General features: G+C 66.5%; 8 protein-coding genes across 14 annotated transcripts in view; 3 read left to right on the forward strand and 5 right to left on the reverse strand.

Annotated features, from left to right (window-relative positions):
* Positions 1-1,771: 1,771 nt before the first annotated feature.
* Positions 1,772-5,062, forward strand: PTGDS (prostaglandin D2 synthase). The gene is made up of 7 exons (XM_043566744.1): positions 1,772-1,968; positions 2,640-2,779; positions 2,891-2,967; positions 3,671-3,787; positions 3,938-4,039; positions 4,678-4,703; positions 4,909-5,062. Exons 1-6 carry the CDS (start codon positions 1,855-1,857, stop codon positions 4,701-4,703), a joined length of 576 nt encoding a protein of 191 aa, XP_043422679.1. The 5' UTR covers positions 1,772-1,854; the 3' UTR covers positions 4,909-5,062.
* A 123-nt stretch (positions 5,063-5,185) lies between these two features.
* Positions 5,186-8,480, forward strand: LCNL1 (lipocalin like 1). The gene is made up of 7 exons (XM_043566745.1): positions 5,186-6,264; positions 6,605-6,744; positions 7,128-7,201; positions 7,288-7,398; positions 7,727-7,828; positions 8,069-8,094; positions 8,365-8,480. Exons 1-6 carry the CDS (start codon positions 6,166-6,168, stop codon positions 8,092-8,094), a joined length of 552 nt encoding a protein of 183 aa, XP_043422680.1. The 5' UTR covers positions 5,186-6,165; the 3' UTR covers positions 8,365-8,480.
* Positions 8,481-13,040: 4,560 nt separating this feature from the next.
* PAXX (PAXX non-homologous end joining factor) lies at positions 13,041-14,730 on the forward strand. Of its 4 annotated transcripts, none has more exons than XM_043566740.1 (7): positions 13,057-13,311; positions 13,396-13,510; positions 13,711-13,760; positions 13,841-14,031; positions 14,110-14,178; positions 14,349-14,433; positions 14,534-14,730. In XM_043566740.1, the coding sequence occupies exons 1-7, from the start codon at positions 13,184-13,186 to the stop codon at positions 14,571-14,573; spliced, it is 678 nt and encodes a 225-aa protein (XP_043422675.1). In that variant the 5' UTR covers positions 13,057-13,183; the 3' UTR covers positions 14,574-14,730. The 4 variants fall into 4 exon arrangements, with proteins under 4 accessions (XP_043422672.1, XP_043422674.1, XP_043422675.1 ...); XM_043566741.1 differs by having other exon boundaries at positions 13,071-13,311; positions 13,396-13,456; XM_043566737.1 differs by having other exon boundaries at positions 13,041-13,311; positions 14,110-14,433.
* Positions 14,731-14,931: 201 nt separating this feature from the next.
* CLIC3 (chloride intracellular channel 3) lies at positions 14,932-17,413 on the reverse strand. 2 transcript variants are annotated; one of them, XM_043566743.1, is made up of 6 exons: positions 17,320-17,413; positions 16,412-16,521; positions 16,203-16,328; positions 15,953-16,059; positions 15,694-15,835; positions 14,932-15,615 (listed from the first exon to the last, which is right to left on the reverse strand). In XM_043566743.1, the coding sequence occupies exons 1-6, from the start codon at positions 17,353-17,355 to the stop codon at positions 15,531-15,533; spliced, it is 606 nt and encodes a 201-aa protein (XP_043422678.1). In that variant the 5' UTR covers positions 17,356-17,413; the 3' UTR covers positions 14,932-15,530. The 2 variants fall into 2 exon arrangements, with proteins under 2 accessions (XP_043422678.1, XP_043422677.1); XM_043566742.1 differs by having other exon boundaries at positions 15,694-15,869.
* Positions 17,414-21,071: 3,658 nt separating this feature from the next.
* Positions 21,072-41,678, reverse strand: ABCA2 (ATP binding cassette subfamily A member 2). Of its 2 annotated transcripts, XM_043566735.1 has the most exons (49): positions 41,545-41,678; positions 37,715-37,808; positions 37,442-37,444; positions 36,649-36,760; positions 36,408-36,571; positions 35,970-36,097; positions 35,674-35,772; positions 35,126-35,344; positions 34,420-34,790; positions 34,026-34,185; positions 33,115-33,243; positions 32,827-32,994; positions 32,662-32,758; positions 32,029-32,202; positions 31,849-31,951; positions 31,649-31,763; positions 31,234-31,424; positions 30,886-31,036; positions 30,608-30,812; positions 30,311-30,475; positions 30,041-30,221; positions 29,732-29,944; positions 29,428-29,624; positions 29,158-29,340; positions 28,740-28,924; positions 28,468-28,588; positions 27,954-28,187; positions 27,665-27,871; positions 27,309-27,411; positions 26,871-27,190; positions 26,585-26,798; positions 26,387-26,492; positions 26,179-26,290; positions 26,032-26,092; positions 25,784-25,958; positions 25,495-25,610; positions 25,268-25,415; positions 25,069-25,192; positions 24,815-24,947; positions 24,574-24,691; positions 23,819-23,997; positions 23,606-23,747; positions 23,398-23,532; positions 23,211-23,314; positions 23,025-23,117; positions 22,833-22,935; positions 22,505-22,642; positions 22,217-22,423; positions 21,072-21,817 (listed from the first exon to the last, which is right to left on the reverse strand). In XM_043566735.1, exons 1-49 carry the CDS (start codon positions 41,608-41,610, stop codon positions 21,782-21,784), a joined length of 7,302 nt encoding a protein of 2,433 aa, XP_043422670.1. In that variant the 5' UTR covers positions 41,611-41,678; the 3' UTR covers positions 21,072-21,781. The 2 variants fall into 2 exon arrangements, with proteins under 2 accessions (XP_043422670.1, XP_043422671.1); XM_043566736.1 differs by lacking the exon at positions 37,442-37,444.
* A 1,896-nt stretch (positions 41,679-43,574) lies between these two features.
* FUT7 (fucosyltransferase 7) lies at positions 43,575-46,084 on the reverse strand. Its single transcript, XM_043566806.1, has 2 exons — positions 45,343-46,084; positions 43,575-45,245 (listed from the first exon to the last, which is right to left on the reverse strand). Exons 1-2 carry the CDS (start codon positions 45,346-45,348, stop codon positions 44,229-44,231), a joined length of 1,023 nt encoding a protein of 340 aa, XP_043422741.1. The 5' UTR covers positions 45,349-46,084; the 3' UTR covers positions 43,575-44,228.
* A 4,773-nt stretch (positions 46,085-50,857) lies between these two features.
* Positions 50,858-56,754, reverse strand: NPDC1 (neural proliferation, differentiation and control 1). The gene is made up of 9 exons (XM_043566810.1): positions 56,420-56,754; positions 53,623-53,769; positions 52,393-52,527; positions 52,126-52,299; positions 51,970-52,036; positions 51,809-51,893; positions 51,644-51,723; positions 51,316-51,412; positions 50,858-51,225 (listed from the first exon to the last, which is right to left on the reverse strand). Exons 1-9 carry the CDS (start codon positions 56,529-56,531, stop codon positions 51,157-51,159), a joined length of 966 nt encoding a protein of 321 aa, XP_043422745.1. The 5' UTR covers positions 56,532-56,754; the 3' UTR covers positions 50,858-51,156.
* A 1,785-nt stretch (positions 56,755-58,539) lies between these two features.
* ENTPD2 (ectonucleoside triphosphate diphosphohydrolase 2) overlaps positions 58,540-63,358 on the reverse strand; it is a 5,348-nt gene continuing 529 nt past the window's right edge. Inside the window, exons 2-9 of one of the 2 annotated variants that reach the window (XM_043566808.1) lie at positions 62,338-62,455; positions 61,668-61,818; positions 61,325-61,484; positions 61,017-61,244; positions 60,305-60,559; positions 60,104-60,223; positions 59,191-59,325; positions 58,540-59,116 (exon numbers count right to left, since the gene is read on the reverse strand). In XM_043566808.1, coding sequence (XP_043422743.1) covers positions 58,913-59,116; positions 59,191-59,325; positions 60,104-60,223; positions 60,305-60,559; positions 61,017-61,244; positions 61,325-61,484; positions 61,668-61,818; positions 62,338-62,455 — 1,371 coding nt within the window. In that variant the 3' untranslated portion in view covers positions 58,540-58,912. Of the gene's footprint in view, positions 59,117-59,190; positions 59,326-60,103; positions 60,560-61,016; positions 61,245-61,324; positions 61,485-61,667; positions 61,819-62,337; positions 62,456-63,358 lie in introns of both variants that reach the window. The other variant, XM_043566807.1, reaches the window with a different exon arrangement.

A 63,358-nucleotide genomic window follows, 5' to 3' on the forward strand; every position in this document is an offset into this window, starting at 1 on the left:
GTCACCTTGCCGCCTTGCCGTGGGGCGTGTGCTCACCACTGACAGAGGTGCTCCTGTCCAGGGGTGGCCTGGCCTGGAAAGGGACCTCTAGCCCAGCCACTCAGAGAGCCGCGGGTCTCTCTAAGGCCAAAGGGCTGTCGGCCGACGAACGGACAAGAGACCTGGTGCCCACACGGGGTGCAACCGGTGTCCCCCAGGCCTTCCTGCCACCTTCCTCTTCCTGCCCCCGTCCCAGCCTGAAAGGAACTCCAAGATCTATTCCTGGGCCAGTGCAGGGTCCTGTGGGGTCAGCCCCCCAACGGCTGCCTGTTCTGATGGACTGTCATCCCACAGCCTTCAGGACTGTGGCAAAGGACTGTGCCCTCCCGAGGTACAGGAGGCCAGGGTGGAAGGGTGGGAGTCTCAGGCCTGCCTCTGCCCCCTCCCCTGCACCGCTGCCCCACTCCCTGGCACCTCCCCCCTCCTCCCCTGCACCCCCACCCCTTCCCCTGCACTGCTGCCCCCCTCCCTGGCACCACCCCCCTCCTCCCCTGCACCCCCACCCCCTCCCCTGCACCGCTGCCAGTCACCCTCTTGGGCATCTCCTGTCTCTGGCCACCTCACCCCCTCACATTGGCCTCTGCCCACCCAGCTGCTCCCCCAGCTGCCGTGATGATGTAGCTCCACAGTACCCCCTAAATAAGCCCCAGCCTGTGCTCCCGCACTCCTGGGTCACGGGGGAGGGGGGACAAAGGGCGGCACACGCCAATCTCTCTGGCCTGAATGGGCTGGGCCTGTGCCCGGAGATGACGGGCTCCTGTCCTCCACGGGCCACACCTATAGCCCCTCTGTGTCTGCACCCACACGGGAACTCTGCCCTGGTTCGTCTTCTCTCCCAGGGTCAGAGCCCAGGCTCCCCGCCTCCCTCAGAACACTCACACCCAACCCACTCATAGCTGGTCAGCGCTGTCGACCCCACTCGGCCCTGAGCTGAGACCCCGCCGGCCTGGGGTGACCTTGGGCTGGAGCAGAGGCAAGGCGACATGTGTGAGTTCTGGAAGCAGCCCTCTCTGTAAGGTGGGGGTGTCCCTGAGTCCTGTGCTGGCGGGGAGACACGTGGCCGTGAGCAGCCCTGGTCTCGGTGGGTGCCCTAGGTAGGGACTGCCCCGAGTCTCACGTGGTGCTGCTGGGCCACACCGGTGGGCGGGCCCCGCACGAAGGGGGGCCCAGGCTGAGAAGGGTACCCAGGGGACCACAGGCCAGAGCCCCGACAGCTGACCGTGGGGAAGCCGTGCCCCGCACACCTGGCCCTCCGGCCGCGCTGAGGGGCAGACTGGATTCCTTTACCTGGGCCCAAGTTTCCTGTCACCACCCAGCCCGCCAGGCCTTCCAGGACCAAACTCATACCGTATGAACAGTGTCCCCTCCCAGGGTCCCTGGACCTGGAGACAGAATGACGGTAGGGCTTGTGAGAGGGGGTCCCGGGCCCAGAAGTGGCCGGAGGCCCCGGGGCACGTGCCCCCACCCCCATCCAGGCTGCGGGGACTGGAGGGAGGACGAAGTTTGCAGGAGCCTCTGCCTGCACCCCCCCAACCCCCGCCCCCAACCCAGCCCCAGGTGGCAGGGCCCAGGCGGGTCCGGGTCAGAGCCTCTTACATAAGCAGCCGTGTGGGGGGCAAGCCTGCAGCTGGGCTCCCGGCTCTGTCCTCCCCCAGCATCACGAGCCTGCAGTGGGCTGTCCCTGGGCCCTGGGTGGAGGCCAAGCCAGGCCCATAAATAGGGGTCTCTCCAGTGGCCTCTGCTCCTCCTGCCGGCTCCCTCGCTCCACCCGCACTGCTGGCACCACCGCCCGGGTGGCTATTCAGCTCCAGGACAATGGCCGCTCTGCACACGCTGTGGATGGGGCTGGTCCTGCTGGGAGTCCTGGGAGTCCTGCAGACGCGGGCCCAGGCCCAGGTCTCCCTGCAGCCCAACTTCCAACAGGACAAGGTGAGAGGCTCCCCTGCCCAGTCCCCAAGGCGGCACAGGGCGCTGCGAGGGGAGGGGGGCGCTCTGCAGGGGGCCGAGATGTCTTCCCGGGAAGAGGGGAGCTGAGCGAAGGAGGAGGCCGAGCGGGAGAACCACCCGCCTCCCTGGGCCTAAAGCAATTCGCCGACCAAGAGAACTGAGCCACGGAGGCCGACCTGTGTCCGTGAGCGCGCACACGGCACCTGCGGACACGCGGGCCGAGCGCGGGCGTGCGCCGTCCAAACACGGCCACCCCTCTAAGCTCACGACGCCCGGAGGAAAGCAGGCACACGTCCCACACCCTGGTCTCAGGACACATCGTGCGCGAGCGCGCCGACGGGGACGGCACGCGGGGAGGGCCACGGGAACCCGGGCGCGCTCAGTCGGTCCTCCCGCCCACGCGCCCCGCCCCGCGCCCCTTCCCCCGGCGTCGCGGCCGCCCAGCCCCTCCAGGGACGGCCGGGGCGCCCTCTGCCGCCCGCTCCCGCGACCGACGGAGCCCGGCCGAGCGGAGGGGACGGCGGGGGGCGTGACGGGCCTCCGGGGGCGGGGCCCGGCTGGAGACCGGAGGGGCGGGGCGGGGGCGGGGGCGCCCCCACCCAGGTCGGTCCAGGAGGGTCCTGGCCGACCCGGGCGGGGTCCGTTCGCCGCAGTTCCTGGGGCGCTGGTTCACCTCGGGCCTCGCCTCCAACTCGAGCTGGTTCCGGGAGAAGAAGAACGCGCTGTCCATGTGCATATCAGTGGTGGCCCCCAGCGCGGAAGGAGGCCTCAACCTCACCACCACCTTCCTCAGGTGGGCGGGGCGGCGCGCGCTTCGGGGGGGCCGAGAGCTCCCCGCCCCACGGTCACGATCTAGGGACAGCCCCCGGCCTGACCCCTGACCCCTTCGGTGACCTGCCCACAGGAAAGACCAGTGTGAGACCCGGACCCTGCTGCTGCGGCCGGCGGAAACCCCAGGCTGCTACAGCTACACGAGTCCCCGTGAGTGGAGCCCCCCTGCTGGGGACCCCTGGGTCCAGCCCTGGGCAACCTGCAGGCGGTGGCTCTGGGCAGCCCTCCTGCCCCAGCAGTACACGGAGTGGGCTGGTGGCCCCTTCGTCGGGGTCAGCTAGCCCAAGGCCTGGCCCGGTCGACCCCAGGCTCCCGGGTGGGGGACCAGGAACCCTCTCTCTAGGACACTGGATCCTCTTTGGAGCCGACCTCCAGGCCCCTCCCTGCCCGCCCCCATGATGGAATTTCCCCCAGATCTTTGCTGCCGGCCTCTGCTCTGCTGGCCAGACAGAGCACACTGGGGTAGCCCCCCAGCCCCCCTCACACCTCTCCACCGTTCTGCAGAACCAGGGCCAGGGGCCTCTTCATTTCCCCCCCCACCATCTACCCCCTTCCTTGGGGAGGCCTTCCCACTGGGAAGTCTCTCCCCAGTTCTGACCCGTTCTAGCCAGAGGTTTGTGGCTGCGCCATGAGCCCCTAATTTTCTGTCTGCTGACCCCCCAGGACTTCTGGTTTGAATGCACTGGACCCCCGCAGGGTTCAGGGGCTGTGCGGACAGGAGGCTGGGGGCTGGCTGCCTGTCCCGGTGGGGGAGGGGATCATCCCTGGCTCCCTCCCACAGCCAGCCCGGGCAGAAGCGGGCCAGAGGCTGGGGGACAGGGTGTCTGACTGGGATTCTCTCCTGGATTCCCAGACTGGGGCAGCACCCACGACGTGTGGGTGGTGGCGACGGACTATGAGGAGTACGCGCTTTTGTACACGGCGGGCACAAAAAGCCCGGGCCAGGACTTCCACATGGCCACTCTCTACAGTACGTACCCCACGCCAGCGACCCGCGCTCTGGCCGGAGGCCCACCCGACCACAGATGGGGGTCTCAAGGGCCGGGTCCCTAAACTGCAGGGGTGGGGGCCGCAGAGACCTTCCCCGACTGAGGCCAGTGGCTTCTCCTTCCTGCCCCAGGCCGCACCCAGACCCCAAGGGCTGAGGTGAAGGAGAAATTCAGCACCTTTGCCAAGACCCGGGGCTTCACAGAGGATGCCATTGTCTTCCTGCCCAAGACCGGTGAGGGGGGCTGCTAATCTCATGGGAAGAGGATTAAGGTCAGATTTGAGGCAGGCAAGTCTCCTGATTCAAGGGAGGCTGAGGGGTGGAGTGCATCCGGTCAGACCGCCCACGGACCGGCACACTGTGGCCTCCAGAGTGGGGGCAGTCTGTCCTCACCCTGTGACCTTGGCCTGCAGCCCTGGGCGCAGCACAGGAAGATACTCCTTCTCCAGGAACAGCACCCCCCCCCCCACCCGCCGGCCCAGTTTCACCAAGCAGCTACGGTGTTCTAGGCCCCTGGGCGGCCCTCAGGACACAGGGGTCCCTAGCCTGGTGGGAAACGGGCCCCAGAAACAGAACCAGTGGGCTGGGATGCCTGTGAAGGGCAGCGGTGCTATGGGAACATGGCGGGGGGGGGTAGGGGGGGCAGACGCACTGGGCGGAGCGCCCACAGCCCCCCTGAGGCAGGCAGCCTGCTCTGGGCCCAGCTGGGGGCACGACCCCCTCTTTGTTTGGAGGAGGGGAGAGAGTGCTGAAGTGTGACGGACTCAGCAGTTTTGGGGGGGCTCCTCTCCAGGGCTGCAGGGAGGGGGCCAGGTGGGGAAGTGGCCCCTGGCCTGGGGTGCTGACCACGGCCCCGGGTTCTTTCTTGGCAGACAGGTGCATGGAGGAGCACAGATAGGTGAGTGTGGTGGGCTGTGGGCCGGCTTCATACCTGCCATCACCCACCCCACCACCCCAGGGTGGTCCCGGGGGCTGCCCGAGGCGGAGGGGCTTCCCCCCGGGAATTCCGCGAGATTCCCGGGAGTAAAGAGGAACCTGGGGACCCTGGGGGTGGGAGAGCTGGTGTTGCCCGCCCCACCCACGGGTGCCGCTCTCTCTGCCAGGCGACCCCAGCCCCCAGGACCTGGCCATCGCGCCCTGCTCTGCTCTCTCCTCCGGGATCCCCAAGCCCCCAGTCCTGGCTCCTCCCTGCCACCACCTCTGCCCCCTCAGACTTTATCCTGGCTCTGAGAATAAACTCCAGAAGCAAGTCAACAATCCAGCTGTTGCCTGTGTTTCCTGCAGTCCTCGCCGCTCTGGGCCCTGGGCCTGGCTCCGGCCACCTCCCTGGGGACTTGACCGCACGCACCCCCCTCACTTTGGGCCTCAGTCTCCCCTTCCTGTCTGTAAAATCTCGGACCCTGGGCAAGGGCGCACTGGTGTTCGGTCCCGGTGGGAGGGCCCGGAGTCAGGACCGCTACGGAGAGGTGCCCTCACGTCCCCCACCCAGCGCAGGCTGGGCTCTGACTGCACCACGGCCCCTCCTGCTGGCCGCTTCTGGGTGGTGCCCCCTCATCGCCTACTCCCCAGGCAGGTGCCCTTGGCCCCCTCACCCCGAGCCCGGAGAGGCCTGAGGCCCAGGGGAGCTCTGTACCCGATGGGCTTTTGAAGGTATGGGATTAGAACACGGGGTAGGGACCAGTGTTACCAGAGGACAGAGAGGAAGGTGGCTTCGGCATCCATGCCCCCCACCCTGGGCTGCCCCGGAGAGTGGGCTGACCACCGGACAACCTCACGTCCTCTCTGGCTACTGTAGTGCCTCCAGTCCCCCGTTCTCCGGCCTGGGCGTCGAGAGTACACAGCCCTGCCCGTTCGCCAGACCCCGGGCGCCACAGCCAGCGCTGGGCCCCGGAGCACGGTCTCCCTGCCCGGCCTCCTGCCCCCACCTCCTGCCATCTGCCACCCCTCAGGCCCTGTCCGGAGCCCTCCTGGCAGGATCCCCTGCACCGCCCCCCCACGGGCAAACCTCAGCCTGGCCCTACAGAGGCACCGAGGGCTGTGAGGCTCAGACGGGACGGGGAGCTTCTTGGCAGCCTTCCCGGAGGAGGGGACTGGGCGGGGGGGTATGTGTGAGCAGAGAGCTGGGGGCAGACACCGCGGAAAGCCTGCCAGAACTTCTCCCCCTGCATCCAAGTACCTGCTGCCTCCCCAGCAGGAAACGCCGCCGGGCATGGGCGGGGCAGCTGGGCACAACCCCATCCGAGCCTAGCTCAGTGGGCTTGGTCCCAGGCCAGCAGACAGCCACGCCAGCGCACTTGGGGGTCATAAATGCCGGACAGGAGAGGCCACCCCAGGTCCCCTGCTGAGAACCGTCCTCCAAGATGCCACAGGCACTGCTCATCGGCTCCGTCTTTGTCCTGCTCAGGCTGTCCCTAGCCCAGGGCCAGGTCCCCATCCAGGCCAACTTCGATGCCAGCCAGGTGGGCCCCGGCAGCCCCTCCTCCTCGCGAATTACCTGCTCTGCTTCTCCATTCGGGGGGTGCATGACCCGCAGGGAGGCTGGAGGGCCAGGGGAGCCCCTGGGGATCCTCCGGTCCCGGCTCAGCTCAAGTCAGGGGGCCGGGGGGGGCAGCCCCCTCCACCTGCCCCATCAGCTGGGCACAGACTGGGCTGGGGAGGACAGCAGGCCTGCTCTGTGGCCTGTGGCCACCACGGCTCCCCAGAGCCTGGAACCGGGAGGAGTCACAGCTGCCCGCCCCCCACCTGGGTGAGGGCTGATAAGGACGCAGGGCCCCAGCTCTCCCCGCACCCTCCCTGCAGTTCCAGGGCACCTGGTACGTGGTCGGGGTGGCCTCAGACGACCAGGACTTCCTGAACTCCAAGGACGACACAAAGATGCCCGTGGTCTTGGTGACCCCCTTGGACAACGGTGACCTGGCCCTCAAGTTCGGGTACCCTACGTAAGTGACCCCACAAACCCCACCTCGGACTGGGCCTTAGACCTGGCCAGTGCGAGCCACTGAGAACACAGGTGTCCCTGGCACACTAGCGAGCTAGTCCCAGGCCCCAGGTGGGGTCAGGCTGCCGCAGCAGACGCCTCAGCCGTGGAGGAGCATCGTCCCCCGGGCGTGTGTGTGTCTGAAGGGGAGACCCCACGTGTCCTGGCTGTAGGGCTCCCCCAAGTACTTCACGCCTGCCCCGTGTCCCCTAGAGGGCTGCCTCACCTCTAAGCAGCGCTGGGAGGGGGCACAGGGGTGCTGGGGTGGCCTGGGCCCCGGCCCACCCCACGTGGTCAGAGTCCCCAAGCGGTGGCCTTGGGGATGCCGTGGTTCCTCCTCCCCAGGCCCGACGGCGGGTGCCAGGAGATGCTCACGACCTTCACGAAGGGGGCTGCTGACGGGCAGTTCAGCGACGCGGGTGAGGCTGGGCAGGGGCGGGGGGCTCCTGAGGGAGGCAGGGGGCGGCCCCGGGCCGAGGCAGCTCAGCGGGCCCTTCCCCCTCAGCCATGGCGCAGACTGACATCCGGGTGGTGAGCACCGACTACAAGCACTTCGCCGTGCTCTACGTGGAGACCCAGAAAGCAGGCGTCAGGAGCGTCTGGCTGCAGCTCTACGGTGGGCGTCCTGGGGGGAGGGGCTCCCAGCACCCCCGTCCCCCCACCGGTCACCAGGCGCAGGCCGCTCCTCTGGGAGCCGTGTGCCCAAGGTCCGTCTGCACTGCCGCCCACGCACACATTCCAGCAAGTTCCAGGTCCATGGCAGGCAGGACCGCTGTGTCCCTGGGTCTCCTGGGGACCCCCGTGTCTGTGGTAGAGGGGTCCGGACCCCTCCCCCCACCCCCGTGCCTCCTCCCCTTGCCTCCCACCCCACCCCACCCCGCCTTCCACCACCCTCCTCCTCCCAACCCTGCCCTCTTCTGCTCACCAACCCTCCCTGCCCTCAGCCCGCGCCCCGGAGCTGTTTCCTGAAGGTGCCCAGAAAATGCAGCAGCTGGCACCCCAAGTGGGCCTAAACCCCAGCCAGGGCGCCCTGCTGCCCCAGTCCGGTGAGTGCTGTCCCCGAGCCAGCTCAGGGCTGCAGGAGACTCAGACTGGGAGCACCACTCCCCCCTGGGACAAGCACCAGACCTATCTGGGCCAGAAGAGGGCGGGCCAGTGCCCTGGCCAGTGGCCTCTCCGAAGGGGATTGCAGGCAGGGAGGCTTGGCTCCTCGGGGGCGGTTGGGGGCCTCCCCCCCTGGGGAAGGGGCCTCTGGCTGGTTCCTCAGACCCCACTCTCTCCCACAGACCAGTGTGCTGGCGCCTTCTCCTAGGTGAGTGCTCGGGCCGGCCTGGACGCCAGTCCCCACAGCATGCGGCGCCCGGTGCCCTGAGACCCATGGAGACCCCTCTTAGCCAGAAGGCTGAACTGTGGGGGCCCTCCTGCCGGGAGCAGGTGGCAGGGGGGTGGGTACCATAGAATCAAGGTGGGACAGCAGACAGCAGTGGGCAGGGACAGAGGGGCCCTGGGGCTGGGCCCAGGGAGGGCAGGAGGGGGCGAGAAGACGGCGCTCACCCCACTACACCTGCCCCCTTGTTTGCAGGAAACAGTCCTCCCAGGAGTGCCCGTTGGGGGCCATGCTGTACGGGGCCTTCCCCCAGGAGCACACCGTTTCTGTCCGCCACCCATCCCCCGCACAATAAATACTCTCCTAAAGCCCATGGCTCTGCATTTCTTGACCCTCCACGGTGGTTTCCGGGCACAGGGTGGGACCCCTCGCTAGGCCGAGCAGAGCTCTGCAGGGCTGGGCAGGCGCTTGGCCTGGAAGGAGCCGAGGCTCTGCTCCAAGGGAGGCAAGCTCATCCAGACTGACCAGGGCATCGCAGGGGCCTTCCTGCCACCCGCTCCCCCTCCCCACGCACCAGGGCACCAGCCTCAGCAGCCCAGCCCCGGGGCGGCCACCCAGAGCTCCCGCGGACACAGGGGACCTCCTGGGCCTTTGGGACCCTTCCTTCCACAGCACAGAGCAGGTATCTGGGCCGCTCCGTCCCGCACTTCCCCTGACCCAGAGCCAGAGGAAAGCGGGGTATGCGCAAAACTCTGTCCTGCCATTGTGTCTGGGTAGGATAATATCGCTGCTCTTCTTTTTTTTTCTTCAGTTTTTTATTTTGAGAGAGAGTGCAAGTGGGGGAGGGGCAGAGAGAGAGGGAGGGAGAGAGAGACAGAGAGAGAGAGTCCCAAACAGGCTCCACACTGTCAGCGCAGAGCCCATCTCGGCCCCGATCTCACGTTTTGTGAGATCGTGACCTGAATCGAAACCAAGAGTCCGACGCTTAACCACCCGAGCCACCCAGGCGCCCCTGGCTGGACATTTTTAATTAAGAACACAGCCCTGTCCTGCCCAATTTGCTGCCTTGATTGGGGCCCTTCTGGGCTGGGAGGTCACCCTCTGGGGGCCCCAGACAGCCCCTCCACACCTGCACCCAACACCTGGGCACCTTGGCTGCCCCAACCCACATGCCAGCCTCTGGCCCACCTGTGGACACGGTCTTTCCCGCCCCCCCCAACCCCCCGCCCCCAGCACAACACCAGTCTGGAAGTCGAGCCCTGGGGATGGGGAAGAGTGTGTGGGAAGGCCCAGAGAGCCAGCCCCCTCCCACACGTGTGACCTGTGAGCTCACCGTCCCACCCTCTTGACAGGCAAGGTGCTGTCTGCCCACCTAGGGAGGCATCTGCTGAGAGATACTGTCTGAGCTCCAGGTGACAAGTTAGCGGATGGAGGGGTTGATTTATCTGTTGTCACTCGCCTTCCATATGGACCCAGAGAGGAAGGACGAAGGTTGTCACGGCAGCAACAAGGGTTTAAGGTGGAGACGTGGGGATGCGCTCCCCTGGCAAGCGGTGCAGGAAGCCTGGCCACCAGGCTCCGGTGGTCCTGCCCTGCCCCGCTGTTCCCCACCCCCCCAGGTCCCCTGGGAAGGGCCCGAGTGGGGAGATGCAGATTGCCCCCCCCGTGGCCTTATGGACACCTTTTCCAGGGAGGGCGGCCCTCTTCTGGGGTGGGGCAGCCCCATAGGACCCCTCAGGAACCCAGAAGGGCTGTGCCCCCTGCACCAACTAGGGGCTCATGTCGTCCTGCACCACCCGCTCAGACCACACGGGGGCAGTCCTCAGCCAGTTCCCCGCCCCGAAGCCACGGAATTCGTCCGCTGGATCAGCTCGTTCCCTGCTGGGCTCCCAACCGCCCCCAGGGGGTCTCATCGCCCCAACAGGAAAAGCCAAAGTCCTTAGCTGGCCAAGAAGGCCCTCCCTGGGGCGCCTGGGTGGCTCAGACGGTTGGGCATCCGCCTTTTGATTTCAGCTCAGGTCATGATCTCATGGTCCCTGAGTTAGAGTCCTGCATCAGGTTCTGTGCTGGCAGCACGGAACCTGCTTGGGATTCTGTCTCCCTCTCTGTCTCTCCCCTGCTCACTCTCTCTCTCTCTCTCAAAATAAATAAAAGTTAAAAAAAAATTTTTTAACTTGAAAAAGAAGAAGGCCCTCCCGATCCACCCAGCTCTGACCCCATCCCCTCCCATCTTTGCTTCTGACCACCCTGAACATGCTGGCCCCACGCCTGCCTCAGAGCACAGCTGCCCCGGCCAGGAACGCTCCTCTCCCAGCTCTCAGGCTTCAGCCCTGCATGCCCTGGGGTGAGAGGCCACCCTTTTCCCTCTGCCCCCCCCACTCCCTCCAGTGTCCTTTCCCTTCCCCACCTACCTGGCGCCCAGATATCCACAGGTACCCACACCCACATTAGAGAAGATTGCTCCCTGCAGGAAGATGGGCTGGTAAGTTACATTTTCTAGACCCTTGTGTCTAAAATGAAAACAGATCTTTCGGTTTTCTTACTATGTTTTGAACTCCTCGGCTCAGGTCTCGTATTGGTTTCCTGTGGCCGCTGTAGCCAATTATCACAAACTTGGTGGCTTAAAACGTAACATTTACCGCCTCACAGTTCTGGAGGCCCAAAGTCCAAAATCTGTGCCCCTGGGTGGAAATCACCGTGTTGTCAGGGCCGCGTTCCCTCCAGAGGCTTTAGTCTCCTCTTAGTGAAATCTCTTTCCGCCTCTCTCTAAGGACATCTATGACAGCATTTGGATAATCCAGGAAAATCTCCCCATCTCAAGATCCGTAACCACATCGGCAAAAAACCCTCTTCCACACAAGCTGCCATTGACCATTGCCAGTAACTTTGGGGGACTCCGTTGAGTGTGCCGCATTCTCCCTGGAAACATTCCCCCAGGCCCCCGGCACTGTGCCCAGAGGAAGGAATGTTTAAGAGGGTCCTGGGGGCTGGTGGCCCCACACTCCCATTGCCACACCTGACCCTCCTCCAGAGTCTTGGGTACACAGTAGACTTCAGCATCCCCTTCAGACACCGACATGTCGCGGAGTTCCTACAGCAAAGGAGTGGCCCCCAGGCTCTCTCCAAACCTGCTTCAGCCCAGCGACCTTGGGGAAGGGCGTGCCCACATCACCCACGGACAGGGGCACCTGTGAGCTCTACCCCCTCACCTCACCCCTGTCCACCTCCACTCTGAGCAACCCCTCTCCCCCCCTCCAGCCTCAGTCAGCTCTGCCCTGAGGGATTCTCAGCAGCCCTCTGCTGCTCTCCCTGCACCCCCACCTCCACCCGTGCAGCCCTCAGCTGTTTCTCCTCCTGGCACTCAATGTGGGCCTTCTACAAATAAATCAGTTGTGCCCCTCCCCACTCCGCCCCTGCTTAAGCCCTCCAGCAGCCCCCCACCCTGCATTCTCTCATTCACAATACCTACTGAATGCCGTGTTTAAGCCCTGAAGACGAGGCTAGTGAAACAGACGTGAAGTGAAGTCCTCCCCCCCCCTCGGACCTCTGGGGGAACCACCGTAAACAGGATGAAAAATGCATTAGCTCCCTCCTGCTGATAACAGATTACCCCCCAATTCCCTGGCTGGAAACAAGAAGCATGTATTACCCCCCATTTCTGAGGGTCAGGAATCTGGTCCTGGGTGATCTAGGGCCTCTGGCACAAGAGTTCCCACAAGGCCGTGGTCGAGCCACAGGCCAGGGCTGCGTTCTCCCCAGAAGGTTCGGCCAGGAGGGGGTCTGCATGCCAGCCCTTCACTAGTTGTTGCCAAGCCTTGGTCCTGTGCCACGTGTGGTGGTGAGCGAGTCAAGGAGAAAGAATGGGCAGCCCATCGCTCCAGTCTCCTGGCCAGGGGCAAGTTACTCGACCGGAGCACGATGGGGCAGAGACACAGGAGGCCGGCCCGGTTGGGGCCGTCTCACAGTCTGCTGCACAGTAAGTGGCCAGAGGTACTTTATCTAGTGACAGGGCTGGAAAGCAAGTACACAAAACAGGAGAGAGGACTGGAGGTCGTGGGCAGGCTGCGACACTTTTTGTCAGGTGACTGAGGAAGACTGAGAAGCTGGCACTTCACTGAAGCCCCAAAGGAAGCATGTGAGTCTGAGGGGACCAAGGGGATGGTAAGGGAGGGTCACCGAGGCTGTCACCCAGGGGACCATAAGGGAGGGTCAGGCTGGGCCGTAGGAGGCACGGGGGGGGGGGGGGGGCAGGATAACATCAGCAGCGCGGCCTACAGGCCCAGCCTCAGCCCTCCCCACGACTGCCCTGTGGTCACCCTGACCCTCTGGCGAGGCCTTGAGCAGAATCGTTCTGTGCCTTCCTCTGGCGTCTGCAGTGGCTGCCCCTCTGCCTGGGATCCCCCATTCTGGCGCGTCACCATCATCCCTCGATTCCCCGGGGTCACAGCTCCGACCGCACGTGGACTACCCGAGAGTTTCATGTTTCGTTTATTATCTGTCCAATCCATTAGATCTCACAAGCTCCAGGCGACCAGAGACCTTGTCTGTTAAGCAAAGTGCTCAAGGCTAGGACAACGGGAGGCACAAAGGAGGGGATGGATGGATGGATGAGTGCCGGGAGCCTCGTGCGCTGGCCGCCACACTTTATTCACGGTCGTATTCCGACCTGCTGCGGTTCGGCGTTAGGAAAGTTTGCGCGTCTAAAGACCACGTGAGACAGTATCTCGGGAAGGGCGACAGCAGGTGCGGAAGGCAGGACGAGGCCGCTGGGACCAGCAGGGGGCGAAGCGGCGGGGGAGGGAACCCCGGCCTCCGCGCGCGGAAGGCGCGCAGGCCTCCGCGCGGACGCGGGAACCGCACCCGGAACAGGCCCGCCCGGGGGACCCCGCCCGCCGGAGACCGAGCCCCGCCCCTCCAGCCCGCCCCCAGGCCCCGCCGCCGGCGCGAAGGGCCTGGGTCTTCGGGGCGGGACCTGGGCCGTAAGCCCCGCCCCCGGCTCCGGAGCCGTCCTCCCGCGCAGGCGCCCTGGGGCCCGCAGCCTCCCGGGTAGTGTCCCTGCCGCGGCCGCGGTGCTATGGTGCCGCCGCCGCCTCTGTCGCCGCCTCTCTGCACGCTGCCGCCGGGGCCCGGGCCCCCGCGCTTCGTGTGCTATTGCGAGGGGGAGGGAAGCGAGGACGGAGGCCGCGGCGGCTTCAACCTCTAGTAAGTGGCTGGCGAGGAGCGCGGGGCGCTGGGGGCGCCGACAGTTCTGCGGGCCGTTCCGCCTGACAGCCCCTCCCCCCACAGTGTGACGGACGCCGCGGAACTCTGGAGCACCTGCTTCACGGCGGACAGCCTGGAGGCCCTCGTGGGTATCGGGGCTCCCGGGCAGGCCTGGAAGCCCCCGCACTCCGTACCTGCAGTGCGGACCACCTCTGGGATCGCAGGGGGCGGTCTGGGATCCCGCGGTAGGGGTGGGTTGGGGGGGTCTGGACACCCTTCCCCCAGCTTTGTAACTGTAGCCCTAAGATTGGCCCGGGGTCATGGGGGGCCCTCCGTCAGGCAGCTTTGGGGTGGTTCCAGAGTCTTGGGCAGCTGGTGACCAGCCCCTGTGCCCTGCAGAAAGCCCGTTTGGGCCTGAGTGCGGCTGAGGAGATCACCCCCCGGTTCAGGTGAGTCGCTGAGCGGGGAAGGAAGGGTGGGTGTGGAGCTGGGGGTGTGGACACCGCACTCAGCACACCTCCTTTCCTAGGGCAGCCTGTGAGCAGCAAGCTGTGACTTTCGCCCTGCGGGAGGATGGAGCATCCCTAACCCTTTCCGGGGGGCCCTGGGCCCTGGATTTTGAGCTCTCCAAGGTGCCGGGCCCAGAGGCAGCCTCCAGGTTGCGGGCACTGACACTGGGTCTGGCAGAGCAAGTGTGCAACTTGAAGAGGCAGCTGGCAGGTGGGGTGGGGAGCAGGTACCCCGAATCTTCACTAGGGTCCCCCTGCTCGTGCCTCCATTCCTGGCTTTCTTCCCCAGGCCTGCAGGTGACAGCCACCAGCCCCAAAAAGAGCCCTTGTCTGGCAGGGCCTCAGTTCTTCTTACCAGGTAAGGCCTGTCACCTGGGACTTCGGTGGGGGCTGTGCTCCTCCTCCCTCTGTGACTCCCCTTCCCCAGAACAAGAGTCAGGCCCCAGAGACAGCATGTGCACGGAGAGGGGGCTGTGGCTCTGGAATTCTCCTGACTCAGGAAGCCCCGTCCCGTCCTGTTGCCCTCAGACCCGGACCCTCAGAGAGGTGGCCCTGGACTTGGGGTCAGGAGGCGGTGTCCAGGAGAGTCCCTCATCAACCCTGGCTTCAAGAGGTACTCACCCCCTGGCCCTCCCTCCTGTGCCCCTGGCCCAGCCCTGGACCCCTGCCCCTCCCTCCGTAAAACCATACTGTCTCTTCCTCTTCTCTCCCAGTAAGAAACCAGCCAGTGGTGTAGACTTTGACAGCCCCTGAAGGCGCAGCACCAAGTGTGACCCTGCCGGGAGTCTGCTCATGCGGTGGGGACAGCCCCTGAGACCCCACAGCCCGTCCTGCTGCCAGAGGGGAACAAACCTGCTCCTCGGACCCCTTCCCCATTAAATAAATGGCTTCCTCAGGTGGAGGAAACGGCCATGCTCTGGCTCCTGGGGTCTGGCCAGGGGAGAGGGATCAGGGGTCTCCCCGGGCCTGTGATCTGGCTCGGGCCGCAGTGTGTAAGCAGATGGGCCAGCTTCCGCACCACCTGGGGGGTGGGGGTGGGGGAGCACCACTCTCTACAGGCTCACCCAGCTGCCCCTGCCCGGTTCGCGACGGAGCGGAGAGGGGCTGCAAGGCAGGTCAGGGCTCCTCAAGGTTGGAACTCTGTTGCCGGCCCCTCCACTCCACACACTTCACTCTTCCAGACCTCACCCAACAGGCACAGCCACCGGTGTCCCACACCGCGGACACCGTAGGTCATGTGGAAGCTGGAGGGTGGTGGCCTGCCGCCTGGGGCTGGGCTGAGGAATGTGGGCCGGCCCCACCCACCGACCTGGAGCCTCTAGGTGCCCAGTCTGGGCTCTGGTTCCCACCCTCCTTGGCCATCCTGCAGCCCCACCCTGGCCTGACTGGTTTGGGAGCCCAATCTAGTCCCCACCCCACCCCCGACAGGGTGAGTGGAGCAGAGCCACCCACTGGGTTCTCTGCCCATCATTCCAGGCTGTCGTGGGGACGGAGTGTTCCATGGTGGGGGTTTTGGGGGTGGCAGAAGTCAAGGGCCTTCTGGTCCCTCGGGTGTCAGGGCATGCTTGCTGGGGCAGAGATGCGTTTATGGGGCTGTAGAAGAGGGGGCAGGGGGTGGCGGTAGAGGGGGCGGCGGCTAGCGGGGGCGCACCGCCGTCCGGTAAGCCGCTAGGATCTCCGCGCTGTGTGGACACGTGTACTTGAACTCCTTCACCTGCAGCGCGCTGTCCAGGTAGCGGCGGACGCCGCGCAGCTCGGCGGGTATGGGCGCCCCGCGGAAGTGCGCGCACACCGTCTGTGGGCGAGGGGCGTGGCGCGGTCAGGGCCTTGTGGGGGGCGCCCCCCGCGCTCCGCGCCCCGGCCCGGCACTCACGTCCACGATGTGCAACTTAGGCAGCAGCCTGCAGTCAGCCAGCGTGAGCTGGTCGCCGTCCAGGAAGCGGCGGCGCGACTCGCCAAGCTGCGGTTCCCGCACCAGCTCGTGCTCCAGCGGCGCGCGCAGGTAGCTGTCCAGCCTGGTGAGGGCGCGCAGCAGCAGCTGGTACAGGGCTGGGGTGGGGGGTGGGGGGGCGCGGTGAGGCCCGGCCTGGGCCAGCTCCCCCCACCCTCGCCGCGCTCCTGACCCTCCTCACCATCGTCCTGCGTGGGCACTGGGTTCTTGATGAACGCGGAGAACCTGTGAAAGACGTCGTTGCCCGCCGTGGCGGACTCCCGGTAGCGGGGCGCCAGGCTGGGGAATCTGCGGGGAAGCAGGAGATCTGTGGTCAGACCCTTGAGCCGGGCCCTCTTCCCTGCGGGGACCCTCAGCAGCCTTCCCGGGCTCTGTCCTGGGAGCACCCTCCCTGGGCGCCCCATCATCGCCCCTCCAGGCCGGGCCCTCACTCGGGGGGCCCCAGCGTCTCCTCCAGAAACTCCTCGATCTGCAGTGTATCTGTTTTGGTGTCGCCATCGTGGAGAAGGATGGGCAGCTGCGAGCCGGGAGCGAAGTCCTTAAGCACATCCGGGGACCTGTGGGCACGAGGCAGGTGGGGAGGCTGCTGGTCAGAAGGGCCAGGGACCAGGCAGCGGTCCCGTGGGGGCAAGGGGCTCACCTGCGGATGTCCACGGTGGTGAGGGTGAAGGGCACGCCCTTGAGGAGCAGGACCATGAAGAGCCGCTGACAGGAAGGGCAGTGTCCCACGCTCTCACCATCCTCGCTTGCCTGGGGCGCATGGAGTAGAGGGTGCCAGGGAAGAGAGCAGACCTAAGAATCCCGCCAAAGGGGACCCTGCCTCCCAGGGCCAAGAGCCTGGAATGATCCGGGCTCCAGCTTGGTTGGGTATGACCTCGACACGTGAGAGCCCTTGGCGCGTGGTCCCTGGGAGCTGGGGAGGGGCACAGGGACGTGGGGCTGGGACCCTAGCTCTGGAGCCTGGCCCCTTGACCCTTATCCTCAGAGCCTGGGCAGAGGCCAGGCTGCTGGTCTCCAGGCCCCACAGGCGGGTCACAGGGTGGGGTGGGCCGAGTGAGCTGTTTTCTGAGTGATTCACCCTGCCGGACTGGACACTGGGTGCCAGCACACTCATTGTCCCACCTCCCACGGTGGGGAGGAGGCCAGGGCCTCGCAGCCCTGCACAGGGACCCCAGATCTGGGCAGCGATGTGACCGCCCACGGGGCTGCCTGGCCCAGCCCCCACCTGCCTCACTGACCTCAAGCTCCACGTAGGCCTTGGCCTCCAGCTGCCTGCTTGTCACGTCCCCACCGAGGGGCTTTTCCCCCAGGAGGGCTGGGCTGGGTCCAGGAGCCAGGGCTGAGAGTCAGCACCCCACGCCCTTGGGGACAGCTCACTGGGCCCTTCCCCGGTCCTGCTCCCTCTTTGCTCAGCCTCTGCAGGGCTGCCCGAGCCCACCAGAGGAAAGGACACAGATGCTGCCTTGGAGACCCACCGCCCGCCCTAGAGAGCCCCGGAGCCCCGCACAGCACACTCCTCCCCAGACCTCCCTCCCAGCCCAGCGGCACCTTAACAAACAGCTGGAGCTTAGCCGTCTCTGCCATGGCGAGGAGCTGTGGTGGCCGAGGCAGGGTGGGGATCTGGAGAGCCCTTTAAGGCTCCCGGGGTGCCCCGCCCTCCCGGGCCCAGGGCCCGCCCTGACAAGCCACCTACGCAGGTGGACGAGGCTGTCGGGGCTGTCGGGGCACCGTGTCCAAGCATGAGGTTGTGACTGTGGGGGCACTGCGTGCTCGGGGCTGGCGGGGCTGGGGACCTGAGCACCCCAGGGTGGGTGTGGGATGGGGGCGGACAATGGTGGATGTGGAGGCGGGGAGAGAAGGGTGCCAGCCTGGGGAGAAGGCAGCTCTAGATCGGGACCTGCCACCGACCCCCCAGCCCTGCAGTGCACACCCCGTTATCTGTCGGGGGTCCCCAGCCCAGAAAGCCGGGGGGTAGGGAGGAGAAATGAACAGCCTGGCCCCAGCCTCAGTTTCCCTAGCTGCCTACCAGGGCGTTACCAGAGCGTTAAGCCTCCTCCTTGGAAGGGACGCCCTGGACACCACTGTGCTCCGTCTGGCAGAGCCCCACCCCCAGGCCCGCCCACATTCCAGAACTGCTGCCCGCCTGCTCAGGTAGCTCTTCTCTGCCAACCCCGCACCCCTGCCCTTCGCAATCGGTTCCACGCAGGCTTCTTTCCTTCTCAACCTTTAAAAAGAAGCACCAGGAGAAGGGTGGGAAGCCGCAACCTCCTGACCTGTGCTGCCGCCCACCCCACCCTTGGCTGGAACAAAAACACTAGGGGACGTTGTGCATACAGCACCACCCCCCCGACCTGCACCGCCCCCGTCAGGGTGGCCGGCGCCCCCATGGCCTCCTTCCCCAGGGCCTCCAGCCGGCCGGCCCCTTCTGGGACCCCACGCCGTCCAGGACCCCCGGACGCAGCCCGGGTGCGGGCCTGACACTGGGGCTGGGCCCTGGCTCCCCGCCGGGGCTGGGCTTCCAGTCCGAGCACCGGTGTTTCAGCTGCTCCTCCGCGTGGTGGGGGTGGGGGCAGGGCTGGGCCTGCTCACTTCCTGCCTCGATGCCGCACAAAGGCCCCCCACACCTGCACCCGTTCGCCAGATGTCCCGTGCGGATTTCCGCGCCTGTGAAAATACCCTCACACGTCCGTAGGACAAACGGTGAGCTGGACGAAGGACCCGGCGGTGCAGAAACAAGGAAACACACGCACCCCAGCGGGAAGTGGGGGGAGGCGTGAAACTTCACGCTGCTGTGAAGAAGCACACATCCGCGGCTGCGGTGAGCAGAAACGCGGTAACCACGTTCTCGGCATCACTCCGGATGCCCTGTCGGCCGGCAAAACGGGGCATCAGCCCACAGGTACGTGTAGACAGATCCGGGCCGTCCGCCTGATGCAAGCCCCCTTTCCGTGGGAGAGTCCTGGTTTGCTCACAGGAGAGGACGGGGGGGGGGCCCGGAGGTTTGGTGGTTTTATGGCTGAACTGGCCCCGGGTCACGGTGGCAGTCCTAGCCCCCAGCACCTCAGAATGTGACCTGACTAGGAGACAGACTTTTTGCAGAGATCAAAGTAAAGGTCATCGGCGGGGGGGGGGGTCCTACCGCAATACGACTGTCCTTGTGCACGGGGGAGATTTGGACACAGACCCCCATGGACGGGGCGCCACACGAACGAAGGTGGAGGCAGAGGGCAGGGCCGTGCTTCTCCAAGCCGAGGAACACGGAGCCTTGCCGGAAAACCACCGGCAGCTGGGGCGCGGCTCCGGGGAGCTGGGGCCAGACCCTCGCCCACAGCCGCAGAAGGAGCCAGCCCTGCCCGCACGGTGATCTTGGACTTCCGGCCTCCAGACCGTGGGGGGGTAGATCTCTGTGGCTTCCAGCGGTGATTCACGGCTCTAGCAAAGACCAGCGAGAGAAGCCCCGCAAACTGAAAAGCACTACGTAGCAGTCACTGCGAGTCTGTGCCCTGAGCTTTCGGAAAAAGCCACGAGGACGTCCTCCGACTTTTGAATTTTCTACCACGATTTCCTAGTAAATGTTTTTAAATAAATGAGACCAGAAGCTCACGGTCACCAGCCCTAACTGACCCATGACCTACTGGGCGTTGAATAAACCTCCCTGACAGTGCCCCGGCCGCATCCACAGAGCAGCCCCTGGAGGGGCCCGGGGGCCTGCTGTCCTCGTCTTTTCACGTCCTTCTCTTCCTTCCTGGGGACGGTTCTCGGCCCACAGTCCCAGGACGTGACACATTAGAAACATTTCTCTCCTGAGCCCTGTCTGTGGGCCCTTCTTGGTGGTGACATTTTAACAGACTTGTTGGGGGCACTATGGGGGGGGGGGAGGACTAGGGGGCACTGGGATCTGAGCAGGAGCTCTGCCCCCTGAGAGAGCCAAGGAGCAGGGGGCACAGCCAGAGTCCAGATGGGGGTTCCAAAACCCATTTCCCCCCAAAGAAGCGGGGCTCCTTGGAAAATTGCTGAATCCAGACATGGGTCAGGGAGGTAACGAGCAGGCCTGGAAATTGTAACAGAAAAGAAGTGCTCCAAAAAATGTCCAGGGCAAGTCAAAAGGACACAGAAGCCACCACGAAGGGGTTCCCACCGGCCACATCTGGGGCAGTTTGAGCATAAGAAAGATGGCAATAGAATCGTACACTTATAAGTGGCTAAGACAGTAAATACTATGTACATTGAAAATATTAGTGGGGCACCTGGGTGGCTCAGTCGGTTGAGTGTCCGACTCTTAAGTTTGGCTCTAGTCATGACGTTCGAGCTCCGTTGTCGGGCTCTGTGCTCACAGCATGGAGCCTGCTTGGGAGTCTCTCTCTCCCTCTCTCTCTCCTTCTGTCCCTCTCCTGTGTGACTCTGTCTTTCAAAATAAGTGAACTCGAAAAAATTTAGAGGATAGCAATGACGGTAACATGGTGATTTTTAAAAAAGCCGTGAATCCACAGTGATATGTTTCTAAAAGTGGAAATCTTTAAGCAAAATGCCAGCTAATAAATGCAGAAAAGATGAACTCGTTAGAAACCTGACATTTTGCAGCCACCCCCTGGGGTAAAAAGTTTTGGGAGACAAGCTGTTCCCATGGCCCTCCGTCCTCCCGCGGAAGCTTCTGTGTCCCTTCCAGCCCCCTAGAAGGGGTCTCCGATGGGAGACTGCCCACGGCCAAGCTTGAGCGGTGCGGGCTCTGGGATCCTTCCTTGTGGCCCCACTGTCTCCAGGCTCCACTGCCACCGAGCCCTGCAGTACCTGGGAGTGCCACACTGCCCCCAACCTTTGCACACGCTCCACCGGGACGCCGGTCTCAGCCCAGAGACCACCTCCTCCTGAGAGCCCTCCCACATCCTGGGTGAGAGGGACACAGCCCAGCGCACACTGCCCATGGGTCCCGAGTGGGCACGGGGCCCAGGGTCTAGGCCTCAGGGAGCACAGGCCCGAAGGGCGGGCAACCGTGGCTCAGAGCAGCCCATTCAGGACCTGCCTCCCGGCAGGCAGTCTGGTCTATGTAGACGGGGCAGGGGAGGGGGGTGATGGACAGCCCCCGCCTCAGTCTCCCCATCTGTAGCAACAGCTATTTACAGGGATGAGGGCCCTCCACCCCCACCCCCACCCCCACCCCCAGGCTAACCCAGCCACCTTCCCCTCACGCTGGGCCCACCGCTCCGGGACGCTGCAGATGCACCTGTGGGGCAGGGGCCATACCAGCATCAACCGGGCCCATCTTCACCCCAACGCCCCACTCCACACACGCAGGCTGGCGCTGGTTTTTTTGTTCATTTATTTAAAACAAACATCTGTGCGCTATGTACAGGTCTGGCTCCCGGGCAGGTGGGTGTGCAGGGGGCCAAGCTGGGTGGGAGAGAGCAATGGCAGGGGGCAGGGGTGGGGAGGGGATCCGGCTGCTCGTCTGGCCAGCGGGGCAGCTTCTCCGTTCCTGCTGCCCGGCCCACCCCCTTGAGGCAGCCCCTCCCTGGCCCGTGCCCATGGCTTCCCTCGGGTGGGGGCCTCCCCAAATGAGAGCAGGATGAGGGGGCCTCTTCCTACAGCAAAATAAATAAGGGCCGGGGGCGGGACCTCACCCAGTCCCCATCCTCAGCCCCAGGCCGGCCCATCAGTCTCGGGTGTCCCTGGCCCGTTCAGGAGCCAGGCCCGGCCAACAGGGTCTGGTGGCACCTGGTGGCCCTGGGGGTGGTGGGCAGAGCTGGACGGGGGCAGAGGCTAGGGGCCGGCCAGACCCCAAGGCTTTAAGGCAGAGCAGGGTGAGGGTGTGTGCGGCCCAGGGCCAGGCCAACCTTTGGCACAATCAGGGGAGGGCAGCGCAGTGGCCTCAGGCAGTGCTGAGGACAGGTGAGGGGCTGGAGGGGGCCCCCACTCCAGGGCCTCGTGGCGGGCACTGGGGGGCACAGGGTGGGGCCTCGGCCACCGCCTGACTTCTGTCCCCACTGCGTGTCCTTGAGCCAGCGCCTGACGGTCAGCAGAGTGTGTCCGTGTTGAAGGACAGCTGGGCCTGGTAGGTAGACGACGGGTGAGCCGCGATGGGGGAGGCGTCCGCTACCCCACGCACCCGCGGGCCTGGGAATGGATCCCCCACCTCTGTCTCCCGTGAGTTCTCCCTCAGTGGCCGAGTCTGGTGGCTCCTGTGTCCCCAGGCTCTGCTCCCCCCAACCCCACGTCTGCTCTGCCCGTGTCTGGAACCCCTCAAGGTTTCCAACGTGTCTCGGGGTCTACAACCAGTCCGTTTCCACCTGTGCCCGGAGCCTCCTGTGTCCACCCTAGTCCTGAGCATCCGACGGATCCCTCAGGGCGGCAGGAGTCCCCGGGGCCACTCCTCTCCAAGCCCTCTCCTTATGCAGAGCCTGAGCCCTCTGGCCAGCCTGGCTGCCCTGACCCTACAGGCCGGGCTCACCCGCTCCTCCTCGAAGCTGATGAGGCCCTCGTCCTCTGTGTCCAGGTCCTCGGGCTCGTCAGCCACGAGTGCCCGCAGCTCGGTGGGGGCGGGCCGGGCCCGGAACAGGCTGAGCAGGCGGCCCAGGGGAGACCGCAGAGCCGACGGGGGCTCTGTCTCCTGCTGCTCCAGGTTGTCGCTCTGCTTCTTGGCGAAGTTCACAAATACCTGGCGGGCGGGGTGCGTGGGTGGGTGAGCGGGGTGCAGCCCAGGCTGGCCCGATGCGCCGAGCTGAGCTGGGGCACTCACGTTGTCCAGGGTGGTCTGGCTGACCGAGTAGTCCTCGATGCCCAGCACGCCCGCCACCTGCTCCATCTTGCTGAACACCTGAGCCAGGGAGATGTGCTCCGACTGCAACTGGTACTGCACCTTCGTGTGGTGACGCTCCTGGGGACGCAGGGAGGTCAGAGGCGGCTGGGCGCACCGCCCGGCCCCACCCCCTGGGGCCCCGCCCCACCCCCTGGGGCCCCGCCCCACCCCCTGGGGCCCCGCCCCACCCCCTGGGGCCCCGCCCCACCCCCTGGGGCCCCGCCCCACCCCCTGGGGCCCCGCCCCACCCCCTGGGGCCCCGCCCCACCTTGAGCACTGCCTCGGGGAAGTTGCGGTTGAAGAACCGCACCACGTCCTTCACGTTCTGGCTGCTCTTCGTCCTCACGGTGATCATGTATCCGTCTCCGAACCTGCGGGACAGGCCTGTGGCCCCGAGCCCCGAGCCCCCCGTCCCCCCCCCGCCCCCCTCCCTGCCGCCGGCACCCTCGGCTCCGCTCACCGGTTCTTCAGGTGCTGGATGCTGCCCAGACAGCGCAGGCGCCCGTTCACCATGATGGCGAGCCGCGTGCACAGCGCTTCGCACTCCTCCATGCTGCGGGGCGGAGACGCAGGGGCTGGGGCGGGGCGCGCGGGGCGGGGGCGGGGCGCGCGGGTGGGGGCGGGGCGCGCCGGGGTGGGGGCGCACCTGTGCGACGTCAGCACCACCGAGCGCCCCGTCTTGATGAGGTCGAGGATGAGGTTCCAGAGGAAGCGCCGGGCCTTCGGGTCCATGCCGGTGGTGGGCTCATCCTGGGGGCGGGCGGCGCCAGGCTCAGCGGCTGCGGCCCGTCCACCCCGCCTGGCCCCGCCGGCCGCCTCCCGCCCCGGCTCACCAGGAAGATGAAGGCCGGGTACCCGATGAGCGCAATGGCCGTGGACAGCTTGCGTTTGTTGCCCCCGCTGTAGGTGCCGGCCGGCTTGTCGGCGTACTTGCTCAGCTCCAGCTTCTCCAGGGCCCACTTCACCACCTGGGGGCGAGGACTGGCGTCAGGGCCTGCCCCTCTTGCCCGCCACGCCCCGCCCCCCTTGGGCGACCCTCACCCGGGCCTCGTCCTTCCAGGGAATGCCACGGAGCCGCGTGTACAGCTGCAGGTGCTCCCGGGCTGTGAGCTCGTCGAACAGGGCGTCGAATTGCGGGCAGTACCCCAGACTCTGCTGTACCTGGAGCAGCTCCTTGAGCACACTGGGGACACAGTGCCATCAGCACCGGCGGCCGCAGTCACCCCACCCGCCCAGGCGCCCGCCCGCCCGCACCTGTGCCCGTTGACAAAGGCCTCGCCCCCTGTCGTGCTCTCGTCACCCGTCAGCATCTTGAAGGTGCTGGTCTTGCCCGCGCCGTTCACGCCCAGGAGGCCAAAGCACTCGCCAGGACGCACGCCGAGGCACAGGCGATCCACAGCCAGGATGCGGCCTATCTTCCGGGACTTGTACACCTGGTGGAAGGGAAGGGTCAGCCCACCCATCGGGGCTGCCAGTCGGGCTGGCCGGCCCCTGAACCACACCTCCCCCTGGGCTCCGCCCCTGTCTGCAAACACGCCCCCCCACCTGGGCCCCGCCCTCTGCCTGGGCCCGCCCCTGCCTGTAAACACGCCCCCCACCTGGGCCCCGCCCCCTGCCTGGGCCCGCCTACACGCCTGGGCCCCGCCCTGCGGGCAAACATGCCCCACCAGGGCCCTGCCCCTGTCTGGAAACATGGCCCCCACATGGGCTCCGCCCTCTGTCTGGGCCCCGCCCCTGCCTGCAAATATGACCCACCTGGGCCCCACCCCTGTCTGGAAACACACACCCTCACTGAGCTCCGCCCTGCCTGGAAACAAGCCCCTACCTGGCCCCGCCCGAACACCTGGGCCCCGCCCCTGTCTGGAAACAGGCTCCACCTGGGCCCTGGTACACCCTCCGCGACGCCCCCCCTCGGCCCCGCCCCTGCTCGGAAACACACCCCACCTGGGCCCCGCCTCCCACCTGGGCCCCGCCCAACCTGGCCTCTATCTCACAAGCCCAGGGCCCACCTTGGTCAGGTTCTCAATCTTGACCATGTCATTGTCAGCATCCCCCCGCAGCACTCGCTGCCGCTCGCTGGCCACGTCCACATCATCCTCCACAGGTTTGGTAGACACTGGCATTCGCCTGTGGGGACAGGGTGGCGGAGTCATCACCCAGTGCTCCCCAACTTTCTGTGGCCACGGCAGGGAGACGGGCAGTGCCCGGCCGGCCACTGGCCCCCACATCTCCCTGCACTCCCCCACTCACTGTGGCTGCCGCAGGAAGTTGTACTGGCACATGATGGTGAGGAAGAAGCCCACGAAGCCTTCGACCGTCATGGCCACCAGCCCCCTGGTGACGATGTCCCACTCGAATGGAGACTTCATCTTGTCAAACTGGCCTGTGGGGCAGCCGGCTCAGGGCCTGTGCCTGCGCCCCCGGCAGCCGTGTCCTTCACGCCTGAACCCTCAATCTCTGGGCCAGGCCGGACCCCCCTCCGCACGCCCACCCACCCCGCTCACCAATCTTGGCGTAGTACTCGTTGATGTATTCGTTATACGCCATTTCCATGAGCCCGTGGCCCAGGTTGTAGTTGGGGAAGATGAGAAAGCAGCTTTTCAGGTAACTGTTGACAACCTTCAAGTCCTGGAGGGTGACGGGGGGTCACGGGCACAGCCTCGGCCCCGCTGCCCACCACGCCCGGCCACCCCGCTGCCCCACCTTGTCATGCTCAAAGAGCTGCAGCAGGAAAGTAGCCACGGTGGCCGTGATGCCAATGAAGAGGTTGATGACGATGAGAAACACGTAGGCGGAGCTGGGCACCTCGAACCAGAAGGAGGCCGGGTACATGATGGGGGTGATAGACCACCTGCGGGCAGGCGGGCAGGAGGCGGTCACGGGGAGCCCGCCCCCACCCCAGGCCCTCCTCCCGGCCCACTCCCCCTTACCCATAGAGCAGGAAGAGAGAGAGCACGGCGGGGAAGTTGGTGGGTGACGTGTAGGCCGGTAAGTCGAACACGAACAGGATGATGACGCAGCAGGTGGCTGGGACCAGGTAGTTAAGCTACCAGAGCAAGAGTGGCAGGTGAGGGCCCAGGAGCAGGGGTGAGGGGTCCAGGAGTGGGGCAGGGGGGGTGCTGGGGCCAGAACCAGTGGGCCTGGCAGGAGACAGGGGGAGGGGACGGCAGGGGTCTAGGGGTAGAGGGAACCCCCCTCAGCCATGCAGGAGGAGCACACCATGTCCCACACGTAGTTGGCCAGCCAGTAGATGACGGGGTTGCAGCCACTGACAAACTGTAGGTGCTTGGCTTTGGTAGACTTCTCAGCCACCAGGAAGACCACGAAGCTGGCTGGCACGAAGGACATGGCCACGATGATGAAGATGGCGATGACCACATCTGTGCCCTGCAGCCTGGGGGCAAGGCAGCCATCAGCCCTGCCCAGCACCCGCACCTCGTCCCCCCCCCACCCGCCTGCATACATACAGGTAATCCAGGGAGAGGCTGGCACTTGTCTTGTTCATGGGGTGGTTGGTGACGGTGATGCCTGCAGACAGGGGAGGGCAGCCTCAGGGACCTGCTCCATGCCCACCCTGCCCGGCCCCCAGCCCAGCCCAGCCCACCCAGGCTCACCATAGGCTGCCGGGTTGCCCTTGCTCCTGGGCAGGTTGGCACGCAGAATAGCGTTATTGAGGCTGTTGAGGTAGGTGGGCATGCTGTGATAACCCTTGTTGTTGTAGAAAACCTGGGAGGGACGCAGAAACACCCTTAGAGCACCGTGGGTCCCCGCAGCATGCCGGCCACAGCTGGACGCTGCAGGGCCCGGGGCTGTGCCGCTCACCTGGGCTGCCCTGCGCACCGCAATCTTCCGCACCATGACTGGGGCCCGGGCACCAAACGAGGCTGGGATGGACTTCTGGACGTTGCCAAAGGTGATGGCCCCATACCTGGGCGGGCAGGTCGAGCGGCGTGAGGCCAGGCGTGCAGTGGGTGGTCTGCCCCCTCGCCCACAGTTGGCACGAACCCCCACCTGACTCACCGGTGCAGCCGGAAGCGGTCAGAGGTGAAGAGCAGGTACTCGGAGACGTTGTGGCCAGTGATGTCGGTCAGGATGTCTCCTGTGACCACCCGCATCTGGGGCGGGCGCCCACCCACACCCCCCGGGCAGGAGAAGCCGGTGCCCTGCGCAGAGCAGGTACAGCGGATAGGCTCCCGCACCAGGCGCGGTAGGGAGGGTGCTGACGTCCAGTTGTCTGCGGGTACAGCCGGCAGTCAGCTTAGGTCCGTGCCGTCCCACGCCCCCCGGCAGCCTGGCGGGCCCATACCTGGCCCAGAGGTGGGTGGCAGGGAAGCGTTCCAGGCCTGCAGGGGATCCTCCTCTGGGGACACAGGGGAGTCGGACGGAGCAGGTGAGGGTGGGGGCGGCACGAAGTTGGACAGCGGCAGCCCCTGCGTGAAGGACTCCAGGCACATGCTGTCGAAGAACCTCGCGGCCAGCAGCCGTGACTCGCCACTGGTCAGATTCAGCGTGGGCCCCAGCGAGCCATTGGCCGGAGACTTCAGCACACAGGTGGCGCCCACGCCCGACGGCAGCCGGAACGTGCTCACAAGCTGCTGGGGGCTGGCATCCGGCGACAGTCGCAATCTGTGGGAACCGCGGTGTGAGCCTAGCCCGGGCAGGGGGGAGGGGGATGAGTGCCCGCCCACCTTCCCCTCCCTCACCCGGGCCCTGGCCACCACAGCTGCCCAGCAGATGGCCTCACCGGTCCTCCTGGCGCTCCTCGTTGGCATAGGGGATGAAGTTGCCACGGGGCTGGGTGTAGTTGTGGTACTGGGAGGGTGACAGGACCAGAGGGGGCAGGTCACCTGGCAGGATGCACGAGGAAACCTGAGCAGGTTCTGACTGCCTGCTGGCGGCCCCCGGGCCTCAGTCCCCTCTTCCCAATACCCACAGGGCTGGAGCTTGGGGGCCTGGCCCTGAGGAGGCCCCAGTCCCCAAAAAGCCCGCAAGTGTGCCCGCCAGGCCCAGAGCGGGCGGTCCAGGAGGGGGGAAGAGCCACAGCCCCACTGCAGTGAGGCTCGGGTCCCCCCAGCACGCTGCCTGACCCAACGGCCATACCAATCTCAGGGACGGAGAGGGCCACAGTCATGGCCACGCAGACGAAGAAGGCGGGGAGCAGGATCTGGGAAGACAGGGCCTTGGAGTTGCGGCGAGCACAGTGGAAACGCTTCACCAAGAGTCCGTGGAACTGGCGCACCTTCAGCCACCAGCCCTCCAGCTTGCGGCTGCCCTGGCCGACCCTCGAGAGGGCCTCCGCCTCAGCTTCTGCACAGGGAGGGGGGCTGAGCAGGCGGCCCGACACCACCCCCCAGGGACCCTGCCGGCCCCAGCCAGCCGCACCCCCCACCTTGCAGGCTGACGTTGTCGGGGTCCTGCGCGTTGTCGAAGAGGGGTCGGTAGTCGCCATAGACGTCTGCGTAGGTGGCCCCCTCGTCTCCACGGGTAGAGCCTACCGAGGACGCGGACTGCAGTGACACCTGTGACTGGGCCAGCTCTGTGCTCCGGGCCAGATCGCCGACGTGCACCTCCCCCGACGGGCCCTCCGCCACTGGGAGCACATCCTTCCTGGACTCCTTCACATCTGCCACAGCACAGGGGCCAGGGAGGGGACAAGGGGGACTCAGACCAGCGTGCCACCCCTCGTCCCCATGCTCACCCACCAAGACCCTCACCCCACCTCACCCTGGGGCGCCCCAATTCCCATGGCCACCCACCTACCCAGGCTCCTCAGCCCCAGAGCCAGCCTGGCAGGGAGCCCTGGCACCTTATTCCCACCCAGAATCCTCGGTCCCCAGAGACCAGGCTAGAGTGGGCAGACAGCTGCGGGTCCAAGGCCAGGTGGGGTGGAGCGGGGCTCCCACCTGCCTCACTGTTCTCCAGAGACTGGTCCTCCTCTGACACCTTGAGGAACACCTCCTCCAGCGTCGTGTCCATCAGCCCGAAGCTACTCAAGTGCAGAGTGTCCAGACTGCGCTCCAGATGCTGGGAAAGGGCGGAGCGTGACCCCGATGCGGCAGGGACCGCCCCTTCCGCGCCCTGCCCTGGAGCCCACTCCACCACCACCACCACGACCCCGCCCCCTCCACGCCCCACCCCCTCCGCGCCCCGCCCTGGAGCCCACTCCACCCCATACCTGGAAGAGGCGCTCAAAAGCCCCCTTCTTGGCGGCCTCGCTAGGCAGGATGTAGGAGAGCTCGGTGCTCGTGTCGGAGACTAGCAGGCAGGAGGCCACGTGCTTGCGGATGAACTGGGAGACCTGGGGCTCTGAGCAGCTGCTCAGCTGGGTGCGGCCTGGGGGGCTGGATGTCAGCCCTGGCTCTAGGAGGGGTGGGGAATGGAGAAGAGCTTCACCAGGGGGGTGGGGGGCTGGGGGAGGGGGATCCTCTACGGGGGAGCCCAGCCAGGTCAAGAGGAGGACCCAGGAGAGGGACCGGGCACCCCAGGCTCACTAAGGTAAGCCTTGAGGGCCCGCCCCTCGAGCTCACTGGTCTTGGAAAGGGGGTCCTGGGAGAGGGGGACCCCAGGCCGGCTCAGGCAGTCTCAGCACAGACCTTGGGGGTCCCCAGGCTCAGCAGGTCGCTTGACCAGAGTAAGGCGGTAACCGTCCCCATAGGCGCCCTTGAGGAAGAGCGGGGAGCCGCAGCACTTGAGTTTCCCATGGGAGATGATGGCTATGCGGTCCCCCAGCAGGTCGGCCTCGTCCATGTGGTGGGTGGAGAGCAGGATGGTGCGGCCTGGAGGGGGGTGAGGGACCAGGCTCAGGGCGCTGGGCTGGGTGGGGCCGGCCGGGGCCGCCTGTACCCACCCCACGCTCGGCTCACCCGGCTTGTACTTCAGGATGAGGTCCCAGATGGCTCGGCGCGCGTAGGGGTCCACGCCGGCGGTGGGCTCGTCCAGGATGATGGCGCGGGAGCCGCCCACGAAGGCGATGGCCACGGAGAGCTTGCGCTTCATGCCGCCCGACAGCGTCTGCACCAGCGAGTGCCGCTTGTTGGACAGCTCCAGGTCTTCGATCATTCTGCGGGCAGGGCGGCGCATGTAGGGGCGCACGCGCATGTAGGGGCGCACGCGGGCTCCCGCCACCGCCCCGGGGCCGCCCCGGAGCCCCGCCCCCACCCCACCCACTTGTCCATCTCCTTGCGGATCTCCTCCTGGGCCCTGCTCTTGAGCCTCGAGTAGAACCAGAGATGCTCCTCCACCGTGAGCCGGTCAAAGAGCACGTTGTGCTGCGGACACATGCCCAGGTTCTTGCGGATCTCGTCCATCTCCGTGCGGATGTCGTGCCCGTAGATGGTGGCCGAACCCGAGGTCGGCGGGAACAAGCCCGTGAGGATGGACCTGGGCGGGTGGGCAGGGTCACGACCCCCACCTCCTGCCGGGAGCCCCACCCTGCTGCCCACCTGGTGAGGACCCACCCCCTGCACTGACACTCACATGGTCGTTGTCTTGCCAGCCCCGTTGTGTCCCAGGAAGGACACCACCTGGTTCTCGTAGAGGTTCAGGCTCAACCTGTTTAAGGCCAGCTTCTTATCGTTCTTGTAGACCTTGGTGAGCTTGTCCACACAGACCACCAGCGGCAGGTGGGTGGGCTCCTCCTCCATGCCCCGCGTCTCCTCTGCACGAGGGCCGCGGGTCAGCTGAGGACGCCCCGGGGTCCCCCAACCCCAGTGACTGCCCCAGCCGCCCCCTGGGTGCCCGCCTCACCCAAGCGCCGGCTCTCCATGGCACAGGCCTGGTCCTCTTCCATGACGCTGAGCCGGGGGGCGCGAGCCCATGGCCAGCTCCACTCCCACGCCTCTGTGCGCCCGCTGCCGAGCCAGTAGGACTTCTGCAGTGGGAAGTACCAGGGCCGGGGTAGCCCGTACATGCCTAGGGGTTGGGGGGGGGTGGTGCAGAAGGCAGGCTGACCCAGGGCCTGGTGTCAGGTCCACCCCAGGCCATGTGCACCCCCTAGGGAGCCACACACCCTCTCCTTTCCCCCTGCGAAGGGTCAGCTGGTACCTGGGTGCACCGCCTCGATGTACCACGTGAGCACCCCGTAGACGGCCGCGTCCACCATCAACATGGTGACGGCCAGGAGCAGGTTGAAGTCATCACCTTCCACAGGCGACTGACTGAACGTGTGCCACTGGATGCCCACACCTGCCACCTCGTACAGGGCAAAGTACTTGGAGCCCAGGCCGAAGGCTGTTGTGGACATCAGGGACTGAGGGCACAGTGGTGTCAGCGGGGGAGGGAGGACGGACCCCGCCCCACCCCCAACCATCCCCGATCCTCACCGCGATGCACTTCTCAAAGGCGGTAATCTTATCGTGGGCCACCTCCTCGCGGATCGCCACGTACATGTAGGGCACGTAGCTCAGGAAGTAGATGATGCCACCGCAGGCCGAGGCCAGCTTGGCCTTGGAGTACAGCACAGACACCAGGAAGCTAGGGTGGGTGGGGCCACGGCCATCAGCCACACCCGACCCTTAGGGCACAGCCCAAAGCCCTCCTGGCGCCACCTCCCGGGGTACAGAGGAGCTCCAGAAGGGCTGTTTCTGCGTTTTCTGGGTGAATGCAAGAGGCACTCTGCCAGGGCCCAGCAAGGCTCCCTGCCAGCCCCCTGCCAGCCCCACGGTGCTCACCAAAACATGATGGTGGCCACAGCGTAGACCGCCAGGAAGAGCCAGATGATAAGCACGTGACTGTGCATGAGAACCTGGCCGTACTTGAGGATGGCCGTGAGGGCCGTCACAGAGATGGAGAGCTGCACAAAGCCCGTGATGAACCAGGCCACCCAGTGCACGGCGTTGTTCAGGCCCATTGTCTTCATCACCTGTGGGCAGGTGGCCGGGGGGGGGGGGGGATGCAGGCAGGAGGCCTTGGATGGGGTGCCACGAAGGAATGACGGGTCTCTGCCCCTACCAGCCAGGCCCAGGGAAGGAGAGGTGCCCACAGTCTCCCCTCCACCTTCACTGGTCCCCCTGCCTCTATCCTTGCCCCCTCCCCCCTCCCCCCCCCACCCCCCCACCTCCCCCTTCCATCCCCCCCACCCCCCACCTCCTTCAGCCGGTGCTCCTTCTCTGCTACGATGTGCTGGATGGTCATGGCCACTGAGTAGACCCAGGAGATCACCATGCAGAGCGGCATCATGTGCTCGATGACAAACAGGAAGCTGGGGGGGGGGGGTTCGGGGCCGGGGCGTGAGGGGAGGGGCTCAGCCTGAGCCCCAGCCCCCGGCCCCCCCAACACACACTCACTCGTCTCGCGTGTAGCAGGGGTAGGGGAACATCTGCACATAGTTGCCAGGCTCCACCACGTCGTGCCCCACGAAGGTGTTGATGATGGCACGCTCCATCATGTCTGCAGGTGGGAGAGGTCAGCCACGGCAGGGGGGGGTGGCCAGGCCCTACCCCGGCTGCCCCAGGAGCGGCCCTCACCCTGGATCCAGACGAAGCCATACAGAAAGTAGAAGCGGCCGCCTGTGTTGGGCCCCGGCCGCCAGTAGGCCCGGCGGATCTCGTTGGTTTTCTCAGTGAAGCTGGAGTTTTGGCGGATCTTGTAGTGCACGTGGGGTGGCAGGGAGCCATCCTTGCGGGTCTGGAAGATCACGCCTGGAGACAGGACGAGGGGCAGGTGGAGGGGCAGAGCCCAGGCTGGCTGCAGGGTGAAGGTGTGAAGGGAGGAAGGGGCGGGGACACGAAGGGGACTGTCTAGCCAGAGCACCACTGGGGCATGAGGGGGGCAGGTCCAGGGAAAAGGCGGGGCCGGGGAGCCGGGAAGGTACCTGTTGCAGGGGCAGGGCTGGGATGGGGGCGGGGCGCGAAGCAGGGTACAGGGTCTGGGGCAGTGCTAGGGGGTGAGGGGCGGGGCTGGGAAAAGATAGGGGAGTCGTAGGGCAGGGCTAGGGAGGAGGGGGACCAAGGTGGGGCAAGGCCGAAGAAGGAAAAGGGGCACAGGGGCAGGTAAAGCGGACAGGAGGGCTGTGATGGAGAGACGCGAGGCTAGGGCTGGAGGAGGGGGGGAGGCAGAAGAACAGGAGTTAGGGACCCGCCCAAGGGGGACCAGCTCACTGGCGAACACGGTGACATTGTCCTGGTAGGCCTGGTTGAGAGTATAGTTGACGATGCTCTCCTCGTCGGGAAAACCCTTGAAGATGTCCACACTCACCTGAGGGGAGGGGCATTGTTGGAGCCGGCCCCCGGCCCCCGCGGAGCCCGAGGGGCCACGCACCCCACCTTGGACATGAACTGGATCCAGCCGCAGGCCGCGTTGTCAATGGTGTCCAGCTGCTGCAGGAGCGCGGAGCCGTTGGGCAGCGAAAAATTGTCCTGGCGCAGGGCAGGCGGGAGCTCCTCCAGCGACAGGTTCAATGCCTCGGGGTGCAGCCGCAAGTCCGCCACATACTGGGGGTGGAAGCCTGGCTCAGGGGGGCGGGGCTGACACAGGGGGCTCCGCCCACCCCACCCCGTCCCAGCACCCCCCCCCACCTTCTGCAGCCCACCCCCGCCCAGCACCCCCGGCACCTGCTGCAGCCAGTGGAGGTGTTGTTGCAGCCTGCCCTCCTCCAGGAAGCTGCGGATCTCGGCAGAGATGTTGAGCCACACTTGGGCGTAGTGAGTCACGTTGCCTACAAGGGCAAAGGTCTCGTTGGCCTGCAGAGGGTGAGGGCACGGGTCATGGGGCTCAGGGCGGACCCCAGCCAGCAAGGGGGGACCCCACTCCTTTGTCTCCCCCTAGGCCAGTCCTCCCCAAAACCAGTGATGCTCTGGCCAGACTGCCACCTAGAAGCTCGAAACCCTCCCCTCCCCAACCTTTCCGCAGTGACCCCACAAAACAGGCTCTGCTCTGGCTCCTGGGGCAACATGGCTTCGGGGTTCCCCTACGTCGCCAGCCGTGCCTTCCTGCCTCCTCTGTCGGGCCCTTCTCCACATGTCCCTTCCAGGGTCCTGACACCTGGCCCTTGCCTCCCTGCCCCCGGTCATCCTAAAGACCCCTCCAGAGGCTCCCCCCTTTCCGGGGCCATTTCCAGCCCTAGCTTCTACTTCTCCCAGACAGGACTCCCCCCCCGGATTGGCCACCGACACCTTGCCCTCAGCTGGTCCCATACCGCCTAGCTACCCCACCCAATCGTCACCCACTGGATGCTGCAGAGATCCTCACATGCAGCCTCTCCCCTGTCCAAACCAGCACTGCGGGCCCTGGCCATGCCTGGCCCCCAAGGGCCTCTGCACCCTAAACGCCCCCTGTGGGTTCTCCCCCTCCCCCCGCAGAGCCGAGTCCGTGCTCAAGTGCCAGCTGCGCCCCTCCCATGCCGATTCTAGCAACCCCACTCGGCACAGGGGTCCCCGGCCTGCAGAACCCGGTGCGCAGCTCCTTCAGCTCCTGCCCCAGGGACACGTGCAGCTCAAGCACACGGCGCGCCAGACTTGCCAACCTTGAGAATGACGCGGTCGGCCTCGGAGCCCGCTGGCGCGTACAAGATCTTGGGATTGCTGGTCATAAGGTGCACGAGGAGGCCCAAGTTCCGCTGCTCCTTGCTGGTGAAGCCCAGGGAGCTCATGTTGCCCCGCCGCAGTGCCTCAGGCTCGATGGTGCTAGGGTGGGGGTGGGGCGTGAGGGGCGGAGCCCGGGGGTCTGGATGGGGGGTGGGGGTGGAGGTGGGGCCTCAAGAACTAACGGGGCGGGACCTCAGCGTGGAAGGGGTGCATCGGAAGGGGTGGGGCATGGGGCCGGGATACAGAGCCGGGTGCCCCGGTGTCAAGATGGGCAGGGGTCAGAGCCAGGCCTGGGATCAGACCCCCACCCCTGTCTCCCTGCTGCCCACCTACCGGTTGTTGCCGCACAGGATGGGCTGCAGGCCGGCCCAGAGCTGCACGAAGGCAGAGCACTGGCCCTGCAGCGCGTCGGAGGAGGCAGGAGCCGCAGCGGATGGAGCTCCCTCCTCCGCTGTGGAGTTGGAGCCTGTGCCCACCGCCGCCGGCCCCGTGCCGTTGGCCATCCTGCCGGGGCCGCTGGCTGGGGACCCCGGAGCGCGACGGGTGCAGGCACCCTGGGGCAGCAGCAGGGCCAGAGCTGAGAGGACGTCCACATCCTGCAGAACTTTCTGGGCGTCCAGCAGGTCCTCCAGCAGCGCCTGCAGCCGCTGTGGGGGTGGTGGCTGCTGCTGGGGAGCCGAGCCGTTGGGGGTGTCCAGGCCCAGCTGCGGAGAAATGAGAATGTGGGGAAATGCAGGCCTAGGAGGAGCAGGGGCTGGGGGCCGATCTGGAGGTGGGTCAGGGAGGGCACAGGCTGGGATGAGAGGATGCGGGAGGGTCGGCATCCCGAGAGAAGGTGAGCATTGGCGAGGGGCTAGGAAGCACACTGGGGTGAGGCCACAGGGTGAGGCAGGGGACACGAGGCATGGCTGTCACTGGGGGAGCACGGGACACCCACCCGTGGGCACGCCCCACTGACAGCCTTGGGCCCGGGAGTCCCTAGGACACCGAGAAGCCCCAGCACAGTGGACCTGTGGGGCAGCTGGCAGGCAGGACTCACCTGCTGTGCGATCCTGGCCACATCCAGCTGGTTATGGAGCTCAGCAGCCAGCCCAGAAAAGCGCTGGGCGCGGGCTGCAGCCTGCCCATTGCAGACGGCATCCCGGTAGCCCTGCAGCGCCCTCTGCTGACCCTGGGACACGGTGAGGATCCGGCCCAGCTCCCCGGATCCCCGAGTACACGTGAGTTCCTCCAGGAGGGCAGGCGTCAGCAGCATCTCCTGGGGGCGAGGCACAGGGGAACCGCCGGGCGGGAGCCTCAGCCCAGAGGAAACCAAGGCCCTAACCCAAGAAGGCCTCGGGTCGCCCCCTGCGCCACCCACTGTGTCAAGTCTGAGACAGCCCAGGTTCTGTGACGGGGTGGGGTGGGGGGGGTAGGAGGGATGGACACACATCACTGTCCCGCCTTCCCCCTCTCCATGACAGCCAGACTCCCAGAGACCTCCCTCACTTCCCAGGAGAAGCTCGGAATTATCAAGGGGGCCCATTTTTTCACCCGCTCTGGCAGAAGCAGGCAGCACACCCCCATCCCACTAAGAGGCCCTCTCACCTCCATCCGGAATAGGGGGTTGTTCCAGGGCTCCTGACCCCTGGGGAGTCCTGACCCCACATCTAGGGCAGGCGAAGGGCCAAACAGCAGGTGATAGACCTGGGGTGTAAAGGGGGCCTGGCTCAGGCCAGGAGGTGCCAGAGCCTGGCCCCGGGGCTGCCTCAGAGCCCCGCATCCCGCCCCCCCCCGTGCCCTCCATTCCTACAAGCAGGGGAGGAGGGTGGAACGCAGTGCCCAGGGCTGGCAGCTGCCCAGGAGTAGACACGCGCTCACAGAGGCCGCCTGCCCCACCTCACCTCAGGCAGGTCCACCCGGGCAGCCAGGAGGGCCTGGGCCGTGCTGTTAGGCAGCGACAGATTCTGCATCAGGAAACGCCAGAGCTCCCGTGGGTCCCTGGCCACCGAGCCCAGAGAGAAGGAGGGCACTGGACAGGCAGAAGGATGGCGCTGAGGGCCAGCTGGGCCCAGGGTCTAGGCACCCAGAACAGATTCAGCGCCAAGCTCCCCGCACCAGGCTCGGCCACTGTGGCGGTCAGCTCAGCCGGGACCACCCGAGCACGTCTGCCCCGGGAACTCGGAGTGACGGTTCAGACGGAGGCCCAGCCGCGAGCCCACGGTCAGAAGTGACCGAGCCGGGGTTTGAACCCAGCTGACACCAGAGCTCAGGTCTCAACAGCCTCCACCCCCACCCCGCCGCACAGGCACGGCCCAGCCCGCCCAGGGCCCGGTGCGCACCTGCGGGTCTGTCCGGGAGGCTCTCCCAGGCGTCCGGGCCCGAGCGGAGGGTCTCCAGGTGCTGGCGCAGGGCCTCGAGCTCCGAGCCCAGGCTGGGCCGCGCCGGGTCGAACAGGTTGCCCTCCTCCACCACGCGGTTGAGGCGCTCCAGAAGCTGAGTGACCCTGCACCACCATCCGAGGTCACCCACTGGCCTCCGCAGGGGGGTGGGCTCCCGGACGGTGGGGTGGGGGGCACTCACGTGGAGTTGGCGTACTGCAGGAAGCCAAACTCGTCCCGCTGGCCATCCGGGCACAGAGACTGCATGACGGGCAGGATGCCCGCAGAGGTGAGCGGCGCTGCCGTGTAGAAAGCTGGGGGGGGTTGGCGGTCAGGGCAGGTGAGAGGACCCGAGGGGTGGAGACAGAGGGACAGGAGACGGGGACGGAGTCAAGAAAGGGAAGGGAGATGAAGCCGAATAAAGAAATTTAGAGAAAGTCAGGGAGGAAACGCAGCTTCAGGCAGCAGACAGGGGGCAGAGGGCCAAGAGCTCTGGTGCAAAGGACCCCAGCAGGTCAGAGGTCAAAGGGTATCTCGCCATCCCTGCCCCCAACTCCCAGGGTGTCCTTCTTCCCTTAGCCAGCCAAGGCCAAAATGCCCTGACGCCTTCCCCAAGAATTCAGGTGTGGCACGGGTGCCACAGCCCAGGGGAGCACGTGGGGCCCCCCCACCGGGAAGTGACCTCTGACCTCTCTGGCCAGCTGGTTAGCAGAGAGAACGCAGGAACCCACAGGGGTCTGCTGGGGGAGCAGCCAGGTGACCTGGCCCCAGGCCTGCAAAGCAGGGCCGGGCGACCCCACAGAGAGATGGAAACCCCCAGAAGGGAGCCACCGTGGCCCAGGCACACTCAGCACCCACCGCCCACCGTCCCCCAGTGCTCCAGCTGTCCCTGACAGCGGAGAGGGGTTTTTGCAGGACGCAGCCAGGCCTGGAAAGGCTGTTAATGCAAGCGGGGTCGGGGCACGCTTAGGCTGCACCAGGAAGGCCTCACTTACAGACTGCATGCAGGCCCAGGAGGAGGACAAGAGACCATGCGGGGGACGGGTAAAACAGAACAGAGGAGAACCGTGAGGGATGGCCGCCGTGGCCGGCCCGGGCCCCTAGCCCAGCCAGGAGGCACGGCCAGGGACCGCGCGGGGGAGCGTGGCAGCTGGGACACGTGTGTGGCCGCGTGCACACAGGACAGGCATGTGTGATGCGGTGAGGACCGCCTGCCCCACCCTGACCCCCCAGCTGTGCCCTGGGCACCCCCCCGCAAGGACACTCACCTTCCTTCACGGAGATGGTCGGTTTCTTCTGCCGAAGCCCCAGCAGGATGAAAAAGAGGACCAGAGGGATGAAGATCTCAAAGGCCAAGACCCACTGGAAAGGGCGGGTTGAGTAAGGTACCTGTCCGGCAGCCTGGCCTCCCACGCCACCTGCCGGGGGCTGGACGGGACAGGCCTGAGGCCCCACCCCCCCCACTGCCCCGCTCCCCAGACAGATGTCTTCCGGGTAGGCAGAGCCAGCATGGGCCCCACATTTTCCCACAGAGGCCACAAAAGGTCAACACAGGCCCTTGGGGGCCAACAGAGTCTGCAGGCCCGCCCCCTTCCTTCAAGGGCCTTCTCGAAGGGCGCAACTGTGAGTGGTGTCTGGCCCAAGCCAACCAGGTCTCCCGCCCCCTGGCCCGGGTCCTGTTTGCCACACTGACTTGCCAGGAGAGACAAAACAGCCAGCTCGTGGTCTACTCTGACCCGTGCATCTGCCCAGCTCAGCTTCCCCTTCCCCAGGCTAGGATCTTGGAGGTGGTCGTGGGCCCCATCTCAGCTCCCACAGTCCCCCAGGGTGAGTCCTCCTGGCTGTGACAGCCGTCATCACACCCCAAAGCCTGGACAGGAGGAGGCATGGTTCTAGCCCCGGGTCCTGAGCCTCCAGAGAAACCTGGTCAGAGGTCTGACAGCCCTGAGTCCCTGAGGCACAGGTACCTTCTTCCGCCCTGGCCCCTTCCCCTCCCCCCCCAACGTGGTTCACGGCAGTGGGGGGCGCTCAGCAGCCCTGCCTGCCCTCCCCAGCACCCCTGTTCAGTATTCCTGGGACTGCCCCGGCCACCCCCGCCTGGGCGCCAAGGTGAGCCCTGATGTAACTGCTCTGTGTGGGAGACAAATGCCAGCAGCCCCAGGGACCCAGGCCTCCCGTGACCACCCCCACCTCTCCCGGCTCAGGGAGGGAAGGTGGAGAGACGGGACCTCAGGCCAGCTGCCCTGAGGGGGAGCCCCCTGCTCAGCCCAAAGACACACCCCGACCTCCACCCCACTCGCTCTTCTCAGAGGCTGCAGGTTTCCTTCCTCCTCGCCCCCCACCCCGGTGGCGTTCCGCCTGGCCCAGGGCCCGGGCTCCCGGTCCCCTGGGGTGGACCAGCTGCTCCTGTTTACCGCACTCTGACAATCGTGCTCTGTGGCCTGGAACACCCCACTGTGTGTCCGCACCCCACACTCGCCCCAGCCCGTGCCAGCCTCCACCCCCTCCCAGGGCTAGCTGGAGAGGCACCACGGGCAGCCACGGGGCTGGGGACGGGCACAGAGTGAGGGTGGCTGCATGCGAGCGGCGACGCAGGCGCGCGGGGTCGCGGCCGCGGTGCCAGCCCCACCCACACCCGCCCTGCCACCGGGCACCTCCACCACGTAACTGCAGCAACAGGCCGCGGCTACCTCCTCATTGCTATAGCAACAGCCGCGCAGGAGCTGCTGGGAGGAGGGAGGCCTGCTTGGCGGGCGGGCGGGCGGGCGGGCGGGCGGGCGGGCGGCCAGAGGGGCATCTGGTTACAGGCAGGCAGTGCAGGTTAGGCCCCACCTGGGAGCCCCACCTGGGCACCCCACCCGCGGCCGGCAAGGTGGTTAAACCCCAGTCCCTTGAGGCTAGCCCAGTGCCCCCATGGTGTTGCCGGGGCCTGGGTGCCCACTCTGGGCCTGAGCCACCTCCTGCTGTGTCAAGGGGAGAACAGAGGAGACCTGAACGGAGCGGCCTGACCCTGACCCCAGGAGTGAGGCCACAGCCGTCCCTATAGCAGGGCAGACCCGTCCCAGCTAGGAGGGGATAGGCGACACTCAGATGGAGAAACCAAGGCACAGAGATGTGAAGAGTGAAAGAGCAGGGCACAGAGGGCCTTCGTCCCTTCCCTCCGAACCAAGCCCTCCCCCAGAGAAGCACATAGAACGCAGAGCAGAACCTCTGCTGGCCAAGCCCGCAGGTCCAACTCCAAAGCCCAAGACCTCCCCAGGAAAGTGGGGGGCCAGGGGGAGTGGGCCAGGCACTTGGCCAGACCCTGCCCCGGCCCCACGGCGCGAGCCCAGCAAGGCCTTAGTCGCCCTGGAGGAGGAATTTCTGATTTGCTGTGGCCCCAGGCCGAGGACCTCCATGTGGCCCAACCAGTCCCTGGTGGTGCCGCTGGGCAGGGTACAGGAAGACTCTAGGGAAGGCCCAACCTAGCAGGTGGGGGCCACTCCCGGGTATCTGGCAGAAGGCACCTCCCACCTGCTTGCCAGGTGCCCCACAAGCCGCTGCTCCCTTCCCTGAGCCTTGAGGTCTCCAGTGGATGCAGGGACCATCATTCTAGGCTCTGTTCCCAGCCCCTGGGGGCCCTTCCTGCTGAGAACCCTGGGGATAATGCTAATGCCCACATCCCAGTCTCCCTTCCTCCCCTGAGCCCTGCCCTGGTGCCCCCAGTAACCCCAAATCGGAAGCAGGGGAAGGTGCACCAGAGGCTGCAGGCCCGACCCATGGGACCCGGTGCCAGCCAGCCCCAGGCACGTGGGCAGGGAGTGTACTCAACCCCGGCTCCCTGCCAGGCTCAGGTGCCCAGGGCACTCCTGCCAGCCATGGTGATGATGGCCACCCCGCCCTGCCTGCAGCCCTGGGCTTCTGATTATGCACTCCAGAGCCCTTCTCAAGGAGGCACCCATGCAGAGGCTCATCAGCCCCACTGGGCTCAGAGTCAGGTGGGAGAGGAGCCTCTTGGGCCCCAGGTGGGCAAGGGGATGATGCCTCCTCCTCGGGGCCCCACTCTGGACCCCAGCCTGCTCTGGGCCTCACTGTGGAAAATCCCCAGGGCCCATTCAGAAACCGGAGCTGCCCAGGCCTCTCTGGTGCATGTGCTGCTGTCGGCTGGGCAGGACAACAGGAGATGGCCCTGCCCTTCCCGGGGCAAGAGCGGTGAGGGCGGGCGTGATGGTACCCATTCTGCCCCAGGCTGGCTCCTCACCAGGGCCTCTGCCCCTGACAGCTGCTGTGTCCTGTACCCTCAGGCCCCTGGCCGCCCCAGGCACGGGCGGACAGCTGGGGTGCTTGGAGGTCACATCTCCAAATAGCAGGATCCGGCTCCCAAAGGAAGCTGGGGCTGGGGAGACCAGAAGGCGGATCGGCCTCAGGGAGGACTGCCCCAAAGGACAAAAGGGTGCAGGGCTGCAGGCTGGCCGATGCTGCCACAGCAAGGACATTCCCATTGGTGAGAAGGCAGGAGCACGGGCTAAGGGACTTTCGGGAAGGGTAAAAAAGAGGAGGAGGAAGAGGAGGAGGAGGAGGAGGAGGAGGAGGGTGAAAGGGAGGAGGAGGGGGAGGAAGAGAGGTGTCTGCCCAAGGGCAGAGGGGTGGTGCAGGGAGGGAAGGGGCAGGGTCCCTGCAGGGACTCCAGGGGGGCTGGGCCCAGAGGCCAAGGAGCCTCTGGGCTGGACAGAGTCCCCCCATGCCTGTCCTCTGTCCCGGGAACCAGGGCCTCCCGCGACCCCAGGGTCCTGGGACCGCTCGCCCCCCTACTCGCGCAGCTAGACCCCAAGAGCGCGCCACGCAGGGCGCCCATCCCGTGACTCAGCCGAGCACCGCGAATGTCAGCGGGCGCGGGCCGCGGGCTGGGCACGGCCGAGCCCCCTCCCCAGAGGCCGGAGGCCGGAGCCGGCCAGGGCGGGCGGGGTCCGGCGAGAAGGGGTCTCGGGCCCGCCGCCCCCAGAGCCCGCCCGGGGTCTGCGCGCGCCCGGCCGCACGTGCGCGCGGCAAGCGCGCCGCCGGCCCCGGTGCGCGCGCCCTCTCGCTCGGGGCAGGCCGGGAGGCGCGCGGGGTCGCTCACCGGGCTCCGGCGCTTCAGCGTCACGTTCTTCCAGAGCAGCAGCTGCAGCTGGTGCAGGAAGCCCATGGCGGGGCCGCGCTCCGGCCGCCTTCGCGCCGCGGCCCGCTCCTCTGCGCGCCCCGCCGGCCCCGCCGCCCGCCGCGCCGCTCGGCATCGCCCGCGCGGGGCGGGGCCTCGGGCGTCCGGGACCGGCTCCGCGCTGGCTCCGCCCCCCGCCCGCACCGCCCCCGCTTAAAGGCGCCGCGCTGCGCTGCGCTCGCCGCCGCGATCCGCGCGGGTTCCTGGAGTTCTGCCCCGCCGCGGGCGGCCTCCTTGGTCGCCCGCATCTCGCCAGGCGTTGAAGTGACGTGCCCCAGAGCCGCCGTCTAAACCGACTCATCCCGCCCCTCCGGGGCGCTTTTCTCCCGGGGGCATCGGGCCCGCGCACAGCAGCCCCCGTTGGGATCTTCGCGCTCCCGCAGAGGCGCCCTAAGGCGGTCACTGGCCCCCAGGGCGCCCTGAAGGGATGCTAGGGGAAGCTCGGCTCCCACCGTGTCACCACCTCCACCCGCCCGCGTTCAAGTGCTGCAGGCAGGGATTTCACCTGGACGTCAGAGCCAGGTCTCGGTCCCCAGGGTCACTGCCAGGCTGGAAGGGTGTGGCCACCCGCACGTGGGGAGGGGAAAGCTTAGCACTGGCTGGAGATCCCACCTGTGCAGGGCGGGCAACGTCTGCCTTCAGGTCGTCCAGAAGCAACGTTCTGGGCCCCACCAGGTGCTTCCCGACCCGCGCCTCTTAAGGGGGGGGGGGGGGGGCTCTTGTGAGAAGCGCTGCAGGTGCGCTGTCCCACCGCTGGAAGAACTTCATCCCTTGGTCCCTTGTGAAGGAGCCACTTGCTGACCAAGTGTCAGGATGGGCCTGGCTGGGCCGGGGGTGTGGTGCTGCAGCTCTCTGGCTCCCGGCAGGTGGGGCGGGCAGGGTGCTTGAGGAGACGGAGGCTGCCCCCACTGTAAGGGGCTCTGTTTGGGAGAGCAGAGCGAGCCAGGCCTCCACACACGGAATTTGGAACGGGGTGATTTCCGCAGAGGCAGTTTGATGCCTGGTGGGGTGAGGCTGCCGCTTCCCATGGAGGCCAGCAGAGGCCAGCAGGGGGCAGGGAACCTCTGTGGGTGGCTCGGGTGGCTCCTCCCCAGCCTCAGTCTCCCCACTTGCCAACGGGAGGCGCAGGCCGAGAGATGGCCATGTCTGTGGTTCGCATAGAGGGTGCACCCTAAGCTGAATGGCAGGCTTTGGGGGGAACCACAGCTACCTGCCCCTTCCCAGCTCCTTCTTTACAGTGGGGTGGGTGGGTGGGGGGCACGGTCCCCCACCCACCCCACCGTACATCCTGAGGACGCTTCCTTTTCCCTGCTAGGTCAGGGCAGGAAGTCACTGGCAGGCCTTTCCCACAAGCCACTGCCAGGGGGAGGGCAGCTTCCTGCCTCCACATGCCATCCAACCCCACCTGGGGCAGGGGCGAATCCTGTCCCCTGCCCCAGGGGCTCAGCCTGTTGGAGGCCCCGTCAGCACCACCAGCTTCTCCGCTCCTTCCCCCACACGCAGCCTGCCACGGGGGCTGCCCTGACCGCCCCATTGTCAGTACCCACCTCTGCCCTTGCGGCCACCAACCACCTGTCAGAGAGAACCCGGTATCACAGACCAAGCCCTGCCACACCCCAGACGCCTCTGCAGCCTGAAAATGAAATCCCAGGGTCTTTAAGATGGGGTATCTCTGACCACCCCCCCCCCCCCGGAGCCAGGTGTCAGATTTCGGCACCCCTACCCTCCACCCGCCTCGGTCAGGGAAGGCGCTCCAATGCCATGCTGTTCATCTGGCAGTGGCTAAGGGAAGCTGGGAGGCGCGGGCAGAGCAGTGTGGGGGAGGGTCTCTCAAGCACAGGGAGCTCAGAGGCCTTGAGGAGGAGCGGGCCCGATTCCTTCAGGACAAGGAGGCCTGTGTGGCAGGGGTGAAACTGCGGGGGGTGGGGGCAGAGAGACAAAGAGTCAGCACATGCCATTCTCGTTGTGCCTTTACTGGCGGCTGCCCTCCCTAGAGTGGGCCGCGGGTGGGAGAGGCCAGCGAACTGGTGTGCTTGTGTGGTGTCCCCAGGCCTGGCACAGGTCTGCACACCGGGGCTCCGGCACCGTGGAGGGCGAGGGTGATGTGCCCGCACGACCCGGGCCAGCAGTCCGTTACAGAGGAGGTCGGGGGGGGGCGCGGTCTTTCCCCCCACAGACTGCAGGAGGGCATGCCCCCCAGGCCCAGCGCCCTGCCTCTGGCCTTCTCCCCCTCCCCGCCGCCGTGTCTGGCACAGCCTCGATTCGCCCGGCATGTCACCAAGGTGGGGAGGGAGGTCCTCAGAGGTCGTGGGAGCCTGTGTCTGTGATCAATTAGCAACACACCCCCCCACTAACTCCCTGCTCTCAACCTTCCCCGCCAAACGCTCGCCCCAGTGCTCACCAGCCTCCTCCAGACTTGCCCAGCTTGCCCAGATCGTCCCCCTCCTCCCACACCCCTGCTTTCTAGCCTCTGACCCCAGCCTCCATGTTACCCTCACGGCTGCGCATCAGGGCCGGATGCCCGGTGGTTTGATTTCAACATCCAGCCTTCCACCCACACCGCCAGCGCCCGGCCGCCCCCCTCTGCCTCCTCCTGCGGCCAGGGCTCAGGCCTGGAACCAGCCCTTGAGGTCCCGGTAGACCCGGTCTCGCGGCAGGCGGGGGTAGTGGGTGCAGACGGCACAGAAGCGCTCTCGCCAGTCCCCAAACAGCCGCACGCGGAGCCGGTCCCGCCAGGCAAAGTAGCGCCGATAGCGGCTCTCGTTCATGCCCACCAGGAACGAGGCCAGCTCTCGGGCCGTGCCGAAGTCGTCCACGTGCACGAAGGCGTCGGCGGGCGCGAAGGCCTCGTAGGTGGCCCTCGGGGGCCCCAGCACCACGGGGACGGTGCCGGCGGCCAGAGCGTTGCGCCAGAACTTCTCGGTGATGTAGTCTCGGTGCTGCGAGTTCTCGAAAGCCAGGTAGAAGAGGTACGGGGCCACGGTGGGCAGCAGGCAGCTGGCACAGAGCGGCCGCCCGCTGGCGCGGCCGAACACGTCCACCCGCAGATGGGGCGCCAGCTGCCGGTACAGCTGCACGCGCCGCTGCCGCTCCTGGAGGTTGCTGACCACCCAGGCTGCCGTCCCGCTCTTGGCCGGCAGCGGCGGGGCGGGCCCCGCGTGAGGCTCCAGCCGGCCGTAGGGCACGAAGATGTCCGAGTCCCGCCGGTAGCTAAGCACCCAATTGAAGATGCCGCCCAGGCGCCCGAGGCCGCGGGTGTGGCTGGGCGACTCCATGGAGGCCCACACCCAGGGCTGCCCCCGCGGCCGCTCGGCCAGGGGCAGGCGGGCCCGCCGGCTCTGCAGCTCGCGGTGGTGAAACACCACGACGTCCGCGCTGGCCAGCAGGCTGCGGTTGGTGCTCAGGCGGCAGCGGGCCACCCCGTAACGGACGCAGGTGTCGCTGGACAGCTCCGGGGGCTGGTCGGCGAAGGGCCAGTGCCAGACGAGGACGGTGAGCGTGGGCGGCGCCGCGGGGACCCTGGCGGGGGCCCACCCGAGCTGCCACAGGAGCCACAGGGTGGAGAGCAGGGCGGCTCCGGCCAGCATCCCCAGATGCCCGACGCCTCTGAGCGGGGCCGCATCCTACAGGGGACACGCGGGGGGAGAGCGGCTGTCTTCCCGGGGCGCCCCACGGGCCCCTTCCTCCCGGCCCAGGTCTCCCCGGGGACCACGCACTCACCAGCATGGCTCATCCACAGCACCCGGTTGCAGCCACCCAAGGATCTCAAATCACAGCAGCCGCTAGGCAGAGGCGCCCTGAAATCACAGCTGCGCCCCCGCGCCCGGCCCCACCTGGAAGCGATCTCCTTTCATCTGCCCAAGATGACAGAAACCAGGGTATCTTCCTGCTCCCGCTCCGCCCCGGCCCCCGCCCTGGGGGTGACCTTTGGCAACAGCCACCATCCTGGTTCACCCGCCTGCCCGCCCGCCCGCTGGCTTTCTCCTCCGAGCCTCTGGCTGTGGGGGAGGGGGGCTAGGTGGTTCTAGGAGGGGCGCCATCCAGAGCCCACACCAGGCCCCGCTCCCCTGCTGAAGGGGCCCGGGGCCAGCGGGGGAGGGGCCGTCCTGGGCCGCTGGGGGGGCCCCCTTCCCAGAAGAGCGCCCCGCTGGCAAGGACCCAGTCACTGCCCACCACCCAGGCCCGGAAAGCAGGGCGCACTTCCCTGGGAGGCCCCTCCTGCGGTAGCATCACCCACTTCCCCTGCCAACGCCTGCCCGCTCTGCCACTCCCAGACCCCCACAAAGACCTGCTGTGCTCAGCGCCCTGCCAGGAGCCTGAGCCTTCGGCCACGGCTTCTCACGGCGCTGCCCCGCCCCTCCTCACCCCTGCCGCCTCTAGCACGCCTGCCTCGCCACAGAACCCAGGTTCCCAGGGAGGGGGACTGCCCTGGGGTCCCGGGAGCGTCCACACCAGGCCACAGCACGTGCCCTTTCCATCCACACCAGGCCACAGCACGTGCCTAGAAAGGGCAGGCGCCAGCCTGGGCCTGGCCCCAGGGTGGGCTGCAGGGCCACGTGCCTTCTTTCCTCACCCAAGGACACAGGTCCACGGAAGTCCCAGGGTCCCGGCCAGCCTGGAGTATGGGCAGGGGCCTGCCCTTGGGGGCTCCAGGCCTCTTCCTCCGGGCCCCACAGCCCAGGATGGGGGTGGGGACAGGGAGGGGGCTTTCCAGGGTGGAAAGGGAAGGAGTCGCTGTGTCCCTGACGCTGGCAGGTAGGGGGCCGGCGCCTGCTCCAGGAAAAGGCAGGCAGAAGTCCAGAGGCCCTCTCCACCCCCACCGCTGCCCTCCGGCCAGCTCTGGGGGCCCGGGCCTGGAGGTCAAGTTCCTTCCCCTTCTTCTCCAGTTCCTCTGAGCGGGAGACACGGCACACCAGCGAGGCCGGCCTCCCCTGAGCTCTGGCCCCCTCCCCGTGCTCAGCTCAGCCAGCGCCCGTCTGCCTCCTTCACCCTGGCTGGACCCTCCCGTGGTCCCCGACGTGCCAGGGCAAAGGACTGGCCCTCGCGCTCAGCTTCTGGAGGCCTCAGGCCGGTCCCGCTCTTGAGTCTGCGGGATGGCTGTGGTGGAAGGAAGGCCAAACAGGAACTGTTGGCTGGGTCTGCTGCCCCACCCCATTCTGGGGACCTTGCAGAGCCCGCTGTCCCCATCCTTTTTCACTCTGTGGCACCTGAAGCTGCTGGCCTCTCCCAGCCCCCGCCCCCCCCAGTGAGGACCAGACTGCTGTCAGGGTGGAGCTGGGAGCTGGCGTGAGATCCACGGAGGAGACAGAGGCGGTGCAGGAAAGGGGGCAGCGTGGCACCCGTGGGGCTCCCCTGCCGCTGCATAACCTCCGAGCTGCAGCGGGGCTTTGCGCAACGTGGAAGGAGGGGAGGGAGGCTATGGGGTCTGGCGGCGACCATCTGGCAGCCCGTGGCGTGGGTGCCGCAGCCAGGCCTGACTCCCCGCCGGTGGTCACCAGGGCCTGCCCGGAGCCCCCCCCCCCCCGACGTTTAGGGGGATGCCCCGGGTGGCGCTGAGCCTTTGGCCCCGCCCTGGCATCTCTTCACTGACGGGGGTACCACAGAGCAGCCACACCCCGGCCTCAGCCCACCTCTCCTTGCGGCAGGCACCCAGCAGGTGGGCAGGGGGACAGGTGGGCAGGGGCCGATCCCACGGCAGCCAGCTAGGACCTGGCTTCTGGCTGCTGGCACCCGTGCCCTTCCTGTTTGCGCGGCCAGGCTGGCCAAGGCGCTCACCGCAGGCCTCACCCACACCCACGGCCCGCTGCCTTTCTGGGTGGATTGAAAGGACCCTCCCTGCCCTCCGCCGCAGGTCCACTGCTCCCCAGTCACACACCTGCCAGCTCGGGTTGGCGGCCCCCTGTCATGAAAACCTGCCGGCTGGGAAATGGGGCCCTGAGGTTTGGCCTAGAAACAGGTCAGAATGAGACGCTCTCAGGGGAAAGTCAAGAAGGTGAGAAAGCGTGAGTCAAAGGGAAAGCGGGGGCCTCATCCTGCCGCCTCACCCCAGGCCCTGTGACTCTCTGGGACGCAGGCGGGCACCCAACTCCATCTCTGCAGCCCGTGAGCATCTTGGGAGCAGGAGCGTACCGTGGCTCCCCCGGCTGAGCCCTCGGGGCTGCTTCGGGGCCGGCCTCCTTGTGGGCACCCACTGAAGGAACCACAGATGGGGGTGGGGGGCCCTGCCCCAGACGGAGGGCGGGCCACTGGCCACCTCCCCCTTGCAGACAGCGGCCGGGCAGCAGCACCTAGGGCGGTGGAGGGCTGGACCAGCGTTAGCTCCAGCCTGGGGGGCTGCCTCAGGGAAGGGGGGGGGGCCACAGCCTAGCTGCCTGCCGGCCAAGGGTTATCCCGAGCAGGGCAGAGTCCATGCCTGTGCCCAGAAGGCCCCCTGGTGGCCGTGCTCCAAAGCCACCTGCTCCGGCAGGGGAGGGAGCAAGGGCAGCACACACTTCATTGTCAAAGGCAAGATGATGCTGGGGGTTCAGGGCAGCCTTTGGAAGGCGGGTGCAGAGAGTGGCAGGTAGCCAAGGAGCCCCCAGGCTGGGGGTGCAGCACGAGGGCTGTGCCGGGAGCCAGTTGCCGCGGAGACAACTCTGATCTCGAGCTGCAGAGGCCACGTGGACCAGCCACAGGGCACACAGGCCGGGAGCACGTTCCGCCCAGGCCGCCCAGGCCGGGAGCACGTTCACTTCCTCATCCAAGACCAGCGCCAGATGCCCATGCACTGCGTTTGCCTCGTCTCTTTCTGTTCTGCACGAAACCCGGGGTGGGGGTGCAGCTGGGGGACTGGGATCCGGAACCAGCCCAGCCAGCCACCCAGGGGGACAGGGAAGTGTGTCTGAACTGCAGGAGGAAGGCGTCGCCTCCTGGGGTCTGCACATAGCAAGTGCCCACTTCATAGGGTCTTGGCTAAGGGACCACCCCACGTCCTGTGCCAAACGTGATCTCACACTCTTGCAGGGTAAGGGTCTGGCAGAGGTGGGGGTATCCCCCCACAGATGGGTGTCACCTCGGAGTCTCTGCTGGGCTGTGAGAACGTCACCTTTCGTCACCTATGCTCAAGGAGAGTGTCAAGCTGGGGAAGGTCGGTAAAGAGCTAAAGCAGGAGGGCTCTGCACAGGGTCGGGCCAGAGGGCAGAGATGGGATCAGCCTCTTGTGCCAAGAAGGTTGTTCGTGGTCAGGGGCCCTGGGATGGCAACAGGCACAGTGGCGGGGATACGAGGCTACAGGTGGTATGGAGGAAGGTAATGGGCCCCTCGCCCAGGATCGGGGTCTCCAAAGTCCCTGTGGAGACAGAGCTTTCCTGGGCCCTGAGCCCCCACCCCAGGGCAGCCCACTGTATCCTGGGCCTGTGGGGAAAAAGGGTGGCTGGAGTCTAGGCAAAAGCAGGGACTGGCCCTGCCTGAGGTCGCCTGAGGCCAGTGGAAGGCCTGAACCAGGTAGGGAGCGGGCTGCTGAGCTGCTTCGGGCCTATGCCAAGGGAGACCCAACTGCCTGGAGGACCCCAGCCCCTGCCCTTGCTTCCCTGGCCCAGACATACCGGTTCCTGTCTCACTGCAGCTGCCCAGGAAGAAGGACCCTCCTGTCGGAGGCCCTGGGGAGCAGGCAGCAAGGACGCTGGGGACAGAAGCTAGCAAAGCCCTGGTGGCCACTCCTGCCCAGGTCAGGCCACAGGAAGCGGGAAAGGCAAGGGTCCCGACACCGGGCCTGACCCCAGAGCTCAAGGGGAACCTCCTGGCCCTCAGTATGTAGGAGCCAGCCAGCAATGCAGACCGCCTGGGCCTTCCTGAGAGAGGCTGGGACCCTCCACGCCTTTCCCTCCGTGGCTATCTCCCCTGAAGGCGCAGAGTGAGCAACAGTGAACATGCGATCGTCACCCTGCCCTCACCCACACAGGTTCCCAGCTCCCCGCACCTGCCTCCTTCCATCTCCCACACCAGTGCACAGAAAGAAAACTGAGGCTCCCAGCTGCGGGCCAGCCCAAGGCCACAGCCCAGGAGCCAGGGTGGGGGGAAAGGACTTCCCAGCCTTGTGGGCACTAGCCCCAGAGACAGACGTTTTTAGGACAGGCCGCGTGCTCCGAGCAGGGGCAACCTCATTTCCCCCAGCCCAGCCCACCGGTCTCTCCTCAGGAACCCGGCCGTCTCCCTCTCTCAGGGTCGCCCCTGAAGTTCAGAATTCTCAGGGTGCCTGGGTGGCTCAACGTGACTTTGACTCAGGTCAGGACCTCACGGTTCGTGAGTTGGGCCCCACGTTTGGCTCTGAGCTGACAGCACGGAGCCTGCTGGGGATTCTCTCTCTCCCTCTCTGCCCTTCCTCCGCGCTCTCTCTCTCTCTCTCAAAATACACGAGTAAACATTAAAAAAGAAATTCAGATTCCTCTCTTGAGCCCAACCCTCTCCCCCCGGCCCCCAGCCTCAGTGGGGCAGACGGGTCCAATCCCTGCACCCTGTCCGCGTCTGCAGTAGGCCCTCCTGTTCCCTGAAACCCCTCCACACCTCTGATGACACAGCGCGGTCCCCCTCACCCCCGCTCTGAACCTTCACCTGAAGGTCACTCTTCCCCTCCACCGGCATCCTTGCTCCCGGGTGGGTGGCTGGTGTGGGCCAAGACCCAGTTCCTGACACTCAGGGCCCCGGCCACCTCTCCCCCCTCACCTGCTCCACCCTGGTCTGCGTGCAGCCCGCGGCCCTCAGGTCCCTCTGCCTGCCGTGCCCACGTGCTGCAGGGGCCCAGGTGTCTCTGTGGTCCCTGTAACAAACCCACACTCAGCGCCTGCTTCTTCCCCGCCTTCTGGCCCAGGTGGGCAACTGCAGAATGGCATTCGGGTGCCCACTGCCAGGTGTGCGTGGGCGCCCACTTCCCCCGCTCCCCTGCCCTTTTTAGCATACACGGAATGGGCTCTTTTAGGGGGTGGTACCAACTCCAGACCCGCCTGGCCCCACATTTCACCCCTCCCTCCCCAACCTGAGAGAGAAATTTCAGTAGGGGTGAGGCCCACGGGGGAAACCGGATAAGGGTGGTCCTCCGTGTTGGTGGAAAAATAAAGCCTCTCTTCCCCAGCAGGGGGCAGAGATGCCCCTCCCCCACCCTCGGGGCGTGGGAGGAGCCCCAGGTCCCCACTGCGCCCCCATCCCCCGCAGCCCCAGATGGTGGGACGGAGGCCGGTCTCCAGCACACGCCAAGATGGTGGGTTTGAAATGTATTTTAATGGTTTTGTCTCCAGGGTGCCTCATCCGCGCCTGGTCTTCAGGGGGTTCGCCCCATCCCCTCATTTGCGGTTCCCACTCCAGAGGGCAGGTGCAAGGGGAACGTGGTCCCTGGCAGGCGGGGCTGAGTCTGCTCAATGAGGGGTTCCCGCCCTGGTGCCCTGGCCCAGCCACAAGCACGCCCACCTTCCACACGGTCTCTGTAGGGGGAAACTCCAAGCCCTGCCCCTCCCCACCCGGGGCCGCGCGCGGTCCGGGAGCCGGTGGGCGGCGGCCTTCGGGTCACTGCGGCAGGGGCACGGCCAGCGACGACTGATCGAACAGCGGGTTCCGGACCTCCATTTCTCCGGTCTGTGAAGGCCAGTGTCAGGCTCGGGGTGCACGGGGGAGCGGCCCAGGAGGCAGTAAGTGGCCCCCCACACCCCCGGCCCCAGCACTTACGGGGGCCAGGCCGGGGCATTCGTACACCGTGAAGTCGCCGTCTTCGTTCTCCTCGTCGGACGACAACGACTCCAGTTCCTTGGGCGGCTCTTTATGCCTGGGTGGGGGGCAGGACGGCTCGGTCCTCCCACACCCTCCAGCACCGGTGGCCCGGGCTGCAAGGGGGGCCTCAGAGCGTCTGGCCCCAGAGCCCAAGGGCAGGGGCGGCGGGGCTGGGGGGTTGGGGGGGGGGGTGCGGGGGGAGGAGGGGGGGCGAGCCGCAGCCGGCAGGGCCGGGCCGGGTAGGTTGGCTGGTATGGGGACCGGCAGACCGGGCGGGGCCTCTCACCGCTCCAGGCACCGCATCTGCTGCCTCTGGTGCTGGTAGTGGTACATCTCGGCGCTGTGCGCTAGCCTCTGGTCGCCCGGCTGTGCAGGGGGAGGGCAGGGAGGTCAGGCCGCGGCGGGGAGGGGCCGGGCCAGGGCGGTGGGGCAGCGGGGCGGGGCCACGCACCGAGATCCCCGGCGTCGCTGGGGAGCACGGCGCCTGCGGGGACGCGTAGTCGGCCTTCTGAGTCAGGCGGAGGTCTCGCTGCAGCCTGCGGGGAGTGGAGCCTGAGACCCGCGGGGTCGCCGCCCGCGGTCCCCAGTCCGCCCGGCCCGCCCCGCGCTCACCTGCACCAGCAGAGAGCGGCCACCGCGAGAGCAGCCGCGCCGGCTACCGAGCACGCCACGACGAGCACTGCGGAGAGGGGGTGCGGTGAGGACGGCCTTCTGGGCGGGACCCTGCCTCCGGCCCACCCACCGCGACCTACAGACCCGCAGACCTACCGAGGGCGAGGCCGTCACCGCGCCCGCCCCGGGGCTCCAAGGGAGACATGTGCACCGGCCCAGACGACACAGGGGAGCCCAAGGATGTGTGGACCGTGGGTGCCGGGGCTCCCCGAGTGGAGGGGAGGCCCAGGTTGGGGCCCTGGCGACGCTCTGAGAGCCCCAGGGTGGCGGCTGCAGAGAGAAGGCGGGGTTCGGTTAGAGCACAGGACCAGCCTGGGGGGCCAAAAGTGGTGGGGAGACGCAGGGGGACCGGCCGGGGCTCACCGGGCTCCAGGTGCTGCTGTCCGCCTTCAAGCTGGGGCTGGGCCGTGAGCCTGGAGTGCCGGGGCTCCTGCCGGGCCAGCTCCTGGGCCAGGAAGTCAATCTCGTCTTCCAGTCTCGTCCTGGGCAGGTTGTCCCCTGGGGGGGTGGGGGGTGGGGGGAGGAGCCATCAGATGGAGAGGCTCCTAGCCCATCCCTGGCAACGCCAGCTGCAGGCGGCCCTCCAGAGAAGGTGAGGCCGGTCCGGGAAGCAGACTCCAGGCCTAGGCCTCCTTCTCCCTCCAGGCTCCTCCCAGGGGCCGGTGGTGGCCAGAGGACCAGGTACCAGCTTGCCAGCCCCGGCCATCCTGAGTTGCCATGGTGACAGCCGAAGGCAGTCCACAGGAGCGGCAGCTTTCCCAGGAAAGCGGGGGTGGGGGCAAGGGAGCGGAGGAGTTAGGGGAACGTGCAGAGGCTAGGAGGAGAAGGGTTAGGGTGCTCCTCGCCCTACCTGTTACCCCTTCTCTACCAAGACAGGCAGTGGCTCCTCAAGAAGAGGGGAGAGGCCCCATTCTGTCCCCCCCTCCCCAGGTCATCAGTAGGAACTGAGGGCAGCTCTCTGAGTGGGGCTGGTGTCTCGGCTCCTCCTCCCCGTCCCTGCCGTGGGCTCCACAGCTCAGACAGAGGCTCCAGGCCGACACTCTGCACAGCATCGAAAGAGCAGGACGCCTGCCTCCTTCTAGAAGCAAGCCTGTACATCTCATTCCCCTGCCTCCCCTACAGCCAGGAAGGTCCTCCTGCCCCACCAGACTTCAGCTCCCCCGGCATCCCTCTGTAATCCCCTTCACACCTGAAGTCACTCAGCATCTGGCTGGCTGTCCAGACATCCTGGGCTCAGATCGGTCGGTAAGCCACATGGATGGCACAGGGTGAGTGAGCCACGGAGAAAGAGGTCACCCTGGGCGAGGAGCCGGGGCAGCCCAGGGGATAGGACTTGGGGAGCTCTAGCCCCCTTCTCTCCTGGAGTCACCCCAGCATTTCACACCACACACCCTTTGTCCCGGTAGGGGCTAACTGCCCCAGGCCTCGGCACACTGCCAGGCTCTGGGCTGGGGCTATCTGGAAAGATCACCGGGCTACTCGGAGACAGAAGAGTCTCCGGCACCTGACAAAGCTCAAGGGACCTAGGAGCCGAGGTTGAGTGGCGAATGTGTCAGGACAGGGGAGGGGGGAGGACATCCTTCTCTCCCATACCCACAGGCCGGCGCATCCTGGGTACACAGAGCCCTTCCTGATCTTCCTGGAAGGGCTGAAGGCAGGGCCCACAGACGTGCGCGCCCGGGGGGCACCGTGCCCGCCTCTTCAGGGCGCAGTCCAGGCTCCCAGGACAGACAGCGGCATCTAGGAAGGAAGCAGAGCCGGGTCACCGCCCTGCTTGGCTCAGCCCCTGCGCAGAGACAGTACCGCCCTGGCCACTCCTCCCCCACTGAGCTGACCCATTGGCCTGGCTCCGGCCATTGTTCTGGGCAGGCCCTTCCTCCCAACAGCCAGAAACCAGGACCAGGAAGACAAGCAGTCCCAACATTTTGCTGGAACTTCCCTGCCCCACCCACTCCCCAGAGTCCACTTGGGAGGCCTGAGCCAGCCCTGTAAGGAAGCCCTCCCTCACTGGTTGCAACAGCGCTCCTGGCCAGGGCCGTGCAGCCCTCCGGGTCCTGCCTGCAGTTGCCACGTGCCCGGAACAAGCCCCGGACCTTCCATCCAGACTGGGAGCCCCGGAAGGTGGGGCCCAGGTCCGTCTCTGACAGGGACAGCGTAGGATGCTGGCCGCCCACCTCTCCCACCACGTCAGGACTGTCCTGCAAGTCCCAGCACGCCATCCCCCAGCCCCAGAGCAGAGCCGGAAGACAGCCCAGAACAAGGGAAGACAGCCCTTCCTCCAGCGTCTGACCTCTGGCCTGTCACCAGAGCACAGAGAAGCTGCTGGGTTGGGGAGCTCTAGAATAGGGTCAGCAAATCTGACTTGCTTGAAATACGGAAGCCAGGCCAGGCTCACTCTTGCAGCCACGCTGCCAGGGACCGGGGAGTCCTGTATACGCAGCTAGTAGGCCTCCACGCCCGTTTCCCTTCTCAGATGCAGGAGAGTTGCCTCGAAACGAGGGAATCTCCCAAGGCCTGGGACGCTGGCCCCAGGTATGAGCAGCAGAGCCAGAGGACCCCGGAAGATACCCAGCGGGCCCATCAATTCTGGTTGGGGAGGCTGGGATGGGGCATCTCTGGAGGACTAGGACTACTCCTCTCTACCTAGCCCCCCCTCCCCCTCCACACACACACATTTACTGCAGGAGGACCATTAGAGCCCAAGGTATGTGAGGGATCAGGGACTCCCCGGCCCTGTCCTTCTCCAGACCTTGGCTGGCCTGACTTGGTTTCCTTGGTAACCTGATACTCCCAGCCTCCTGTCTGTAGGCAGGAAGTCCCAGCAGTCCTTGCGGCAAGCAGGCAGACTCCCATCCCGGGGACCCCATCCTGCACTACCTCCGGTCAGCAGGCACCGGTATCAGAAAGCCGGCCTGGGGCGTGGGCTAGTTAAACGTTAAGCCTGTGTCAGCCCATCAGTCTGGACCCCACCCACCAGCTGGGTGCCCAAGAAGCCAGACAGTCCCTGCTCCTGGTGCTGAGAACCCAGAGTGCACTAGGCCAGGGGTAGAGGCCCAAAGCGCAAAGCTGGTGCCAGGGTCTGGGTTGCAGAGGCCTCCCTCCGCTCCCAGTCCTCCAGCCTAGAAAGACATGGCTGCTGCTTCGCTAATCCTGGGAAAGTCTCCCCCGCCTCGGGTGCAGGACGAGGCCCCAGGGACAGTCCCCAGTCCCGCCTCGGGCGCAGGATGAGGTCCCAGGAACAGCGGCAGCTGGAGACTGGCTGGCACCACATCCCACATCTGTGAGAGCATAAGGCTGATCAGCAGCCGGGACAGCAACTGCCCGGCCCAGGGGCTCAGCACAGAGGCTGCATTTCCTCGGGAGGCCCCACCCTTCGTGCTCTAGTGTCAGCTTCTCAGCAGGCAGCCTTCACGATCCCTGGCCAGCCGTGCCCCAGCCCCCTGTCCAGGGGTGCTATGCCCAAGAGGCCTCTGGAGGCCTCCCACAGAACCACACGGCCCAGGCTGGCACCCCAGCTGTACCACCGACCAGGCACTTAACTTCTTTGTACCTGGTTTCTCACCTGTAAAATGCGCTAAGAATAGCACCTCTCCTGTGCTGCTGCCAGGAGAAGCGAATGAACGTGTGAGCACAGTCTCCCAGTTCAGCCCTGGAGTGGGGGTGCATTTTGGATCCTGGGTTCCCGCAGACCTTCGGACCTGGAGCCTCACTGCCCATCTCCCAGGACGCTGGGCTCCTCAGGCTCTGCGGAGCATGCCTTGGGGGGTGCCCTTCAGCCCCTAGCGCATAAGGGGGCCCTCCAGGGCAGGAGCTGAGGGAGGAAGCTCCAGACTGGTAGCCCTCCTGCCCCACTGAGGCCAGAACAAGCCCCTAAGCCTGGGACAACTCAGACTCCCCCACCGCAGCAAGGTAAGGTTCGTCCCCACCGCCACGCGACACACGGGGACAGGCAGTCCCCAGGACGGACACCAGCAGCAAGGCCGGCGGGCACCCGGAGCCAGGCCCGGACACGCGGAGGCCGAGAAGCGCACACACACAGACGCGCACAGGACAGACTCCCAGCGGCGGGCCCACCCGGAGAGAACCCTCCTCAGACACAGGCACACACACACACACACACACACACACACACACACAGAACAAGCCCACGGATCCAGAGACAAAGGCCAGACGCGCGTGAACTTCGGGTTCGCCGCCAGGAACCCAGGAAAAGGGCCATCCGGGGGAGCCCTTCGGCGGCCCCTAGGGCGCCGCGCCCTCCGGGCCCAGCCTGTTTACCCATCCCGGGCGAGGCGGGGCCTGCGGCCGGGCGAGGGCGGCGGCGCCGCGCAGCCGAGCGCTCCCCGGCCCCCGGGCGACCCCGCGGCCTGCGCTGGACGCGCTGGCTCACCCGGGCGGCCGGCGGAGGCACCGCGCAGGGCCGCGCCGAGGACGAGGCCGGAGAGCAGCAGCCGCAGCAGCCGCAGGTGTCGCGGGGAGGGCGGAGGGACCGGCGTCGCCATCCTTCAGCGCCGCCGCCGGGGCAGCATGGCACCGCGCGGCCCGGGGCTCGGCGCGGGCTGCGGGCGCCGCGTCCGGGAGGCGGAGGAGCCGGAGCAGGAGGAGGGAGCGGAGGCGGAGACGGAGGAGGAAAGGAGGCGGAAAAGAGGCGGCGGCGGCGGCGCTGACGCTGCGGCAAAGGATCCGGGATCCAGGCGCGGCGGCGGGAGGCGCTCGGGGAGTGCGCCTGCGCGCTCCACCTGCGGGGGCGGGCCGGCGCCTCCAGGTTGCGCCCCCTCCCCCTTCCTCTAGTTCCGATTCCACCTCCTCGCTCGGGGCCTCGGGGCGCCCCGACTTCTGTGGCCTCTGCAGCCGGGGGCCTTCTCTGTCCTCCACAAACCCGTCTAGGCCTGGGGTGGGCTTCCGCGGGACACACTTCCCTCGGGTCCCCTCTCTGTCGTCAATTCCCACCCAACCTCCGCCCCGCTGGAGCGAGGCACCTGCCTTGGGCCTGGAGGCGCGAGCCCCAGGAACACAGGGACACCAGGCGCACACGGGTGGACAGGTGCGTCCGCACCTGGGCCCTCAGGGACACACGGACAGCAGCAGACCCTCGCAGAACCAGGCGGGTGCTGGTGACCGCTCGGGGGAATGGGGCGGCTGCTCTTAGTGAGGCCGCCAGGGGGCAAGAGCGACCTGGAGCGGCTGGGAGCTGTCCACGGTCCCTAGGTGACAGCCTTTAGCTCCCTGAGGCCTCGTGGCAGCACGCACCTATGGATGCACACCCTTACAGCGCACCGGTTGCCTCCAGAGAGCACAGCCACCCCTGCCACCTGGAAACCTCCCTCCGGCTCACCTTGCCGAGAGAACAGGGGTGAGCCTCCACACCCGATGCGTCTTCTCAGCCCTTTGTGTCACAATCCCAAAGGTAGGGCTGGCTGCCCTCGGGCTCGTGAAATGGCTCAAAACCCCAGAGCAAGCGCTGCCCTCAAGCGCTGCAATGACCAGACAGAAACGGTGTCTGCACTCACTCTCTAGAAAGGTTGGGGGCAGGGAGACATAGGCAAGACCATGCCTTCCCATGCTGGGGAAAAATTAAAAAATTAAATTAACAGGGGCGCCTGGGTGGCTCAGTCGGTTAAGCGTCCGACTTCAGCTCAGGTCACGATCTCGCCGTCCGTGAGTTCGAGCCCCGCGTCCGGCTCTGGGCTGACGGCTCAGAGCCTGGAGCCTGCTTCCGGTTCTGTGTCTCCCTCTCTGTCTCTGCCCCTCCCCCGTTCATGCTCTGTCTCTCTCTGTCTCAAAAATAAATAAACGTTAAAAAATTTTTTTTAAATAAAAAAAAATTAAATTAACAAACAGTGCAACAGTGTTTGGGGGAGGAGGTTGCAGGAGCGGCAGGTGGGGGCACCTGGTGCTTCTTGGGGGTGTGGAAGACCACACCCAGGCAGGAAGGGAGCCGCGTCCCAGTGTGGTGGCCCCTGGGCTTTACAGCCCAGCCTCTTCATGGGATTCGTCTCTCTAAGCAATGGGCCCCGAGGCCCTCCTGGTCCTGATCACAACAGCCCCCAACACCGCTTCCTGCCGAGGGTCTGTCCACCGCCCCCCTCACTCTTCCAGCACTGACTGCAGCCAGAGAGCTGCCTTGCCCACTATTTCCACCACCTCCACGCTCCCCGCCCTCACCCCCACCCCCAGGCCAATTCCAGGCCAGGGCCCAGCTCCAATCTTGCTTGGGTCACTGATGCAGATCTGTGCATCAGGGCACTGCTGGCCGGAGAAGACTCAGGGGACACGGGATCTGTGTTGGCTCGGCCACCCCACAGCTACTCCAGGCCACACACTGGGAGCAGGGGACCAGGGGACCAGGGTTCCCTCACCGCTCCGGTCCGGGCCCAGAGAAGAAGGAAGGAGAAGGAGCCCGGGGCCACCCTGGGGACCAGCAGCAGGCCTTCCTGGCCAACATAGCTGTGGGGAGGGAGGGAGGGCAGGCAGCAGCAAGGAGGCCCCACCCTAGGAACATTCCGCTGCTCTAGGAAGAAGCTTTTATTACAAAATTGTCACAAGGAAGCGCTGCGTTCCCAGCCTGTGGGCTCTGACCGCCCCGATGCGGACCCAGACTCCCGAGGGCGGGGTGGGGGTCCCTAGACACCCAGTCCTGAAGTCACCCGCCCAGGGCTCCGGGGAGGTCTGAATCCCCCACCCCCAGGAAGTGGGGGGGGGGGGCGCGGGGAGGAGCAGGAGACCTTGGAGGCTGGAGAAGGCTGCAGCAGGCAGGCAGGGGCCGGAGGTGGCTCCCTTCGCCCACCCCGGTCCCCCGTGGGCCCGGCCCCCAGTCTCGGCCGGAGCAGCGTTGGGGGCGGAGGCGTCACGGGTGGGACGGGAGCCGGGACCCGGCCCGCCGCTAGATGGCGCTCGACGCCCCGGCCGAGCGCGCCTGGCGCAGCAGCAGGACCACGGCGGCCAGAAGCATGGCGGCGAAGAGCAGGAGAAGCGCGACCCAGGACCTGAAGTCTGTGCCCTTGCGCAGCTCCGGCGGCTCGGCGGGGATCAGGTTGGTCAGGTTGAGCATGTAGCCGAGCGCCCAGCCGACCGCGGTGTCCCCGGCCTGCGGGCGAGGGGCACGGCCTCAGCCTCCGCGCGACCCGGGGGTCCCCCACCCCCACCCCCGCCGGCTCCTACCTTGCTCTGGAAGGTCACCCCTCCGAAGGCGCGCTCGTCGAAGCCATAGCCGCGGCTCAGCAGCTGCTGCACGAACATGGCCCCCGCGCAGTAGTCGGGCAGGCGGGCCCGCTGCCCTGGAGCCTTAGCCTGCAGCTGGGACGCGCGGGGGAGACTGTCGGGCAGGCCGCCACCTGGAGGTCCCGGCCCACGAGGAGCGGTGGCCGGCGGTGTGCCGCACCCCTCCCCCCAACACACACCCACGGGCAGTGAGGGGCCAGAGGGGCCACCTCCTCTCCCCCTCCCCCCAGGGCAGGACTGTGCCCTCCAGGAAGGACAGTGTGACTTGTGGATGGATGGCCGTGGACACCCCTGCCCCGGAGGTGGGCCCCCCGGGGCACAGCAGGGATGACCACCCAGGGCGCAGCAGGCTGGCAGCGACCTTAGCCCGTGGTCAGGGCAACAGGAGAAGCTCCAGGCCCTCCGCATGGACCTTGGGCTGGCCTTTTGTCCCCCGCTTCCCCGCCCCCCCTAAGTCTGCCCGCGACTAGACCCAGAGAAGACAGGACGGGGCCTCGGTCACCACCAGAGCCCACAGACACTGTGTTTCTCCCGGGGTCTGGCAGACACCTGACACTCCGCCTGAGCAAGCGCTCCCGTCTTCCTTTACTTGGTAACAGCGTCTAACCGGGGGCAGACCCCAGGAGCCTAGGTGTTGTCTTCAAAGTGTGGCTTCCCCACCCCTAAACTCCGCCGGTCCTTCCCGCTGCAACCAGTCCCCACCCCATCTCCCTCTGTGCGCCCTGCTGCCACGGGCCTTTGCTATTCGCTCTGTCCTCCAGATCTCGGTTCTAGGGTCGGGCCTCAGGGAGGCATGATGCCAGCTGACCGGGGCCTCCTGTGCAACCCCGGGGAAGGCGGGAGTAGGCCTCACCTGACTCCATGTCTGGTTGCAGACGGCGACTACGGCTGTCTCCAGCTGCTGCAGGGTTGCCACGGGAAGCCCCATCACAGACCTTAGGAAGTCCACGGTGTAGAAGAAAGCAGAGAAGGCCTGCAAGGGGGGTACGGTCTCCCCATGAGCAGGCCCCACACGCCACAGGGCACCCGCCCCACTCCCACCCCCTGGACTCACCATGAAGTTCCCAGCCACTGGGGGCTGGAAGATGCCATTAAAGGAACATCGGGAGAAGCGGCAGGAGGAGAAATTGAAGAGTCCTAAGATGAGGCCACGGCAGAGGGCAGGGTCGCTGCTCCCTGCCAGGCTGACCCGGGTGCTGCTGTTCAAGGTCTGGGGCCGCTGGGCCACGGTACACGGAGACTCATACACGTCCTGAAGCAGCACTTGGGTAGAATAGCCCCTCGGCCAGCAAGGGTGGAAGCCGTGGGTCTAGGGGAATGTAGGGCTGTGATAGGCATCACTCTTCCTCCAGAGTCTGCCCGCTACCCCTTGCCCAGGGCCTTTGGAAAGCCTCCCCAGAGGGCCTGCCTGTTGAGTCTCTCATAAGTCCCGCTTGGGCAACATCGCTTTCTGCACTCAGGAGCAATCTATGGCTTCCCTTTATCTGCTGGACAAAATCCAGGCCTTTGGAGACCTGGCCCTGGCCCCCCTTTCCCCCAGTCAGGCACTCGCCAGACCCCCCCCCACCACCACCACTTGGCTTTTCCCCAGGAAGGATCCCTTCGCATCTATCCTGCCAGCTGATTACAACCCAGCTTTGGTTCCTGTTGCCGGAGGAGCCCTCCTCGGTCCAGGCTCTGCTCTGAACCCTCAGCTCCCATCTCTTCTCACCCCCCTCCCTCCAGGAGGGCACAGTGGTGCAGGCGGGCCAGGGGTGGTGGGGCACCTGGAGTGCACCAGCCAGCAGCCTCCGGAGGACCTGGTCACGGCCATAGCAGAGGAAGCTGTGGGTGTAGACGCAGTAGTGCTGGCCATAGAGCCGCAGCCGGACCTCATTGGCTGGATCCTCGGCTGGGCTGGCCGTCTCGAAGGTGATCTGTGTGGAGGCGCCCCCCAGGTCCATGGCCCCCAGCGTCCCCTTCCTTGGCCGGAACCACCGGCCCACCCAGCCATACTGTGGGGAGCGGAGGGTGGGGGTCAGCTGGTGGGTGGGTGCCACACCCCCTGGCTCGCTGGGCTGACCGTCAGGCCCACCTTGATGAAGTTCTCCAGCAGGTAGTTGGCCGTCACCCAACCGAACACCCCCTCGTCCTGGCCCGAGAGGATGTGGGCACCACGGAAATCGAAGGGATACCGGGTCAGCGTCCGGGTCACAGCCGCGAGCACATTGGCCGAGGCCTCGGGACTGGTCAGGCTGTAACACAGGGAGGACTCTGAGGGCCATCCTCGCCAGGGAGCCAAGATCCTGCTGCTGGGGTGCACCGTGTGTGGCCGGTCGGCCGTGTGGGTCCCTGCTCAGGGCCGCTGCTGAGGGTGTGTGGGGCCCACCCTATGCTGAGGCTCTTGTGGAGACCAGGAAGGCCAAGGGCACACTCACTTGAGCAGGCGCATGCCTGCTGTGGCTCCCAGGTAGAGGGGCGTGTGCACATGGCTCTCCTTGGGCACCTCCTGAAGCGCCTGGTCCAGGCATTCAACGAGACTCTGGCCAGCCCTGGAAGGGTCGTCTGCGTAGCTGGAGATGCCCCCTCCTGGAGGGGGACAGGGAGATGGGCCCAAGCCTGACAGCCAGCCCCTGGAAGAGCCATGGGCCAGGAGGGCCGGGGACCTTGGGCTCCCAAGCCCAGTGGCAGCTTGGACACACCTTCCCAGTTTAAGCCCTCAGAGACAAAAGGGCCTACCTGCCTTTGGGCCACCCAGTCTCTGAGGCTGCTGCCCGCCCATGGGTGTGGGCCCAGGTGCCAGGATAAAGCACTAGGCATTGTCAATCTGGCCTAGCCTCCCAAGGGGCCTGCCTGGGTGTGCCAGTCTTGGGCCAGGCAAAGCCCAAACCTCCCAGTCACTGCCTGAGGCTTACTTTCTAGAATGAACTGCCTGTAGCCTCTCCCAGGCCCAAGGTCCCAGCCTCTTTTGGAGGCTCCTGCAGCTCCTCCCTGGAGCAGGCCCCAGTGGCATCAAGCCAAGGCGCCTGACTTCAGAGGCTAAGGCCAGAGAGGGCGCCTGAGGCCCTACAGTGAGTGGAGCCGGTGTCCAGGCGCAGGGGGCCTTACCGCGTACATTACAGGAGCTGTGCTGGCCCACGATGCCTGTGTCATTCTCCTTGTCTGCAGGCCACTTGTAGATGAACATGGACGTGTGCGAAGAGCCCGCGTCCAGGACAATGCCGTACTGGGAATGGGGGTGAGGGTGGGGACCTGAGGCCACGCCCCTTGGCTCCCCGGGTCTCCCCCCACCCCCACCCTGTGGCAAGGTTGGAACCTCCAGAATGAAGTACTGGGGTTCAGGCGGCAGGGACGACCACAGAGACACGGCTTGGTAGGGGAGAGAATGGGGGCAGGGGTCGACAGCCAGGAGCCTTTTCTCCTCTGACTGCAGGAACTTTCCTGGCAAGGGCAAGCCGAAGGGTTGTGTCGGTGTCAGAAAAGTCCCGGGACCACCCTCGGAAACGCCCTAGGGACGTGAGGTCCCCAGGTTGCAGTAGAGAAACCCAGTTGCAGGAACACCTGCACCCACGCTTTCTCCACGTCTGTGTCCCTACCTCTCTGACCTCAGCCCAGCCTCAGGATGTGGAAGCATGCCTGGAGACACCCCCTCCCTGAGCCTCAAGGCCAGCACCTCTGAGCTGAGTCCTGCAGAGCTGAGAGGGGCCACGTGGGCCTTCCTTGCAGTTTCAAGGGCCAGGCTGCCAGCACTGAGAGCCCCACTGGAGCCCGTGCCCTCTTGAGCAGGGGAAAGGGGCCTCTCCAGGCCTATTCCCCAACCCGGGAACAGCAGCATCAGCGGGCTAACCAGCCCCCCAGCCTCAGCACCCCCCAAGCTGTGGCCCTTGGCTACAGAGCGCCCACTGCTGCGACCTCCCATCCTGGGCTGCTGGGGCTTGGAACACCCACATGTCCCCAGCAAAGCTCTCTTCCTACCAGTCCAATAAAGGGTCAAGGGAGCCGGCAGGACTGCAGGAGCCTGGCGGGAGCAGATCTGGCCTAGCCCACCCCAACGCCTCTAGGACCAGCCGGGCCTGTCCTCCCACCGGGCGCCCCTCAAGGGCAGACCCCGCAATGTCAGGGCCACCGG

Source organism: Prionailurus bengalensis, chromosome D4 (assembly GCF_016509475.1).
Source record: "Prionailurus bengalensis isolate Pbe53 chromosome D4, Fcat_Pben_1.1_paternal_pri, whole genome shotgun sequence".
Classification (NCBI taxonomy): domain Eukaryota; kingdom Metazoa; phylum Chordata; class Mammalia; order Carnivora; family Felidae; genus Prionailurus; species Prionailurus bengalensis.

Coding starts and splice junctions, on each gene's coding strand:
- PTGDS (XM_043566744.1), top strand. CDS start 1,855: ATGGCCGCTCTGCACACGCTGTGGATGGGGCTGGTCCTGCTGGGAGTC. Junction 1,969..2,639: donor CCAACTTCCAACAGGACAAG/GTGAGAGGCTCC, acceptor CGTTCGCCGCAG/TTCCTGGGGCGCTGGTTCAC. Junction 3,788..3,937: donor CCACATGGCCACTCTCTACA/GTACGTACCCCA, acceptor TTCCTGCCCCAG/GCCGCACCCAGACCCCAAGG.
- LCNL1 (XM_043566745.1), top strand. CDS start 6,166: ATGCCACAGGCACTGCTCATCGGCTCCGTCTTTGTCCTGCTCAGGCTG. Junction 6,265..6,604: donor CCAACTTCGATGCCAGCCAG/GTGGGCCCCGGC, acceptor CCCTCCCTGCAG/TTCCAGGGCACCTGGTACGT. Junction 7,829..8,068: donor CGCCCTGCTGCCCCAGTCCG/GTGAGTGCTGTC, acceptor TCTCTCCCACAG/ACCAGTGTGCTGGCGCCTTC.
- PAXX (XM_043566737.1), top strand. CDS start 13,184: ATGGTGCCGCCGCCGCCTCTGTCGCCGCCTCTCTGCACGCTGCCGCCG. Junction 13,511..13,710: donor CCCCGCACTCCGTACCTGCA/GTGCGGACCACC, acceptor TGTGCCCTGCAG/AAAGCCCGTTTGGGCCTGAG. Junction 14,434..14,533: donor ATCAACCCTGGCTTCAAGAG/GTACTCACCCCC, acceptor CTTCTCTCCCAG/TAAGAAACCAGCCAGTGGTG.
- CLIC3 (XM_043566742.1), bottom strand. CDS start 17,355: ATGGCAGAGACGGCTAAGCTCCAGCTGTTTGTTAAG. Junction 16,522..17,319: donor AGCTCCAGCTGTTTGTTAAG/GTGCCGCTGGGC, acceptor CATGCGCCCCAG/GCAAGCGAGGATGGTGAGAG. Junction 16,329..16,411: donor ACCACCGTGGACATCCGCAG/GTGAGCCCCTTG, acceptor TCGTGCCCACAG/GTCCCCGGATGTGCTTAAGG.
- ABCA2 (XM_043566735.1), bottom strand. CDS start 41,610: ATGGGCTTCCTGCACCAGCTGCAGCTGCTGCTCTGGAAGAACGTGACG. Junction 36,098..36,407: donor CCTCCCGGACAGACCCGCAG/GTGCGCACCGGG, acceptor CTGCCTGTCCAG/TGCCCTCCTTCTCTCTGGGC. Junction 25,611..25,783: donor CCAACTACGTGTGGGACATG/GTGTGCTCCTCC, acceptor TTGCTCTGGTAG/CTTAACTACCTGGTCCCAGC.
- NPDC1 (XM_043566810.1), bottom strand. CDS start 56,531: ATGGCGACGCCGGTCCCTCCGCCCTCCCCGCGACACCTGCGGCTGCTG. Junction 52,037..52,125: donor CGGTGACGGCCTCGCCCTCG/GTAGGTCTGCGG, acceptor CCCTCTCCGCAG/TGCTCGTCGTGGCGTGCTCG. Junction 51,894..51,969: donor GCCGCTCTCTGCTGGTGCAG/GTGAGCGCGGGG, acceptor CACTCCCCGCAG/GCTGCAGCGAGACCTCCGCC.